Raw genomic sequence first — 72,089 nt, 5'->3', positions numbered from 1 at the left:
AGCCCCCCCCCCCCCAACTGTTTCTATGTTGGAGCAAAGCCTTCTAGCTTTTCAGTGGGAGTGGTAAGCACTAGTAGCCTTTCTACAATAAGAGGAGTGGTTTCTGGGCCAGAAATTGTAGTTTAGTGGCAGTTTGGGTAGTTTTGCCATCTCTTTTAACTTTCTGGTTTAAAAGCCTGCATTTGCGCTTGTTTCCTAGTCTAGTCCCAGGACTGTTTGTAAGCTTCTGAGTGGTGCCAAAGTCTGCTCTTCAGTTTTTCCCTTAGATCTGCTAGTACTCTACTCTCCTGCAGTTTTACTAGCTTATTAGTCTAGCCCTTTACCAGACTTCTTGTAGCAATTATTGTAGCACACAGAAGTGCTACCAGCACTAAACATTCTACAAGAAAACAGCTCCAGTACTTATTATTAATGCCCACCCCTCCAGGCATGTCTAAAGGTCAGTTCCCTGTACTTACGCCTATTAACCTGGTGAACTTGAGCATCCTGAGGCAATGTAGCAACTGCCTCATGTACACTGACAACCCTCTTCTCTTACCTCCCAACACTCAGACTTGCGAGAGAGATACACTTAAATATCCAAATTGGAAACCAAGCACTCTCCAGCCAAAACCAGAACAGCTGGTCAAGAGGAGAAGGTCAACACTTGCACCACACCACATGGAGCACATAGCCCTCCAAAACACACACCAACACTGCCTTCACATAAAAACACAAACCACACACCCACCTTCACTGAGGCTCTCAATAAAAATCTACCCAAACAGCAGAGACCTCCAAGGCAGAAACATCCTCGACCACCAAAACACAATACTAATCATGACACATATAACTCTCCTAAACAGTTTGCCACTCAACCAAAGCCCCTAAGGCAAAACAGCATACCCAACACACTAGTCATAGGTGACTTGATAGTGAGGCTAGGCTGAATAAGGAGAATGTAACAGTCAGCTGCCTGTCAGGCGCCAGGATCCGCCACATAATGCATGCACTCAGGTCCCTCAATAACAGGTGCAAACATGACTCTGTCATTGTACATGTGGGTGTGAATGACTTGAGAGGTACCTCTCCAGACTACATGAAACGAGACATGGAGGAGCTCTCAGATTATGTAGCCCAGGCGGGTATGACCCTAGCCATGAGCAGCATCCTACCATCACCCAGAATGATACCACAGTGCAAGCAGAAAATATTGATTTCAACAATTGGCTAAGTTTCTGGTGTCATTCTAATGGGATCCAGTATCTGTCTGCCTTGGATGACATGATTGACAGACCTTGATGCTTTGCCAGAGGTGGCCTGCATCTGTCACCCCTGAGCTTCCGGATACTGGCAAAGGCTCTTGCCATCCCTATAGTGCCTTTTTTAGGTGGTGTACTAAAGACCAAATAACCACTATAACAGCTACAGACAAATGCAATCTGAGGGTCATGCTGCTCAAAGCTAGAAGTCTAAATCTCAAAATGCACTCACTCAAAGCACTCCTTAATATGGAGAACATCGACATTTGTGCTGTAACAGAGACCTGATTCAAGGCAGCAGAAAGCACCCCTGCACTACCAGGCTATAACTCATTCCACACATTTCGGTCCCAGAACTTGGACCAAACCTCCAAAGGTAGTGGTGTTTCCATATTCATAAAGGATGCGCACACCTCCAGACTGGTAACCCAACATAATGCACCAGAGATACTTCAGGTGCAGCTAACATTGGGTAAGACAGCGAATCAGGTCATAGCCTGCTAAAGGTCCCCAACCATGTCCCAAGAATCACACTTTACATTCCTAAGCACCCTGGTGAATACTAGGGTCTAACCTAACACTCTCATACTGGGTGACTTCAACTACCCCTCCATTAACTGGGAAAACTACTCATGCACCAATGCACTTTCCCAGTGTTACCTGGAATTCATTAATTCCAATGCCATGGACCAGCTCATTCTTACCCCACTAGAGGTAGCAACATCCTTGACCTGGTCATTGCTAACATGGGCAACCATTGCTCTACACCAATAGTCAACTCCTCCCTGGTTAGATCTGAATACAAACTAATCACCTTGGAAATCCACATCCCTCCCATCTCCACCCCACCCCCCACAAAGGTAGCCACCATGAAAAACTTCTCCAAAGCTAAATTAGGGCTCCTAAAAACAGAGGTGGCTAACTTCATGGCACCCATGCAAATGGAGAATAGTTGCATGACTGCTGAATCATACACCAATGCACTGTATGAACATGTACACAAATGCATGGATCTTGCCATACCCAATAGAACCAAGATGCTCTCCTCCAAAAAAGGAAGCCAATCTGGTGGTCCCCTGCCATAAACAAACTCTACAACAGAATGAGGAAACTGATGCAGAATAAGGTGACGTGCCAAGACTGGAAAAACTCCCTTATCAGCCAAAACAAAAAGTTGAGATCCCTCATCAAATCCTCCAAAGCTAGCTATGAAAACAGAATTGCAGCAGATAGTAAAGACAACCACAAGGCCTTCTATAGTCATATAAAGAATCTCCATGGCAATATCCAGATTTACTTTGAGCTACTGCACAATGGTACCTCCTACACTGAGCCAAAAGATATTGCCAATATACCGGCTGACAGATTCAGTACCAACTTTACCCCTCGACTCCCCCCCCCCCCCAAAGGACCAATCACAATACCAGTAGATTGCCAGGCACCCAGTATTACTGCAGCACAGGTTAAAACAGCACTGTCCAAGGCCAAGAATACAGCTTCTATGGGACCTGACAATATCCCTGGCTGGGTTCTACATGAACTACAGAGTGAACTGGCACCTCACCTGTGTGCCCTGTTCAATCACAGCCTCACCTCAGGCTTTGTCCCTACCGAATGCTGGACTGCTACAGTCATCTCTCTCCACAAAGGAGGAGGGGCTACAGACCCTGGGAACCATCACCCCATTAGCCTGATGAGTCTGATATGCAAAGCTATGGAATGCATCATCATGGACCTAATAAACAAGGATATAGGGAATCTCCAAACTCTGGATCCCACACAGTTTGGTTTTGTGAAGGGTAGATCATGCCTGCTCAACTTGGTCAACTTCTTTCAGTCAGTCTCCAGAGCTGTGGATGAATGCAAGGTGGTTCACACAGCCTTACCTTGATCTGGCCAAGGCCTTTGATAACATTCCCCACTCAGGAATCATAGAAAAACTCACTAAGCTAGGCATCAACCCCTATATCACTAGGTGGGTTGCAAACTGGTTCACGGATAGAATCCACAGTGTGAAAGTAGCTGACTCCAAGTCAGACTGCCAACCAGTCATGAGTGGAGTCCCACAGGTTTTAGTCCTGAGTCCTCTCCTGTTTGGTATCTACTTCTCTGAAGTCCAGGCCAAAATGAAGGGACTCTGGCTTACAAAGTTCGCAGACAATTGCATGTTGGGAGCTATTATTAACCCTCCAAGTGATGGTGACATCCTACAGAAAGGCCTCACTAAGACCAACAACTGGTGTCAGAACCATGGCCTTAAGCTCAATGCCAAAAAATGTGTCATCATCTCCCTTTGGAAAACCCGGTTCCCATAAATTACCACATTGATGGTAGTCCATTGAACACAGAAGGTGTTATAAGAGATCTGGAAACACAGGTTGACAGCAACCTCTCTTTTGACCAGCACATTGCCACTGTGGTCAGAAAGTCCTTCTATGTAGCACATCTCATTGCTAAGGGTTTTGCATCCAGGAAGAAAGAGGTCATTGTCTCCCTCTACTCTCCCATCATTAGGCCAATCATTGAATACAACAGCCTCTTTGGCATGTACCTCACTAGACACCTGCAAGAACTGGAGAGACAGCAAAAGTACCTCACAAAGAGGATCTTAGGCCTTAAACACTTGTCCTATATGGACAGACTCAAAAAACTTCAACTATTCTCTTTCTCATATCGCCTACTTAGATGCAATCTCAGCTTGACTTACAAAGCCATGTCTGACCCAGCTCTGTTAGAAATGCTACATCTAAAGAAATCCCAATCCCTCCACACCATACATTCCCGTGACCTCAACCTCATTACCAAAATCAACAGAACATGCTGGAGGAACAGGTTCATAACCCAGAGACTGCCCATGCTATGGAATAGCCTTCCCATACATGTCAAACAGAGCACCTCACTGGCCCTCTTCAAGAGAAATCTTGATGAGTAGATGGGAAATAGAAAATTCACCCCAGGGATCACTCCAGTGGCTCTACTCGACAGAGGCACTAGGAACTAAGGTCGGGTGGCATGATGCCATGGTAATCCTATGGGCTAGGGTTGTAAAAGATCCAAGGCCATTAGCCTAGTACACAACTATGAACCTATGAACCTATAATTATATCTCTATGTAAGATAAGAATGCCTGAACATGTTTCCTACCCAAAATTCTAAATCACCTTATTTTCCCACCACACTTCTATTTGATTTCTTTCAACTTGTGTTAAGAACCTGATGTCTTCTAAAATAATCATATCACATTCCTGCTTACTACACCATTCCAACATTCCTATTCTTCTCTCTGTTTTTATTTTTACATTAACATTAAGGGCTAGCACTTTACAGGTAATTGTATGATAATTTAATATATATAATCAGCCTTTCTCTTCTTGTTTCTTTTTTAAATCTCTCTATAATCTTCCTTTCCCTATCTCATACTCTTTCACCAATAGATTTTTTGTTTGACTATATTCCATTTAACCTCATCACTATCACTCAACCCCGACTCTTCTTTCTCACGGTTGTCTATATTTGCATCTTCTTTCATATTAACATTTTGGATCACTTCCTCTCTATCCATAACATCTACCATTTATTTTGTGTTTCTACTGTTTCTAATACTTTTTCTATAACTTTATTATCTTTATCTTACTGTTTTACTCTCTCTATTATTTCCACTTCTACCTTGTTTCTTTTTCTTCACATTCTGCCTCCAAATCTCCCACTTTTATATACTTATAACATTTCAGTTCACAATTCCGTGCATTATGTCCTATTTTCCCACATGTAAAACATCCTGTGTTAACAGATTTGTTAATTAATTGATACATTTTTCCACACAAAAACATGTTTTTCTTTGTGCCCAGTATTTTACCATGCTTTTGTCACCTTTGACATTTATGATACTTGAAATGTGCACAATACTCTCATTGTCTAATTTCAAAATCACATTGCAGTCCCACGCCCCCACCCATACACCTCTGTTATCATATATTTTTGACAATCTTAATATATATTTACATCATTTTCATAAATGTCCTTTTAGAGTCTCTTTTTCTACTTCAGTTCTAAATTGAATATTAACTTTATTCTTAGTTTCCCTATAAAAGGGTTTACACAAATACAAAATCCACGGTGAACAGTCTTTCTTTTTTCATATTCCATATGCCACTAGGAATTTTTCAATATCTGACCAGTCTTGAAAATAATGTCAGAAAAAGTCTCTCTATTAATATGGATAAATGCTCTTACCTCATTAAGTTTAATTTCTAGTATTGTAATAACTTTGTGCCATACCGTATATCTGCCCATCTCAGTCTTTTTTCTCAATTCATACTTTAAAAAGTCTTTTCCTTCGTACACTCATGCCTTTTTCTTCTTTTTTGCTTTCCTTCTTTGCTTTCACCATCTCCAAATAACATTTTCTTTTGACCTGACTCGCTTCGATCTGCTGAACATCTCCCCTCTGAGTTTTTTCCATCAGCTCTCCCCACAACATGTCTTTGCCACTCTTTGGTTCGCTCATGTTGACTTAACCAATTAATAAATCATCCTAAACCCTCCTGACTGGAGGGTTGTAACAACACATTCTTGTGTTGCAACCTCTTCATCAAAGAAGTTTTGCTGAAATAAATCTTCAAAGTCTGTATGCACTCGATCTGACTTCTTAATCTGCTCTTGAAAAGATTCAGCTGCTTTTTCCAACTCTTTCACCATGCCATCATTATTAACTGGCATCTTCTCAGCTTCCACTACCCTGTTTAAAGTAACCACTGTTTCCACTGTTTGATTAACAGCACCATAAATGCTTTCACCCTACAAACACTCCTTTCCTCGTGCCATAATTGTGACTCTCTCTTTCTGCTTCTCTGAGCTGCCTTCTCACTCGGAATGGAAGCTGGAAGTGCCACAATGAAATGCATACCTATACGCGAAAAGAGCAGGGGAAGTTCCCCAATGCCCTGGCCAAATTTCCCATAGTAGCAGTTTTGGTCTCCCAGGTACAGGCTACTAACATAATGGGACTAACCCAGTCAATATGAACACACACACAAACACACGCACACACACGCACACACACACACACACATACACACACACACACACACACACACACACACACACACACACACACACACACACACACACGCACACACACACACACACACACACACACACACACACACACACACACACGCACTAACTCTGAGATCCTAGAAACTATTTGCATGTGTGTGTGTGTGTGTGTGTGTGTGTGTGTGTGTGTGTGTGTGTGTGTATGCTCACATTTATTTATTTGTTTGTTTGATTATTTATTTATTTTGATAACCTGGGTAAAACATTAATGCAAGAAGACCAATTTCAGGATCTGTCTGGGAGTATAAACTCCAAAGATGTTTAGTATCACATACATTACAAAAAGTAATTGTACAAATACCTAATTCAGAACAAGACTAGAAAAAGTTAAGGTGAAGAACACAGAGTGAAGCAAGCAAATAAATTATACAGCAAGTAAAAAGGTAGAAACAAAATGTAAATAAAGAAAATAAGGGAGAATGAAGAAATAAAAAAGATAATACACAGAAGTGAAAAGAGATGACATTATGGTTGGGATTCAATGAAGTCTGTATGGGTTCCACGCGGAGCCTACATGGAGTGTATTTGCATATGCGATACTGCGTATTGAGCAGCATCTCGCAGCCTCACTCCATGAATATTAATAATGTGCAGCACATGTAAGCAAGGTTTTGCAGCTCGCTTCAGATTGGCTGGCTGTGAAACTTGTATACTAACTGGATTGTTCCGCACAACCTTTTAGTGCCAGTAATGTGGTCAAACACTAAACTAATGGGGAGACAACGGGGAAGCATGCATTTTCTGAACAATATGAAATATGGAGCAGAAATGTATGTTGTTATATATTATCAAGCATGCATTTTCTGAAAGATATGAAGTATGGAACAGAAATGTATGCCATTATATACTGACTGCAATCTTCAGTGATTTCACAATAAACAATGCATTTTACAAGGAACAGCCCAAATATAAGATGCAAATATCTGGAAATTCTGCAAAATTGTAGACAGTCTCCCTTTTGTGTTTTAAATTTTTATTTATTTATTTTTTGGCCAGTGCTTGCATGATGCTCTACTTGATATAAACCTGTTTAGCTGTGCTCACCTGGTTTGCACAGCAGCTCACAAACTGGAGGACTGGACTATTCAGGTTATAGACAGGACCCAGATGGCCACACATATAAACTGGATGCATTTAATTAAAAATATTGTGTATGGCTCAAACACTGTAAGTGGCGTTATGCTACGATTAACAGTGAGAACCTTTCAATAACTACTAAGATAGCAGATATTAAACTAATTCTATGCCAGCAGGTGTTAAGTATAGGTTTGGAGTGCAGATGGTCCAGTGTTCTAGTACAGGGTGTGAATATTTTGTTTTACTGTTGAGAGATTACAGATTATAGCAATGAAGCGCAACATACACAACTGCTTTCTCAACCTTCTTATGGTAATAGCTGTAAGTGTAGGAAAACTGTATACATGGTACTTTCACTAGCATATTTACACAAGTGCCTGTATACCTAATAATCTAGAAATTGCATTGTTTGTCACTGTTGCGCATTGCTTAACATCGCACAAACATGGTGCTCGGCATTGCGCACCCTCACCTACTGTGTTTCTGGGACGGTAAGCGATGAGCAATGTTTTTAAATGTTGGAAAACCAAAATGTGTGCAGTTTCAGTAAGTATGAGTTGTGCAATAGGTGGGAAAATAGCAGCATATGAAATGCGTTTGGCAGGAAATGCTCATTATACATTGAGCTTGAACTATGGCAGACATGTCAGGAGTTGCTGTAGAAAGTATATACTTTTCAGAGCAGTGTTGGGGATGTCCAGGAGTCCAAAATATTTTGTTGGATGCCTAGTTATGGAGCATGGGCCCCATTTGCTGCAGCAGGACGATTCAGGTTCAGAACATAAATCTGAAGCTTGGTATAGTGTCACCAGGGCCTTAACTAGCAGGTATCCCCTGCAATGGTGAGCAATGCAGACATTATTTTGATGACCTCCGGAAAAAGAATAAGTATACCCTTGACCTTTGGATCTGGGAATTTTAGTCAGAGGACACCACACAGATGTGTAAGTATCTATTTTAGTGAGTATTTGTAAGATTTAAAAGCTGAATATAGTCAAGAATGGAATTCATAATAGTGTTCTGTTCTGTTTTTTCCGCAGCTGCTGAAGGGCAAGCCTTGAATGTTTGGTCCCATGCCACACATCAAGTAAGGATGCAGGAAGCATATGGTATGTATGCATCAGTACTGTACTGTCTAAACAGTATTTTAATAATAATAATAATTTGAATAGCAATTATAAAGAATTAAATGTTAAAGACCACTTAGTTGTATATAATACAGTTGTATCAAATTGAGCATACATATCTCAACTGTAAAAGAAACTCTACATGCCTTAGTCAGTAGCACAAAGCGATGGTGCCATATTCTCAAATAACAGTGAGCATGCATTTCTAAACTGTAAAAGGAAAGTATGCATGCAGTAGTCTGTGGGACAAAATAACAGTGCAGTAGTTTAGTAGTCATCGGTTGTGGGTTCAAAAACACACTTCTTAAATATACTATGCTGTTAGGTTTTCATCATTATTGGAATGCAACTTCATACCTCTATACCAGTGGCACAAATAGCCTTCTGTAAACTATAATCAGTATAACTGGAACATGCATATGTGCAATATATGCACACATCAAGGACTGGTGGCTACAGTAGTGTCCTTCTGTTATAAACTAGGTAGTTTTAAAAGTAAGGAAGAAACTTGTTAGGAGTTTATAGTGTTAAAATCAAAGGTAACAGAATACAGTCAAAAAATTGTATCAATGCCTTGTATGTCACATATGAAGTTGCTAATGTTCTCCTTTTTTCCCTCACCCCAACCCTTTTCTCGCTCTCTTTTTTATTTTTTTATGGTTTTCTCAACAGCACAGTGGGGTAGAACTGTCCCATGGGATCCACCTGCTCCCACTCCACCGGCTATTGCACTGATGCCCAGCACATCTGGTGCAGAACCTGGTAACACCCTATCTGCTGCCCATGCACTACCCAGCCTCTCAGGTAGTTCTGCCCTGGTGGATAGTCCTTTGGCTCCCTCCAGGAGCAGTGTCAGAGGTGGTGAGTTTATCACCCATGACTAACTACCAGGGATGGTGAGTGGGATTATATGTCACACTGTTGGTGTATGCCTATGCTGGATGGAGTGCTTGCTCTCCATCTTCATACAGAGCCCCTGTAGGAGGCGCAGATGTAGGGCACTGCAGTCAGTGGTACAGTGAGGTGACAGTGATGACAGTTCACTGGGTGAGGACTAGATTCTCACTGTCAACCACCTCAAAAAGGATTTCTTCCCATCTCCCCATGCATTGTGTTCACCCACCTCTTGTGTCCTTCACCATCTCTATCTTTTGTCTTGTTTGTCTTGTCTGCCTGCAATTGCTTCCTCATCTGCCCAACTTACTTGCCTCAGACATACCTACGTCCCTTCTCCAACATTGCCACCTCTACCACTGCTCCTGAAGGGAGACACAGGCCTATCCTCTGGGGCAGAACTACATGAGGACTGAGTAGTGCTGTGGCAGCAGAGGGGGTGCTACCAGATTATGCAGCAGACGTGCTGTGGGAAAAACAAAAAATAATAAAATAAACAAAAAAAATGTAAAAAAAGAGAGAAAAGGAGAAGATTAATAACTTCATAAATGACATACAAAGCATTGATACAATTATTTGACTCTATTCTATTACCTTTGCTTTTAACAGTATGAACTCCTAACAAATACCTTTGTTTACTGTTAAGATTACCCATCTCCTAACAGATGCACAACATACTATAGATTGTAGTAACCAATCATTGATGTGTGCATACACTGCACATATGCATAGTCCAAATGTATCGATTACAGTTTACAGAAAGCCAGTGATTAACTTGCAATATCAATGAACCTTAACAGTATTGTATATTTGGGAAGTGTGGATTTTGAAGGCACAACCTATGACTACTTTGTAATAATGAACTGCTGCTGTTTTCTCCTCCAGACTAATGCATGCATACTTCCCTATTACACTTAAGAAATTAATTCTCAATTTGATACAGCAGTATAATTAACCAATAAATGCATCATAACTATTAATGCTAAAATAACCCCATTGTTGGGATGCATACATGCCACATGTGTCTCACATCAGTGCCAATCTAGCAGCATGGGTTTGCACATTCATTTCCCTGTCTGTGATCGCTGTGGAAAAAACAGAACACAACAGAATATCATGAAGCATACCAATCCTGATTATATATGGCTTTTAACTCTGACAAGTAGTATCTGTAAGTGATACTTACACATCTGAGGGTGCCCCCAGTCCAACATTCCTTGTTCCAATGGTTTTGGGTATCCCTCTTCCTCATCCTGAGGTCTCTGTATTGATTTCCACATTGTTCACCAGTGTCAGGGATACCTGTAGCACTGGTCAGAGCCTGGACCAGACCATTCCATGCCTGTGCCTTGTAATCTGAGCCACAATAGTCCCTCTGCAACAGCATGGGCCCATATTCATTAACTAGAAGTCCAACAAACACTTTGGAGTCCTGGACACCACATCTTTCAGCACAGAATCTCAATAACTCTCCAGGCATGCCTGCCATCCCTATCGCAGATCAAGACCAATGTAGAATGATGTTTTCCTGCCAATTGCAGATATCTCGCTTACTGGGAGTATGCATTTTCTGGATTACCAACACTTGAAAGTATTATGCAGTGCTTTCCCTTGCTCAAACATGTTGTGTGACAGTGCGAGCTGCCAGGACATGTGTTTGTGCAATGACCAATAGTATTGATTGAATGCATCTGATATATGTTTCTGTCTGTCTGGGTCCTGTCTACTACTTTGGTGGCCCATTCATCTGGTTTGTGCCCCGCCATTCTACATGCAAATGAAATGTGCATAGCCAAAGCCATTTGTGCTATGCAGCACTTTGTGCAAACAGTGCCCCCAAAATCAAAAAAGAAAAAAGTATAAAATATGTAGAATTAGTTGAAATGGGGAAAATCGATCTATGACATACACAGTAGAAACTGTTAGTACATGAGATATGACTACATAGGTCGGGATCCCAACTCTCATTGCAATGCACCATCACAAAACAGGATGGGGGGAATTATCCATCTTTGCAGCAAATACATGACATCATTCCTCACACATCCAAGTGCAAATGAATTACACTGATATCAAGGCATGACCTGTTATTTGTAAATGAATTCTTTGTAATATATTTGGATGTAGTACACTTAGTTATCACACAACCTGCTATGACTATTCCTTGAAAATATACACCTGCATCCTACCTTTCTGCATTTCTTGGTGATTAATCAGTTATCTGACCTGTACTCAGAGATGTGCAGTGTGTAAGCCAGTCTATATAATTTATCTTAAAATGTGTAGGGATATTCACTGGGAACACTATGATATGCAGTTTCCATCAAATTAATGGAAGGATGGATCCCACAAACAAGCATAAAATACTGTTTTGGTGGTGGAGAGCAAAGGTAGGTTCCTGTCAAGGAACATGAAAGAGTATAATGTTCTTTCAAGGGAGTGGACCCAGGCTGAGCTACTGTTATGGTAAAAGACAAGGCTACATTGATCTTGTTGTTCTCCTTGTTTTGCATACTGCCAGTTTGATCTTGTGGGGGTGGTGAATCCAAAAACTGCTATGTGTCTCATTACTTTCGAACTTCTCTCTGTTATGATCTTCCATTTTAAATGTATGTTGCTAAACTGAGGGCATCCAGTGATCTTCATTACTTTGGGGAGATATCATAGGTTCATAGGTAGGTACTATGTTATTGGCCCTAGGGCCTATACAAGCCTAGCCAAAAAGGTACCCTGGCTTTCACCACCCAAGAAAATTTGTCAAATCAATGTGTGAATCTTTGAGGCCTGAGGCCTACTACTTACTAATTGACACATACAAGTCAAATAACTCTCTGCTGTCACATGCAACATTAATTTTGGTACAGATATCCCACCTTGTAGTTGCTTACTGTACCAAGTGATGAAATACAAGGACATGACACAATATACAAAATACAATACAGTACATGTTTAGGACTTACCTTGTAAATGCAGCAGTTGCCACAGTGTTAGTTCAGAACTGAATGTGATGCAAGCAGTACACAGCCAACGGATGGGGAGGCAAAGGCTGTGGCTCTAAGTTGAGGCTAACAGAGGTCACAGGGTTCCTTTATTGTGCCCCTGTCCATCCTGTAGCACTCTACAATGTCCATGTCATATATGTTGTGATACATTAAATGTGGCCTGAAAATTCTTCTCTGTCACAGCCTAGGCCTGTTGGTGGCAGCAGCAGCATTGCCTGCAGCCTGTAGCACATACAAATGAAGGTAAGCAGCAGCAGCTCCTAAGATTCTATCTGTGCATTCTGACTGTGTAGACTTTTTGTGTCTGTACTCCACTACCTTTGAAATCCACAGGAAAACCCAGCATGGAGTCTAAATGGTTGCTTTATAACTTCTTGAATAGCTTCACCAGATTGGTTGATTAGCATGCAATTCAGCTGCTTATACTGTAATTAGCATCTCTGAAAGACAGCCTAGACAGATACAGTCCATGAATAATCTACTCCATTATAAAATGGCAAATGTGTAACTAACCAAACTGATGGTGAGGATACTTGCTACATATTCAGCAAAGCAAAATATTTCCCAAGTTATCTTTACAGAGGAGTACTAAACTCCAGAAGGCATGCTGTCATTTTTTACCTACATAATGGATATGCTGGAATATATTAATGAATGATGTGAAGCAAAGCCTTTTAAACTGTTATCTGTATGCAATAGAAGTGTACTGATTGCATGGCCATGTTTGTCAAGCCATTTCAGAGGTACAAATGATTGACAATACACGAAAATAGTAAGCTGTGTGATACATATATACAAATGCTTCAGGGACAGGTCTTTTGAATCATGTTTAACATTTCAAATGTGTTTTATTATAATGGACTGCTCTTTTGAGGAGACCACAGTTGATTTACTGCTATGGCACATGCAAGGGTATGTTGCCTTTGGTACTCTCCTTGTTTTGCATCCTGTCTGTTACTATTTCACATCTGTCATATGTGTTGTGTTTTTCCAGTGGGTACTACTGACTGCTTACTTTAACTGTTTTATCTGGTAACAGTTACTTTGTAGTTATGTGTATTATCATTCTGTTGTATTTAAGGACTGAAAATGTGATTGAGGCACAAACCCCACATTAGTGATGCAGAGAATATAATCATAGAGGATGCTGTCTGTCAACATGGTGCTTTTCTTCTTGGAAGGGATTGTCCCAATATGCCAGAGAGGCTGAGACTATGGCAGCAGACTGTTGTAAACATCAATGCTCTGGGTGGCCACAGGCATACTTATGAGCAGGTGTATCACAGGGCAACTGGCATGCTCACATCTGCATGGAGGTGTGCAGCTGCTGTTCCCTGAAACCAGAGGGTAACCAGTGGTGGGACTGCTGCAGAACAGCCTCTCACCTCTAATGAGGAGATTCTGGTGAATATTCTGTCCACACCCAGAAGTGGGCAGGCTATGGGGTCATGGTCCTGGGCATTCCCATGAAGGGAGCACATCCAGCAGACATCAGAAATAAAAACTAAAAATACCCCCCCCCCAAAAAAGACAAAATAAGGGTTGAGGTGAGTTTGCTTGTTTAGGCTGAGCAGGGTGGTTTTCCAGTTATAGATTCTCACTTTTGTATTTGTAGAAAGCAGCTTACTTAGCTTACTGTATAACCTAGTAATGACAGATGTATGCTGTCCAGGACAAGATAACAGTGTCCCACAGGCTATTGTAAAAGGCTCACTGTAATGTTCGGCAACAACACACACACGTGCCACACACACACACACACACACACACACACACACACACACACACACACACACACACACACATGCTCACACAGACCCATGCACACACGCTCACACACACACACACACACACACACACACACACACACACACACAAGCGCGCGTGCGCGCACACACACACACACACACACACACACACACACACACACACACACACACACACACACACACACACACCAACCCCCCTCCTTTGACTGCAGTGGAATAGAACCCTTACCAATCTAAGCACACAGACTACAAAACACAGTACTTAACGCAAGTGCCATGACCTAAGTCTGACTTGGAGTGTGTCAGACAACACTTTATAGATGACATCAGCAGTGTCTGTTGAGGACAAGATAACAGTGTCCCTCAGGTTGCTGTAAAAGGCTCACTGTAAAGTCCAGCAACAGCCCAACTCTATCTCTCTCTCTCTCTCTCTCACACACACACACACACACACACACACACACACACACACACACACACACACACACTCTTTGACTGAAGTGAGAATATAACCCCTACCTATCTAAGTACACAGACTATAGAACACAGTACTCAACACACATGCCACAGCACAAGTCTTATTTTGATAGGACTGCAGGTGAGATTAGAGCAGATGATATTGGCAGGCCATATGGGAGACAAGAGGTTGGGAGGCCTGCATGAAATGGATGTGTAGTTTTGTGCAAGTTTCAAAAAATTGGCAAGCTATGCCATTGGAGAAGTAACTGTGGGATACACACTTCTGCTCTTTTGTTTAGACGCATACACCCAGTTGACTGCAGCGAGAATAAAACTCCTACCTATCAAGGTACGTACAGTACACAGTACTTAATACATGCAGCATGACACAAGTCTGATTTTGACAGGATTGCAGGTGAACTTATAGTAAATGACATTGACTGGCCATGTGGGAAACAAGAGATTGGGAGGCCTGCATGAAATGGATGTGTAGGCTTGTGCAAATCTCAAACAAATGGCAAATCATGCCATTGGAGAAGTAACTGTGAGAAACATACTTCTGCTCTTCTGTCTAGACATATACACACCCAGACAGTTGACTGCAGTTTGAATAGAATCCCTACCTACCTAAGGGCACAGACTACAGAAAACAGTAATTACACACACCACAACATAAGCCTGATTTTGATATGACTGCAGGTGAACTTATAGTAGATGACATCTGCAGGCCATGTGGAAGACAAGAAGTTGGGAGGCCTCATGAAATGGAGGTGTAGGCTTGTACAAGTCTCAAATAAATGGAAAGCCATGCCATTAAAGAAGTGACTGTGGGATACACTCTTCTGCTCTTCTGACTAGACACACACACATACACAGTTGGCTGCAGTGAGAATAGAACTCCTACTTATCTAAGGACACAGACTACAAACACAGTACTTAACACACGTCCAATGGGACAAGTTTGTTTTTGACAGGACTGAAGATGAAGTTATAGTAGATGACATCAGCAGGGCATGTGGGAGACAGGACTTGAGAGGTCTGCATAGGCACGTTGCTTCATTGTGTCATCTGAGGTTAGTAGCCTAGCACCAGTAGGCTGTTTGGAAGCCTAGCTGTGTAGCAACACAAGTACCCTTATTGAGCATACTTGGCTGCTTGAGTTTTGCAGAGCAAGGCTGTGAACACCACCATGTGGCCCTGTCCATGACTGAGCACACAACATTATATATATATAACACTTTGTATTGTGGTTGATATATGTGTGTGGAAAAATAATGAGAGTCCAGTGTTGTAGTGCTTTTTTGGGGTGTTTGGGGAGGGGGGCTTTGTACAAACAAGATAAGCTTAGTCAAACTGTTTTTTGGGATGCAGCACATCACATAAAAGTGGAATTAAAAGAAGGCAAAAAGGAAAGATAATAAAACTAAGGGACACATATGCAAAATATGTAAAAACAGAGTAAAAATTGATAGTACACATCACAAATTTCTACATATGTCAGTCTTTGAACCCTCACACCAATACAGCTTCAGAAAACAGGATGGCTGCCTTAGTCCTCTTTGCCATACAAACAGCTTTGCATCAATGAAATTAAGTCATTCTTCATACAACCAACTGCATCAGAATGTATACTGCTATCAAACCATCAGCTGTGATTTGAACATTTAATTATCTTTACTATATTTGGATATAGAGCAGTCTGTGACAACCTGTCATAATTATCTTTACAAACATACAGCTCTATCTTACCTTTCTGTGTTTCTTCGTCATTCATCAGTTATCTAATGCATGCAGTGTGTATGCCATTCCATATCATTGGCCTTAACATGTGAGAGGATATTAACTGGGAATAATATGATTTGCAGTTGTCAACAAATGAAGTCCAGGTTGGATGTCACAAGCATGCATATACTGTTCTTTTGGGGGTAGCATAACTGAGTTGCTGTTATGGCAGGAACAAGGGTGCACTCCTCTTTGGGGAAGAACAAAGCTCAGTTACTGTTATGACACAAACAAGTCTGAAACTGCAACGTGTACCATCATTTTCTAACTTCTTTCTTTAATGATTTACCAGTACAAAGGTATGGTGCTAAACTGAGTCCATGCAGGGAACATCCATATTGTTCAGAGGTATGACTGCATGAATCTTTCATGCCTGAGGCCTACTAATTACTAATGGACAAATATAAGTAAAATAAGTTTTTGGTGTCAAATATTAAGGTACTTATTGTACAAATCCACCACTATTTACTTGCTTACTGTACCAAGTTAGGGAATACAAGGATATGTCATAATATTATTAAAGAATACACTCTTGGTTCAGGACTTACCTTGCAAATGCAGCAGCTGACACACCTTTAGTGCAGGGCTGACTATGTCTGATCCAATCAGTACACAGCCAATACTTGGGGAGGTAAAAGTTATTTGAGTTGCCTGACATCAGTTTTGCTATATGTATGTGAGTAGGAGAAAGGTATTATGTCCCTAGGTAGCCAGTGAATGTGCTGTGCATTGTCTCGTAGACAAAGCAAAGGCATACTGAGCATGCCTACGTCTGCCTACAGGGACAGCAGCTGGGGATTTTCCTCTATGTCCTCCTCTGACTGTGGCTGTGGTGGCCTAGGCATTGGTGGGGGGATGTGTGTCCCTTCCCCTTGTTGATCCTGCTGCAGCTGTTTCTGCAGGGTCAGACTGTGGAGCATAGCACATACTGTGAACATTTGTATACATGTGCATGGATTATACTGCAGGGCTCCACCAGTTATATCTAGGCACCAGAACCATGACTTCAGAAGCTCATACACATGCTCTATGATTTTTCTAGTTTGACCATGTGCCTCATTATGGTGTTCTTCCATAGGTGTGTCTGCACTGCTGATGGGTGTCATTAGCCATGGCTCCAGGGCATGGCCAGCATCCCCTAATAAATGGCCCTGTGGGATTTCCCTCTTAGCAAACACCTGGTAGAGCTGTGATGTGTGCCTGATATCAGAGTCATGATAACTGCCAGTGTTGTCAGCACACACACTCAAGATAATTCCCTAGGCATTGCATATGACATGCCAGTTGATGGAGTGGTATCTCTTGCGGTTAATGTTGTTTCTACCCTGCTCTTCAGGTGGTGCCTTAATATGTACATGAGTGCAATCTATGACACCCAGTACTTCAGGGTAGTGTGCTACATGGTAAAACAGTTCCATATTGCTGGCCTTCTCTTCAGAACTAATTACGGAGGAAAAATATGTGATCACTGGCATGTGTGAGCATAGCATCCAGAAATTGGTGGAGGATCCTGGAGGCTGATGCCTGTGATATACCCGTCATGTTCCCAGTTGGTCTTTGAAAAGTAGCAGTAGTTAATATTCTAAGGGGTACACATACCTTAGTTTCCACTGGGATGGGTTCCACCCAGTTGGTTCTGGCTCTGAGTTGAGGGCGGCAGAGCTCACAGAGTTCTTTTAATGTGTCCCTGTTCATCCTGTACTGCTCTCCAGCTCATGTAGCACCTGGAAGGTTACCCTGAGCCTGAACACTCTTCTCCTTGGCCTAGGCCTGTTGTCAGTAGCACCAGCAGCATTGGTTTCAAGCTATTACACATGCAGATGTAGAATAGCTGCAGCAGCCCATAGGACTGAGTCAGCTAAAATGTCCTTGTCTCTACTCCAATGGTATTGAAAGGTTGAAGAAAAATAGAACAGAGGCTACATGGATGATTTATACATTGTTGAATAGCTTCACCATTTTGGATTGGTTGATTAACATGCAATTCACCTGCTCATGCTAATATTAGCATCTATTAAATACAACTGTTGCTTGCTCATTAGTGCGCTATACTCACTTTCTTACACCTCAGCTCACTTCTGTGCACCTTCACATAAATAAGGCAAGCATAGGCAAAACTGATATTTGTTTCCTCTGTTCTTTTGATATAAACTAAAACAAAGAGTAAATAGGTCACACAGATAACCAACTGGTTAAAAACACAAAAAGAAAAATCTAGCAAAGCTAGACTTCTGTGTGATACATTAAACCTCTTGCATCAGAGGCCTCAATGGATATATGCAAATCACCCTTTAAGGATATCAGGTGTTTCAGCTAAATGACAATTCTGAATGTCCATGACTTTTTCTTTTACTTTCATTTTTAAGTCTATTTATGGACAATTTCAGGCCATTAAAGCCAAACCCCTCTAGCTGTGGACATACATGTTTCTGCCTTCTTATGACATCATCAGCACAGCATAAGAGGAATGTTTGACCTTTGGAAACACAGGGTTGTCATACCCAGCTGATATCCATAAACATTAGGGTGTCTACAAAATATCCCCACTAACAAACTAAAACTAAGAGTAAAAAGGTCACACAGATAACCAACTGGTTAAAAAGCACAAAAAGAAAAATCTAGCAAAGCTAGACTTATATGTCCACAGCTGGAGGGATTTGTCTTTAACGGCCTGAAATTGTCCATAAATAGACTTAAAATGAAAGTAAAAGAAAAAGTCATGGTCATTCAGAATTGCCATTTAGCTGAAACACCTGATATCCTTAAATGGTGATTTGCATAAATCCCATGAGGCCACTGATGCAAGAGGTTTAAGGTATCACACAGTTAGAAGTCTAGCTTTGCTAGATTTTTCTTTTTGTGTTTTTAACCAGTTGGTTATCTGTGTGACCTCTTTACTCTGTTTTAGTTTGTTAGTTGGGGTATTTTGTAGACACTCTACATTTTATGGATATCAGCTGGGTTTGACCACCCTGTGTTTCCAAAGGTCAAACATTCCTCTTATGCTGTGCTGATGATGTCATAAGAAGGCAGAAACATGCATGTCCACAGCTAGATGGGTTTGGCTTTAATAGCCTGAAATTGTCCATGAATAGACGTAAAACTAAAAGAAAAAGTCATGGACATTCAGAATTGCCATTTAGCTGAAACACCTGATATCCTTAAAGGATGATTTGCATATATCCCATGAGGCCTCTGATGCAAGAGGTTTAAGGTATCACACAGTTAGAAGTCTAGCTTTGCTAGATTTTTCTTTTTGTGTTTTTTAATCTGTTCTTTTGATATCACACAAACATGGACCATAAAAAGGAAAGGAAAAGCTGCTCACCCTGTAGCCAAACCAGGTTCATCTATATTCCAGCCCTACTGCCATAGGAATAGTTACATAACAACCCAGAGAAACCTGCCACTCATTCCACTGTTTCTTGTGGCTGGGCTAAGTGCCATATTGCTCAAACAATGGCAAAGAAAAAAAATAATTAAACCGGATAGGGACCACACATTTTAACAACCAAATAATGAGGATGACACAAAACATGGGAATTCTGCACTGCTTATATACACTTTCACCCTTCACAGCATGACATGTTCACCTCTGTAAGTGTAGCCTGACACACACCCCTGATGTAAACATTCACTGTTGCCATGCAATCCACACGAACCCTGTGGAAGTGCCTACATGAGGTGAACATCCCTACACGGTTACTCTTTTTTGAGATTTAACAGTTCTAATGAGTTTTGAACTCATTTGCATCTTCATCATGCTGACAGCCCAGACTCTATACAGTTAGTAATTGTACAGGCTGGGAAACTGCACAGGATCCCAATGTTGTAAAACTGAAGTAGGGTATTATTTTGCCTATATATCTCCACAGAGGAATACATGTCTTAATAAAACTGGACAGTAATCCATCAGCTTCATAATGCATATGCTTACATTACAGTACAATAGTCTGTTTCATGACATTTAAACATTTTAGCAGCCTGCATTGCTTACAAGTATATTCTTCATTTGGGAGTGGTGGAGCGAACTGTATTTATGTCATGGCAATTAAAAAGGTATTTTAATATTTGTGACTGATTTTCTAGCATCCACAATGTGTAAGTATGTAATAATATGTGTAGTGTTACATGTTAAGGTCAGTTCTGTACAAATGTAAGAGCTTTTGCTTGCTCTTGTTTCCCTGTAGACCCCTCTCGGTGGCTGTATTCAGAAAGTGTTGGAATACATGGCCAACAAGAACATGGAGTCTACATGGTTGCTTTAGAGGTTGTTGAATCACTCCATTGTGTTGGTTTGCTTCATTAGCATAAAATTTACCTACTTATGCTGGAATTTACATGCCATGAAAGTTTCCATGTTTGCAAATAAGTGCATGCCGCTATGCGGAGTTTACTGAATCTAAAACTTTTCGTGGCCGTCATGGTCAAAATTATCATGTAGGCTTTATTGAATGCCCCTGAATGTGATTAAAGATAAAAATGAAAAGAAAATGTGACTTTGGGAAGGAAAGAAGGAGAGAAGCAAAGTTAAACAAAAGTGGGAACTAAAAGTGGAAAGAAACCAAAGAAAATGGATGGGAGAAAAATAAGAATGAGCTCAAAGTCCCTGTTACTGTTAGTGATTTTGAAGAAGATTAAAATTATGTCAGTGACAGTGATAAAAGGATGGATAAATGAGAAAAAACATCAGGTAATAACTGAGAAGCAACGACACTCAGTACGCTAAAGAGAGGGCCTTTATACCATTTCCTGAATTTCATAAGTGGTGCCAGAGGGGCCATATTAGCAACCTAGGCCCACCTTACCATGGCAAAACACTCCAAGTACGCTGCATATGTAACTATTACACACAATATACAGTCATATGAACATGTCAACCATACATGCATATCCATTGCAAAAGCTATACCTAACAACATATATATGTATGGGTCCCTATTATTTGATCAAGTTTTCAGAAACTTGAAATTCATATAGGCGAGACCATATGATTGAGTTTTTGGCAATTATTTATGTTCTGTTCATTGTTTGTGGTTACTGTCTTGAGCTGCAGTGTCAAGTGTCATCTCTGAAATCCAGACTGCCCATCTTTTGTTACCATTATTATTATGCCGTGATTACACACCTGAGTGCCAGGAAAAGTAAAATAAGTGCTCCTACAGATGAGACTTTAATTCATATTCCTTGACTGAGAAAAAACTTCTTGATACCCACTTTATTCTTTGTCTTCCACCTAATTTACTATTAGAGTACCAGAATAATAGACCAATAAAATGTTTCTCCTTAAAGAAATACTGTCATAACAGTTATTTCTTTCTATATTCTGGGTACATTCCATTTCATTCCACTGTTGCCTCCCACAAGAATCTCTCCTCCTGTTTTAGTGATGATAGTCCCACTTTCAAATGACTATGCAGGTTATATAAAGAGACATGCAAGGTTCATATGTTCATAGGTTCATAGGAAAGTATGAGGTTAGCTAACCTTGTGGGCCATTTCAAGCAAAGCCAATATCCCTCTTATTGCTTGAATTAATCTATCTCATTTGGTGATAGATTGGCCTTTACTATTCCATGTTCAATAATTATATATTATGTTGAAAGAGGAGTTTTGTTAATGTATCCTCTGACTCGGTGGACATAATGGGAATGTTAGTGTAACTGCGGATGTTATACCTTAGGGCTCAGTGTTTGTTTGTTTGTTTGTTTTGTTGGTATTTGTAAAATCATGGGGAGATGAAACAGATGATAAATGTTAAGCATGCACAGCACACAGGCTGCTATCACATTTAGAGTTTAAAGTGTAGTAGTGACTCATTTATATCAAATTACTATAGCCCATGTCAGACAGAGGAATGACTTAGTGGAACAGTGCAGCTACTCATACAATCTGCTTTTTTTTTGTTATTGAGTTACAGATATTTAAACCAATAACCTCATTATCTGTTATGGGTGCTCTGCTTTCAAATGAAATTCATAGGTTTGGGTGGAAGATAGAAATAATCATGAGCGTGCAAGTACATTAAATAAAGGTTTGTTTAGTCTGACTATTTAGGGTCCTATTTAAACCATTGTTACTTAAGAGCTCAATTGTGCCTAACATGGGAAAATGGCAGCAATCATCCATTTATGGAAGGTTTATTTTTTATTTTATTAATTTCATTATATTTTGATTTTGTTTTCTGGGTTTGTCTGACTGGGTTTAGTAAAAAAAACTTTTCTTGTGGAGGATGGGGAGTAAAGCTTGTATATATTACAAACATTTTTAAATAGACATTCAGTAATAAAAATGAACAGACATTAACTAATATAAATTAACAATTGCACATGCATTTGCTAATTAGATTTCATTCATAACAAATAAAGGCAACTATTACAATGTAAAAGATGCTTATGCATTAGTAGATATTGAACACACTGAGCATTTGAATAGGTGTATTAGGGTCTATGTCAAATATTCAAACTTCCAAAATGTCGAATACCATATGGTCGAGACCATATGGTCGATATTTGGAAGTTCGAATATCTAAGTAAAAAAAAAAAAAAGAAAAGAAAACCATACACTAACAGTGCGAGCAGGGGGGCAAGACCCCCTGTGCCTCCCGCACCCCCACTACTTAAATATACCAACTCCGAGACCGCACTTCAGTGTAGAAAAGGGAAATTCTCCCATTCTGCACCATACGGCACCATTAAAAGTCAACCTTCGAACACTTGAAATTTCAAGCATATGGTTTCGACCATATAATGTTCGACATTTTAAGCATTTGAATAATTGACATAGGCCCGTGTATTGGTGGGTTTGTAAAATAGATAATAGAGCATATGATTATTGCTTAGAAATTTAAAAAAAATGGAAGTAAGGAAAATAACTATGTAGGGAAGAAAATGTTAGTATTGTAGTTTAGAGGCAGTGTATAAAGCAGGTTCATAGATAATTATATATATGGGTATCATAGAGTTATATTAGAAGTATATAGTTTTGGGGTGAACAGTGTCAAAGAACTATGTATATGGCTTGGAGATCCTAGTAAAGCTATTCAGGTTTTGGTGAAAACTAGTTCTGGGGCACAGGATTCTAAGTAAGAGAAACGGTCTATTAATACGGCAAGCTGAAGATAACAGCAATATTTATCCCGGACACATTCAGGAGCAGATCCATTGATCTGATAAGTGAAGTTTTAGTTGTGTTTTAAATGAGTTGGCATTTTGAATGGATTTCAGTGGTAGTGGGAGCTGGTTCGATAGTTTGAATGTAGAAAGTCACCTACCAAGGGTAAGCTTTGATTTTTTTTAAAAGCTATTCATATTTTATGACTATTAACAATGATCTCCAGTCTTCTATACCTAGCAATCATCTAATGAATTATAGGCTTTGCAGAGATTCTTGGCAAAACAGCAGAAAATGCACCATTTAAGAATGTAATCATACTAACTAGATCATGCCTCCTGCGCTCAAACTGGTATGTTAAAGATTTAATTTCATTTATTTGTTTGAATTGTTTATTTGTTTATTTAGATATTACTTGTTTCACTGATAGGAAGAATAATGAGTAATGCAGCAAGACACATCAGCTGGTTGACTGTTACTCCGTTAATTCAGTTTCAACTGTAAAGAACATTAAGGCCATACAGTGGACTGCTGCATTGGCACTGCACTGAATTATTTCCTTTACAGTTACTGCACTGGAAACTGCTCATTGAGAATGCCTCTAGCTATTACAGTTATTGCACCAAGATCCAGTAAGTTAGTCTATCTGTTGCTCATTGTTTTTGCTAGTTAGGTAGAGATCACATGAGCCTACCCGGTAAAGCTATTTGATTTAAATTTGTCATTTTTTTTTCTGATTACCTTATTGATTTGTATCATTTTTACATATTTTTTGCACTTGTGAATACAGAAGTCACAGCTCATATTTTTGTATTCTTTAACTATATTCCATATTATAAGCGTTTCTATTCTAGTTAAGTCTACTCCCCTTTCTTACACCAATAGTAAGTTATTAAGCTACTCTGCTTTGTTATATCTCCTTCATCTGCATTGGCCAATTTGGAATCTCAGTCAGCATTTTCCCCTTCTGTAGCCAGCCTGTACTGTAGTAGCTACCTCATGCTTTCTGTAAACTATTTAATGCTACCTTACATTGATTCAATGTGAGAGAGGTACAAGTTTGTAGTTAGCTTAGAGACAGAATCCAAGCTCCTATGGCCCAGTGAGACTACATCTAACCATGGTAATGTTTTGGTAATAAGTAGCGCAATTATCAGGCATATGGACACCACCTTCATAAAAATACAGTGGCACTTAGCTGCCTTTTTGGGGCCAGGAACCATGCTGTAACAAGGGCTCTTTGATCTCACTATCCTGACAAATATGATTAACATCTGATAGTGGTCTATGCTGGCGTCAATGACTTTAGGTCCTCTGTCCATAGGGGCATGCAGAAGACTATGATTGTGCTTACTATGCATGTGTCCGAGGCAGGAAAGACTTTTACCTCAAGTGGTATTTTGCCATCACCCAGAATGATGCTGAGATTAGACAAGATAACTGGATTTAACTCTTAGCTATGTAGCTGGTACCCTTCTAAAAGATCTAGTCAGTATCAGCTTGGAATGAGGTCATTAATAAGCCTTTCTACTTTGCATGGGATGGTCTGCATCTGATGTACATTCTAACCAAGTAAATTCTAATTTGGGACACATTAATGTGGATCTATGCAATGTCAGTGCTATAAACAAAGAAATGCACTTCTGTAAATTTGTATTTGTTTTCCAGGGTAGAACACTGATCTCCATGGTACTGTCTCAGGCTCAGCCTAGGAGTGGTGTCTAGTTAAATGACTTGCTCAGAGACACACAGTTAGGCAACGGAGGCTGAAGGAATCAAACCTTGCACCACTGGACCACAGGAAACATCCCAATAACAGTTCCTTAATTCTCTAAGCCAACTTGAACACATTGATATATGCATAGTTAAGAGATATGGTTTCTCTTCTAAGCAATGAAAGCACGTCCTGTATTCCTGGATATAGTGTCAGTCATGCTTCCAGACCTACTAGTCACTGTTGGGGAATATCAGTATCTGTCAAAATATCCTCACCTCATGAAAAATTCCTCGGGACATCACATTTGAAACCTAGGTATCCGTGTCACCATAAACAAGACTAAATAATGCTTCATAGCTACTTATAGAACATCATCTATATCCCTTCTAAGCATGGTAGCTATCATACCACATTAGCTGAAATCCCAATTAAACCCAATCCCTTTCTTCCGGTTGTACTTCCACTATTCACCAATAAACTGGCTAAGCTACACTGTCGATAATCAGCATGTTGAGTGCTTCCTTGACATTATACATGTTAACTCTCATTTACAAATAGTTAACCATCCTATTAGGGGTCCCATTATCCTTGGTATTGTCATGTATCACCCTGACTTGTTAAATCAGATCATACATTAGTGATTTTTTTCCCTTTAAAACAGGTGACACTTCCCCTGTAAATACCTCTGTGTTTAGAGACTTCTAAAAAACAAACCTTCATTTCAGAGAAATTTGAAGAGAATACAATAAGTTGAGGAAAGGGGAAAGGAAATTAAATTAAGAAGTAGGACGACTTATGCGTGCAATGCCTCAAAGGGGGCAGAGATAGTGGAGAATAGGAGAAAGCAAGGACAACAACCCATGACATTTATGGGAAAAATTAAATCAAAAGTTTAGAAAGATGTGAATAGATATGAAATAAGAGACAGAGTAATTCTACCATTGGACATAAGGTCAGCAGGCATAAGATAATTTATTTTGCTGGAGGAAGCTACATTTTGTGATATTAATTTTGAGACAGAAGAAGGGATAGAAAGTTTTTCAAAGGCTGGGTAAAGTAATATGTTTCCCTAAAACAATTTTGTATATTTTACACAAAAAGAGACTTAATTAAGATTACTGGGCATTGCAGGATTGATGTTGCAAAAGAAATACTGGAAGGTTAATTAAGAACCATGTGCCAAAATATGTATTAGTCTATTAAACCATTGATAATAAAGGGGTATGGTGTGGGGGATGTGAAAGTGTTGCAATGTCAAAAATTGAAAATGGTAAAATTGTGCATAGTTCTAGTTTTATCAATACTGACCAAAGCTGAAAGTTGTAAAATGGAACCAAAGACATTTCTGTGGAGTAGGAGGTCACTTAATTGGGTAATGTGATATGTGAGAATTTCTACATTGTGGGGAAACAGTAAATGCAGCATAAATTGAGTGGCAATGCTACAAACACAAAAAAATGGAAATTTTGGATGGATTGCATGGAAAAACGAAGGACATAGAAGGAGAAGTAGTTGAGAAAGAAGAAGATAAAAATGAAAGTGAAAGCAAACATATTACTGAAAATGAACGAGAGGTTGACACCGGGGAAGAAAAAGTATTGAAGGGTAAAGAGGAAAGGGGAACGCAGTCAAAAGCTGGGGAGACAAAAAAATTACTATTTCTGTTTTGTTTTGTTTTTTTTAAATTAAAGAAAAGAATGAGGAGACTCAGAGATGTGGAGATTGTGAGAAAGAAGATATTATAAGATGGCAACGACTTAAGGGGAGGAATCTGACTAGAAAAAGGGAGAAGAAAAATAAATATTAAAGGGAAAATTTTAAAGAAAAAAATGGAATGGATAGTTTAGAATTAGCATCCCTTAATATCAGTAGTTTAGTAAATGATGTAAGAAGAATTGTGGTATATCAGCGGTGTAGTAGGGTAGAAACGGGAGTCTGCTTAGAGGATGTATGATTTGTTAGAAAAGAAAACTAAAATAGTTTGAAGTATTATGGGGAGGTGATCTGGAGTAGAAAGACATTCTGGTATAGCAGTTATTATGTGAGCAAGATTATTTAATATGTGCTTGGTAGTTAAAGCAGGGTGAGTTTTGGGAGTAGTCATTAAAATATGATGTTCTGCTAAGAATTATTGTAATACATGCTTATGTACATAGCAAGGAAAGGGAAATTGTATTTGAACAGATCGAATCGTATGTGATAGTATGTATATAATAATGGTAAGGGACTTTTACTGTAATATTAGGACACAAAGAGGGAACATTTCAAAGGCTATAAATAAACTGAAAGAAGTATTAAAGGTAAGGGGAAATGACAGTGAAAGAAAAGGAATTTAAAAACTAATGCAAGAACAGAAATAGATTATATATGTATTCTGATATGTTAGAAGAAATTAAGGGAGGAAAAGTAAGGGCAGAATTTACAAATCATGAGGGAATTTGGGCAATTGTAGGAGTGAACAAAGACATGATTATACATGGAAAAGGGCTAAAAAATTAAATGGGGTACATATTATAAAGTAAAACTCAGAGAAAACAAAGACATTTGTGGAAAGAAATGTAACAAAAGGTTTATGTACGAAAATTTGATGAAGTGGTAGGTTGAATATAAAAAAGCTTTAAAATGTATATATGGAAACAGAAAAATGTTTATGTAGGGGAAAATAAAATTAAATATAATATAATTAATAAATTAATAAGTTAATAAAATTAAATATAAAAAAGATGTTAGAATGTATTATCATATTGACTGACTAGGATAATGTGGAGTATGTTAAAAGAAAAAAGGAAGTGTATGAACAAAAAATAATTCTGGGCCTTTTAAGGACAACAATATTTAGTATAAGAAAACAAAATAGGTTTTCACCACTTTTTTTGAAGAAAAACTGTTAAGAGACAATGGATGTTGTTGGAAGAGGTAAGTACACATGTAGGTTAAAATGGTGAAAATATCAGTAAGAAACTGAATAAGAAGGGATAAGTTTTATAAATAAAAGGTATGTAGAAGGTTGGCTGGGTAAAAAAAAGGATTAGAACGCTGAGTGTTTAACTAAGAAACAAAATGAGGACTAAGAAAAAACTTACAGTAGAATAACTAGAATATGTTTTTAAGATGGTGAATAAAAATACAGAACCAGATGTTAAGTATTATAAATATTATAAGAAAGTGGAAAACACCATAAGGAAGTGTTAGTGAAAATATTGAATGAGTGACAAGAAGGGAGGTTTACTGATGAAAGCATTTGTGAGGATACAATTAAACTGATTTGGAAAAAAATGGAATAGAGAATATTTAAAGAACTGGAGATTAATTACATAGATTAATATGGATTAGAAAGTAATGTTGAGAATAATACAAGGTTCGAGAAAATATTGGTTAGTGTGTGGAACCAAGATGTATGTGGGTTCAAAGGTAAAAAGAAGTTATGTCTTACCATAACGTTCCATCTGTGTTGTAGATCTTTGTTCATTCATTACAGCTCGGACCTCAGTTCCATCCTCGGAACTGATACGGCCATTTCCCAGCTCGCGCAAGCAATAAACTCTCAGCTAAGACCTACCCACAATGCCCCTCTCCTAATTACTCCAGATCAAGTTTGCCCACCCTAGATAAAAGATGTAGTAATAAAAAAGATAGTAGGAGGCTCTGTCTGAGCAAATACCCTAACCAAGAGTTCCTAAAGTGCACCAGGAGTCCAGGTAGGGGGAAGGAGGGTGGGAAGTAATGAATGAACAAAGATCTACAACACAGATGGAATGTTATGGTAAGACATAACTTCTTTATCTGATGTTGTAAATCTTTGTTCCTTCATTACAGAGTCCCCAGCTACTTGAGTCCTGGGTGGCACTAAGAAAGGATATTCCTGAGCACCATAGAACAAAAAGATGCTCATCCCCTGGAGGTCAAATCCAATTTGTAATGAAATATAAAGGTATGAGGTCTTGCCCAAGTGGCTGATGTACATATATTATCCACAGAGGCTCTGGAATGAAAAGCTACAGAAGTATCCATAGATCTGGTAGAATGAGCCTTTATTCTGAAAGGTAAGGATAGTTTATTCTGTTAATAGATAAAGGTAATGACATTTCTAAGCCAAGAGGATAAAATCACTTTGGACAATGGTTTACCCAATCTGGGTCCTGCAAAGGTCACAAACAATTGATCTGTTTTCCTGAAAGATTTAGTCCTGTCCAAATAACAATGAAGCTGCCGATGCACATCAAGGGTGTGCAAAAGGTACTCCCCTCTATTAGAATGCTAAGGGAAGAAAACCAGCAGGTCAATAGATTGGTTAATGGAAAAGCCAGAAATGACCTTGGGCAAGAAAGAAGGGTCAGTATGAAGGGACACCCTATCCGTGTGGAAGATCAAGTAAGGACTCTTGACACTCAAGGCCTGCAGCTCAGATACTCTTCTCGCTGAGGTAAGTGCTACTAGAATTATGGTTTTCCATGACAAAAATTTCAAATCACATGAATCAAAGGGTTCAAAGGGAGAACCTGTGAGAGACTGAAGCACCAGAGTCAAGTCCCAGGGTTCTAAGGGAGGCTTGACTGGAGGTTTAACATGTAATACTCCCTTCAAAAAAGGTCTTGCATAGGCAGTGTGACATAATTGAATAATTATCAAGGCCATTATGAAAATTGGCGATAGCTGCTAAATGTACAGTGATCATTGAAGCTGAGGCTCCTGCATGTAAAAGAGTAGTCAGGCATTGTAGGGTCTTTTGAATATTCATAGAGAAAGGGTTTAAGTTCTGGTCTTTGGCCCAAATAGAGATCCTAGTCCATTTACTAGAATAAACTTTTCTAGTGGGAGGTTTGTGTGAGGCCAGAAGAATTTCAGGAACAGGAAATGGCATGGGATGTCAGGCAGCCTGGCAATCACTGGAAGTGGAGGAACCAAGCTGTGAGCTTGAGGCTGTGCAGGTTGGGATGAATCAGTCCCTGAGGATGAGATAACAGGTCCTGGGAATGATCCAGGATCCACGGGCTGTGAATTAGATGAGGTCATAGAAATGGGTACCAGACTTGAAGTGGCCAGTAGAGGGCAATGAGGATCACTTTGCTTCTCAACCTCTGAGCTTTCTGGAGAAATTTTGGGGTAAGGGGAAACAGGGGAAAGGCATACAGAAGATCTGGGGGCCAATCGTGCATTACAGCATCCCTCGGTGGTTCCCCCTGAGGGGGGATCAGGGCAAATTAGCTTCTGCATTTGTAGTTTAGAGGGGAAGCAAACAGGTTGCAGCAAGGCTTGCCCCAGCGCTGGAAGATCCAATCTGCTGTTACAGGGTTGAGGGACCACTCGTGAAGCATCAGGATGTTCCTGCTCAGATTGTCTGCAATAAGGTTGGAACTCCCAGGAATGTGCATTGCTATAAGAAAGTGGTTGGAAACTATCGCCCAGTGCCAAATCCTCATGACTTCTCGACACAGGGGGTAAGACCTGGTTCCACCTTTCTTGTTGATATACCAGAAGACTGACATGTTGTCTGACTGAATTGCAATGGTCCCCGAGGGAAGGGATGCATGGAGCACTTGCAATGTTAAGAGAACTGCCTTCAGTTCCAGGACATTTATGTGCAAGTTGGCCTCCATAGGGGACCAGGTGCTTTAGACAGTCTTTCCCTGGAAATACCCCCCCCCCCACCCTAACAGTGAAGTGTCCATAGTCACTGTGGCCATGGGCTGGGGAAGGCAGAAATGTCAACACCAAAGATTCATTTGTGGCTTTATCCACCATAGTATTTCTTCCTTGCAATGGTTTGTAAGGCGTATCATGTGGTTGAGTGGGTGAGTTAGCAACGACCATTGTGTGGAAAGGAGCCACTGCAGGATTCTCATGTGCAGTCTTGCCAGTGGTACTAACATAATGGCAGCTGCCATGGTGCCCAAGAGTTGCAGTAGAAGACATGCTGGTACATAGGTCTGAGGAAGAAGGTCTTGGATTTGGTGTCTTATTTTCAAAAGCCTGTGAGGGGGGAGAGAAGCTTGACAGAATGTTGTGTCGAAGAACACTCCAATAAATTCCAGTGTCTTCATTGGGAACATTTGAGATTTGTCTTTGTTGATTGTACTCCCCAAGTGGAGAGTGAGAGCCTGAGTGTAAGAGATGCTGTGGACTAGAAGATTCCTGGTCAGAGCAGTAAGGATCCAATCATCTAGATAGGGAAACACTTGGAATCCTTGTAGTCAAAGATGAGCTACCACAACTGCCATACGTTTGGTGAACACTCGGGGAACTGTCGAGAGACCGAATGGCAATGTCCTGAGCTGGTAGTGATTGGCTCCCAGCTGGAAGCGGAAAAACCTCTGGGAGTGGCGATCCATCTTTATGTAGTAGTACGCATCCTGGTCTATAGAACACATCCAGTTATCCCACCCTAGGAAGGGAAGAATGGACTGTATCGTGACCATCCAGAATTTTTGAGGTTTGATAAATTTGTTCAATAGGCTGAGATCCAGGATTGGTCTCTAGTCCCCTGTCATTTTTGGCACTAAAAAAGAACCTTGAGTAAAACCTGGATCCTGTCTGGTCCGGTGGGATTGGTTGGATGACTCTTTTCCTTAGCAGCTTTTTCATCTCTAAGGCTGCTAATTCCCTCTGATTTGGTGGTACATTGGGAATTCATTTGATGGGTCTGGAAGTTAAGTCAAAAGGTATTTGGTAGTCTCTGGATATTATTTTATGTACCCAAACATTTGTAGTAATAAGATGTCAGGCTGTTAGATGCAGAAAAAAATGACCCCCGACAGCTTCCAGAGGGAAGCAATCGGGCCGCTGCTCAGGAGCACTGGTAGGGTCTGCCAGAAAAAGAATCTCTAGCGCCCTGGTTACGCGGACTTCTACCCCGAAAGGAAAGTCTTCCATATGAGTTGCCCCCATCTGCCCTGGGGGGATTGTTCACCACGAGTGTCACGAAAAGGTCCTTAAGATTTCTTGAACCACATTTTTCCTCCCTTCTAGTTCCTGGAGTAGCACCTCTGGGGGTTGAAAAGGCGTATGCCCACAGCAGACAAGATCTTCCCGTCTTTCTTACTACGTGTAAGTGTATCTCGTACTTTGGGTCCAAAAAGTGCAGATTTGTTGACAGGTGCAATGATGAAGGAAGATTTAAAGGGGTCTGCAAAGTCACACAACCACATCCAAGCATTACGTCTCATGACAATGCCTGATGCGGCAGCTCGAGTTGCTCCCTCAGTGGAGTGAGATATCAAACGCATCAAGGGGTTTAAGATGGATTCAAGAGAAGCTAGCTGTGAGGTGACAGTATCATGCACCTCATCAGACAGTACCCCACCAAAGAGGAAGATTTTTCGGAAATTAGGTCTCTTTGGAGATGAGTAAAGTGTGCCAGATAGTTCAGCAACCAAATGGCGAATCTTGCTGAAGCATAGGTCCATTTCTCTAGTCTGTCCATGGTATGGGACTCTCTGTTTGGAGGATGGACGGTGGAGCTATCTTCTGCCAGTTCCCTCTTGATGGCCACTGCCACGACCATAGAATCAACTGTCAACTGCTAGGACCAAAGGGGATGGTCTTCAGGTGTAGATAAAATTTGTCTGGCTTCCGAGGGACAGGTTCTACATTGTCCGGGGCCTTCTAGGCATGCTGTGCAATGAGTTTAACAAGGTCATCAACAGGTGGGGTCACCCAGGAAGTAGATGGCCGAGCACGCAAGGCCTGCAGGAACACTGATTTCTCAGAAGAAGGGTTATAGGACTTCCAGTCTCCCCGCTGCTTGAGGATTTTGAGAATGTCTCTAAATGAGATGTCATCCATGGGAGATTGTGGGGACCCTTTCCCCTCATCACAATCAGTGTCTTTGGTGATAGATTCCTCTGGTGAATCAAGGTGCTTACTATTGCACTTTCTTCCAGGGTGACTCCCCATTGGGATCTTCTGAGGAGGACTCCGAAGAAGGGGTTCCCTTCAAAGAGGGTTCTTGTGACTCCCTTGCCCGGGGTCCCGAAATAGAGGGTTGGGAGAGGAGCATGATAGGGGAGGGTTCTGATACTGATGTCATTGGTGCTGACTGCGAGTCCACTACCTGTACAGCAGGCCCACCTGAGGAGGAATGGGAATCCAGAACCGGGAGGGAGAACCTCAGAACCGGGGTCACACCTCACCATGAGGAGCTCACCTCTAGGTGAGGAGCTCTGAGAGAACTGGAAGCCATCGGAGATGTGGACATAGATGGCACCAGTGAGAAAATAGGTGCCGGGCTAGGTACCAAGGTATAGACAGTCCAAGCACTGCTTCGAGAGAGCATCAGTTCCATAGGAGCAGATGCAGTAAGGGTGGATTGTGCTGACAGGGAAAACATTGCTGTCAGAACTGAGACAGTATGCACTGGAGGTATCTTGTCCTTGGCAGGTATTCGAGTTTTGGAGCCAATGGAGCTGAAGAAACTGTCGGCACCATAGCTGCGGATGGTGCCAAAGCAGGTACAGTCATTGTAGCCGATGTTGGATCCAAGGACAGCACTGAAGTCAGTGGTGCTGAGGTTGGAACTGAAATAGGGGTGAATATCATGGACAGCACTGAGGGAGAAGACACAAAGCCTGGTGCCAAAGAGGTCTGCGCTGAGGAAGCACGGAGCTGACTCAGTTCCATAATTGATGGAGATGCAGGAACCGGGTGACTCCGTTTGTTCTTATGTTTTTTGGTCTTTGGTGGGGCGAGAACTCTGACCCAGATAGAGCCTCCGAAAAAGGTATCTTGAGTAATCCATTTGTCCTTATGTTTTTTGGTCTTTGGAGGGGGTGAGACCTCCGATCCAGATAGAGCCTCCGAAAAAGGTGCCTTAAGTAATCTGTTTTTCCTTATGTTTTTTTGGTCTTTGCAGGGGGTGAGACCTCCGACCCAGATAGAGCCTCTGAAAAAGGTGTCTTGAGTAAACCTTTTAAGATAAGTTTATTATTACGTTCTGCTAGTGTACAATTTCTACAACTAGCACAAATGTCACAGTCAGCTCTAATAAGATCCGTGCCCAGACAGTAGACACAATGAACATGTGTATCTGAGTTAGGCATCTTACGACCACACTTGTCACACTGTTTAAATCCCAACTTAGCTTTGTCTGACATAGTAAGGAAACAAGGCTATCCTATAGAAAAAATAAGTGAGAAAATACCAATGATGTTATTTTAAAAAAAATGCCACTAGCAGAAAGGAAAGGACTGTCAAAGACAGGAGAGAGGGACAGTACCAATAAAGGTAAAAAATTTAATTACCAAGGAAAAGGGTATGAAATAGGCTTAGGTTTTAGGCAACAGTAAGAAAAGGCTAACTTGACTAAAAATTAAATAATTTTGAAGAGAAACTGTCTTAAAATTAACAAATTTCTACTTAGCTTTGAGAGAGATGGCTAGCACGTCTGACTAGGAATGTAGCAAACAATATCTGGAGTAACTAGGAGAGGGTCATTATGGGTAGGTCTTAGCTGAGAGTTTTTGGCTTGTGCAAGCTGGAAACGGCCATATCGGTTCCGGGGATGGAACCGAGATCCTAGCTGTAATGAAAGAACAAAGATTTACAACATCAGACTGATAGTTAAGGAAGTGATGCATAGTAATAAAGAAGGGGAAAATGTGAGAATTATAGGATATGACATGGATAAAGCATATGATAATAATGAAATGGGAATTATGGGATATACTGGAACAATATGGGACTGATGGGTAGATTAGGAATTTGATAGAGGCAGCATATGAGAATCATGTTGCAAGTGTTATAGTTAATGGCTGGACTACAGGAAGAGTAAATATTCAAAGAAGAATGAGGCAAGGATGTCCACTAAGTAGTCTGATGTCTGTTACGTCTGTTCTTTGTAAATTTCTGGTTTGCCAAAGTTTTGTGGTAAATCACTGAGGACTGAATTCACTAAATAATGAAAGGCATTTGAGTTTTAGGTTTCATATCCTTCAGAATATACATTGTAACACAAGACCTTTCATTCGCATGGCTTTCTAAGTCCATAAGAGCAATTTTTAAAAATCTGTCCCTATTTTTGGGGCTTCAACCCCCATTATTTTTGGCTTTGTCCAGATTTTTTGTGCAAAGAGGTTGAGAGCTATGGGTGGTAGAAAGGAGCTATGAGTGGTAGAAAATATAATAAAGAACAAGAAATGTGGGCATATAGATATAAAAGTGATGTGGAAACACCATAGTAAGGACATATGCAGAAAGCCTCTAGGCTAATGACTATTGGCTGAAATGTTGGCTGAAATGTTGTCCTCCCCATAGTGGCTTTTTTAGACATTTCCAAACTGTCAAAGCTTCCACATAGCAAACTCCATTCCCTCCAAGCTCTCCTTACCCTGGAGAACATGAATATCTGTGCAGTTACCAAGACATGGTTTAAAGCCGCATAAAGCACCCCAGCAGTGCAAAGCTACAATGCCTTCCACATTTTCAGGTCAGCTACTGCTCAGACAGGGACCAACAGTGGAGGTGTCCCAATCTATATCAGCAGCAATCTCACCTCAAGTCATATCAAACAGGACCATGTGCTTAAACTTTTCCATGTCAAGATTTCCATAAGCAAAGTCCCTTATTATATCCTTGCAAGATACTGGTCACCCTCTGTGACTCAAGAAACTGATAACTCATACTGGAACTTACTGGAGGCCCTCACCATTGAACCCAATACCACATTCCTGGGCAACTTCTACATTATGATAAACCTGGGTACTTACACAATCACAAACTTATAGACCCAGAGATTCCTGGACTTTGTAGACACAAACACCTTGGACCAGATGGTCTATATGTCCAATAGGGTGTAAACATAATTGATCTGGTACTCTCAAACATGGAAGAACACTGTACCTTCCCTAGTGCAGTGTCCTTTCTAGTAAGGTTAGACCAGAACGCTGTCTCCATCATAATAAAAAATAGTTTCTTGACCCCGGCTAACCTTGTAACATTTAGTAACTATTCTAAGGCAAACTTCCTACTACTAAGTGATAACATGTCAAAATTTTAAGCCCAACCATACCTGAAAGCACAACTGCCTATACGGAATTATTCACAGAAACTCTGCACAATCATGTCAGTAAATCTGTTGAGCCTGCGCCTACCAGAAATAAACCTAGAACAAACTAAAAAAACAAACCATTCTCGGTAGAATCCAAACAAAAGCAGGTTTTGCAACAAAAGAAAAAAAAGTCATAGCCAAGATAAGAAAGTACTAAGCTCAACATGATAAAAACATTCTCATCACTCTAAACAAACAACTAAAATGGCAAACTAAGTCTACTGAAGTCATATTTGAGGTAAATATACCCTATCCAACAAAAGACAACCACAAGGCTTTCAATATCTATTTCAGAAACCTCAAAGGCAGCATACAGATGCATACAGAACTGATTGTAAATGGAGCCACCTACAAAGATATAGTAATCTTCTGGATGACAAATTTATCTCCAATGTTACTCCTTTCTCTCTTTCTCAGCTGCCCACAGGAAATCTAATCAAATACCCCCACACCTATCAGTAGAGAGCAGGTCCTAGATGCACTCTCTAGGGCCAAAGTCACCGCAATGATGAGCCCCAATAATAAGTTAGGATGCCTCTTAAATAGCCTGAAATGTGACTTATCGGGACCACTGGAGTCAATATTTAACTTCAGCTTCTAGACACGTTTGGTGTCAAGCTAATGGAAAACTGCAGTGGTCATTCCTCTGCACACAGGCAGGTCATCAACAGACCCTGGGAACTACAGACCCATAAGTCTGACAAGTCTCATATGCAAAGCCATGGAAAGAATTATTATGGAAAATGATTAATAAGGGCTTAGAAACCTTCACATACTAAATCCAACCCAGTTTGCTTTTGACAAGGGAAGATCATGCCCACTGAACTTGGTGGACTTCTTTGAGTAGGTCACCAAGGTAATGGATGAGGGCAAAATTGTGCATACTGCCTACCTTGACCTGACTAAGGCATTTGATACAATACCCCACTTGGGCATTGTAAACAAATTCACAGATATAGGCATAAAACCCTATGTTACACTCTGGATAGCCAGATGGAGATCTGATAGAACTCAGGAAGTTAGGATAGGGAAACCCTTCTCCACAAAGAGCCAGTAACTAGCACAGACCCTTGGGGGTCAGTGATGTGTCCACTCCTTTTTGGCATTTACTTCTTAGCAGTCAAAGCTAATGTCAAGGGCCTCTGAATGAATCTGTTTGCATATGACTACAAACTAGAAGCTGTCATAGAATCCCAAGACACCTACATCCTACAGGAATTACTAACACAGACAAATGACTAGTGTCAAAGCCACAGATTAAAACTCAATGCCAAGAAATACATAATAGTACCCTTTGGGAAGTTAGCCACCCTAAGAAATTATATCATCGATAACACACTTCGAAAAGCAGAACTAGTAGTCAGGGATTTGGGTACCTATATAGATAGTAACCTGGGTTTTGTCCAACATGTGTCTAAAGTAGTAAGGAAATCATTCTATGTTGCTCAACTTATAAGCAAGGGCATGGCATTTAGGTCCAAGGACATCATTATTCCACCGTATTTGGCCCTCATTAAGCCCATTATTGAGTACAGTGCTCCCTTCAGTATTTATCTGACCAGATACATGAAACAACTGGAATGTCCACAGAGGTTCCTCACAAAAAGAATACAGAGAATAAACAGCATGTCCCATGCAGATTGCCTTAAAGCCCTATCTCTACACTCTGCTTCCTACAGACTGTTGAGAGGCAATCTATGCCTGGCATACAGGACATAATTGGATCCCACTCTGATGAACCTTTTGTACATCTGCAAATTGAATAGCATCTGAATGACTTGATCTAGATGTTTAAGTTTTGCTTGCAGCATAAATGGAACACATTTGAGGGAGGAGTATGTGTCTCAGAAATTCCCCTTCTGTGGGACAGGCTATCCATTCATGTGAAGTAATCCCTAACCCTATTCAAAAGAAACCTAGACCAGTGGGTGGGAAATCTGAAACACATCCCAAGGCTTGCACCTATGTCTCTAATGAACAAAGGCAACCTGTAAACTTAGCCATAGCTTACATATACCCTTTAAAGTAACCTCTAAGGCATATACCCTTGTGGGATACAGTTGGGATGCTTGGCTAGGTTTGCAAAGGGCCCAGTGATTATTAGCCTAGTATACACCTATGAACATCTATGATATAGTCTTTGTAGTCTAAAACATAAAATGGTTAATAGAAGGGCTAAAAGATAGAGTAATATTTGGGTTATGTAAAAAGTAAAAAGGTTATTGAGGAGGTGGTTAAAGTGGCAGAAGTGTACTTTAATATAATAAAAATATGACATAAATTCTGGCATTAAGGTTTGGAGAGGATGGCATGATGAAAAGCAATGGTAATATCTAGTAGTGAAAATTAAAGAAATAAATAAACTATAAAGGTTGTTTACAGACTGAGTTTTCAGAAAAGAGTGTATTTAATAAATACAGTTAGTTTAGAAAAGTTGAGTGATTTAGGTTCGGTGACTGCATTTCCAGAGGAAATGGAAATAAGATCGTTACAGACTGTGTTCAGTATTTGTAAAAGGGAGAAAGGAGCATGAACTTAAAGAACGCAGAAGTACTTCTGGCATCATGTCTACAGTGTTCAGTATTTGTAAAAGAGAGAAAGGAGCATGAACTTAAAGAACGCAGAAGTACTTCTGGCATCATGTCTACAGTGTTCAGTATTTGTAAAAGAGAGAAAGGAGCATGAACTTAAAGAACGCAGAATTACTTCTGGCATCATGTCTACAGTGTTCAGAATTTGTAAAAGAGAGAAAGGAGCATGAACTTAAAGAACACAGAAGTACTTCTGGCATCATGTCTACAGTGTTCAGTATTTGTAAAAGAGAGAAAGGAGCATGAACTTAAAGAACACAGAAGTACTTTTGGCATCATGTCTACAGTGTTCAGTATTTGTAAAAGAGAGAAAGGAGCATGAACTTAAAGAACGCAGAAGTACTTCTGGCATCATGTCTACAGTGTTCAGTATTTGTAAAAGAGAGAAAGGAGCATGAACTTAAAGAACGCAGAAGTACTTCTGCTCATGTCTACAGTGTTCAGTATTTGTAAAAGAGGGAAAGGAGCATGAACTTAAAGAACGCAGAAGTACTTCTGGCATCATGTCTACAGTGTTCAGTATTTGTAAAAGAGAGAAAGGAGCATGAACTTAAAGAACACAGAAGTACTTCTGGCATCATGTCTACAGTGTTCAGTATTTGTAAAAGAGAGAAAGGAGCATGAACTTAAAGAACGCAGAAGTACTTCTGGCATCATGTCTACAGTGTTCAGTATTTGTAAAAGAGAGAAAGGAGCATGAACTTAAAGAACACAGAAGTACTTCTGGCATCATGTCTACAGTGTTCAGTATTTGTAAAGAGAGAAAGGAGCATGAACTTAAAGAACGCAGAAGTACTTCCGGCATCATGTCTACAGTGTTCAGTATTTGTAAAAGAGAGAAAGGAGCATAAACTTAAAGAACGCAGAAGTACTTCCGGCATCATGTCTACAGTGTTCAGTATTTGTAAAAGAGAGAAAGGAGCATGAACTTAAAGAACGCAGAAGTACTTCTGGCATCATGTCTACAGTGTTCAGTATTTGTAAAAGGGAGAAAGAAACATGAACTTAAAGAATGCAGAAGTACTTCTGGCATCATGTCTACAGTGTTCAGTATTTGTAAAAGAGAGAAAGGAGCATGAACTTAAAGAACGCAGAAGTACTTCCGGCATCATGTCTACAGTGTTCAGTATTTGTAAAAGAGAGAAAGGAGCATGAACTTAAAGAACGCAAAGGTACTTCTGGCATCATGTCTACAGTGTTCAGTATTTGTAAAAGAGAGAAAGGAGCATGAACTTAAAGAACGCAGAAGTACTTCTGGCATCATGTCTACAGTGTTCAGTATTTGTAAAAGAGAGAAAAGAGCATGAACTTAAAGAACGCAGAAGTACTTCTGGCATCATGTCTACAGTGTTTAGTATTTGTAAAAGAGAGAAAGGAGCATGAACTTAAAGAATGCAGAAGTACTTCTGGCATCATGTCTACAGTGTTCAGTATTTGTAAAAGAGAGAAAGGAGCATGAACTCAAAGAACGCAGAAGTACTTCTGGCATCATGTCTACAGTGCATTTTGAAATGTTTGAAATATGAAAAGGAAAGAACTCTAGCCAGTATTCGAAATCAAATATCAAAAACTGTGGTAGGAAATTAAAAGGGGAAAAACAACAAAAAGGAAAGGAAAGGATATGCTAATGAATTGGAAAAAAGAACAGGAGAATGGAATATTGAGATGGGTGGGATAGAGACAAAGAGAAAGGTTTGTTATAAAGAGATTATGCCAAAATATTACCATGTTGATCCTTGGAGAGATCAGGAAATAGATGTGAAAGACACTATTAGAGAAAGAAGAAAAAGATTTATAGAATAAAGGAGGTGCAGGATGTTTTGTGGAAAGTAAAAGTAAAAATGGAACGTGTGTTTTTAGAATATCCAAAAGGAATAAGATTGTGGAATATTTTAAAAAATAATTTTATGAAAATATTAGGGGAAGTGAGAATAGAAAATATTATTTATGGTTATTATAGAAATATTAAATGTGATTGAAAATTTGGTTATGTATGACTATTATTTTTCAGATTTGGAAAGCAAGGGCTAAGGAAGTGTTGATTAATAAGATATGCAGCTGACATTGCTAAAAAATAAGATACTGGCTGTGGCAAAAAGAGTGGGGATTGAAAGGAGAGTTTGAATTAATTTATAATTTTTATGTTTGTCTGTGGGGAGTCTTAAGAGTGGATTCTAAGTATATCAGTCTCTGTTTATTTATTTCTTCTTCTTCTTTTGGCTGCTCCCATTTGGGGTCGCCACAGCAGATCACCTGTTTCCATTTCTTCCTGTCCTCTGCATCTTGCTCTGCCACACCAACCATCTGCATGTCCTCTCTCACCACATCCATAAACATTATCTTAGGCCTTCCTCTTTTCCTGTTACCTGGCAGCTTCATCCTTAACATCTTTTTTCCCAATATACTCTGCATTTCTCCTCAGCACATGTCCAAACCAACATAATCTTACCTCTCTGGCTTTGTCTCCAAACCTTCCAACCTGGGTTGACCCTCTAATATACTTATTCCTAATCCTGTCCACCCTCGTCATACCCAGTGCAAATCTTAACATCTTTAACTCTGTCATGTCCAGCTCTGACTCCTGCCTTTTTGTCAGTGCCACTGTCTCCAACCCATATAACATAGCTGGTCTCACTACCCTCTTGTAGACCTTCCCTTTCACTCTTACTGGTACTCGTCTGTCACAAATCACTCCTGACACTCTTCTCCACCCACTCCATCCTGCCTGTACTCTCTTTTTCACCTCTCTTCCACACTCACCATTACTCTGAACTGTTGATCCCAAGTATTTAAACTCATCCACCTTCCCCAACTCTACTCCTTGCATCGTCACCATTCCTCTATCCTTCCTCTCATTCACACACATATATTCTGTCTAAGTCCTGCTGACCTTCATTCCTCTTTGCTCTAGAGCATACCTCCATCTCTCCAGGATCTCCTCCACCTGTTCCCTACTCTCACTACAGATCACAGTGTCATCTGCAAGCATCATAGTCCACAGGGACTCCTGTCTGATTTATTTATTATTACTATTTTAAATTGAAATATGATTTTAATAAAGACCCACTACTCTTTTTGATAAGTGCAATGGGACATTGTACAGCCACCTACTTAAGTAGAAAGATCCTGGGTTTATCATCTCATCTGTAGGATGATGCACTCAGGACTGCAGCATCCCCTAATAGAGTGATAGTAGTCTGAAGACTAACCCAGTCGCTTGTAGTGGAAATAGAACCCACAGCTTTTGGACCGTCTAGCACCAAAGGCAGCTATGCTGCCTGCTGAGCTGCTGACACTGCTAATTTTTCATTGTAAGTGTTATGATGAGGCCAATGATTTTTGTTTTGTTGCTCCATGATTCCATGGCTTGATGTTTGGCAAATCAATGAAAACTTATATGCATGTGTGTGTGTGTCTATGTGTGTGTGTGTGTGTGTGTGTGTGTGTGTGTGTGTGTGTGTGTGTGTGTGTGCGTGTGTGAAGGGGGAGGTATGTATGCAGATAACTTTACATATGGTGAATTTTTGAAATCCAGTGCTGCTAATAACTAATCTGGTGTGAAGTCAGAAGAAGCAGGCCGTAAAACATATGAAACTGTTTGTATCAAGTGAGGTGTACAGGTTATTTTTTTTTTACCCTGGACAGGAGAGGGTGCATCATATTTTATGCTCATTTACCACATACATCACTTATATGCTCAGAGGATCCCAAACATGAATAAATAGAAAGATGATGTCTTGAAGGCATCAATGTAGTCCGAGATACCTGTACTCATTTTGACATGAACTTAGTTCCGTAATTACTCTTGCTACATGGTCGTTATATATCATTTTTTCAAGTTCACTTTATTTATTTACTTGCTTTAATGAAACTTGTCTTATTTTCTTACATACATTTTAAATCCTGTCAGTTTTATTTTATGTTGCTATTGAAGAATGCTGATATTTTGGATTGGATTTGAAATGTATTTATTTTGGTTCATATTTACTATATCAGCAGTGCAAGAGACCATTAGGGAACCTAACCCAAATTCTCAGTTGTCCCAAAGCGCCGTCTAGTTAAATGACTTCCTCAAGGTCATAGAAGGGACAAATGAAGACTGATAAAAATCAAACTACATGCCGCAGGAAGATGGTCGGTAACAGCTCACTGCCTTAATCCTCTGCACTAACTGCCAGACAAACCAAACATCAATTACTCAGTTAGACTAGAGGCTGTGGGAATCAAATCCTGTACTGGAAGATATAGCTTTCTAGAAGCTATTTGCATTGGACGTCTTCATCAGCTCTACACTTATTTTCACAGTTATTATATCATTTTACTAGGAAAGTCATTTTCACTAGTCCCAAAAAGAAAATGTTATTTTTTTCTTCACATAAAATATGAAAGACAAGTGTAACATATTAAGTTTAACCATAGCAAGTTCTAAACATACTACTCTGTATGTACAACATCCTTTATCAGACTCATCACTGATTACTAGAACTGAGCTTAGGCTCAGTTTGAAGCTAATTTGGAGCAGTGAACTGATATGAAACTTACTGCATATGAAAAAGGTTAGTTGAATAATCCTCCATGGGACATCCTTGACATTTTTATCAAAGATAATTTTACTTTATTTTCCAGATACTGTATCAGTTTCTATTCACTAATAGATTTTAACTAATCATTGTATCATCATATTTTGCAGGTAAAATTTTAGATTTACTACAGCCACATTGACAGGAGCTAAACGTGGAGGTGTCATGACCTGCATTAGCGACAACAATACCTCAAGATTGGTTAACTTGGGTGATACCTTGGAGTTCATCCACATGCAAATCATCTTAAATAGAATCTTGTACAGTATCTTAGCAAACTATAAGTCAGACCTACTGGAGCACTCCTTGCCCAACCAAATAATCTATTCATGGCAGACTTTAACTACCCCTCTATAGACTGGAAAACATACATTGTACCAACTTGCAGGCACAATGTTTTCTGGACTTTATTAACACAAATGCCCTTAATCAGTTAGTGTGAACTTCAACCAAAGGTTCAACAATACTGGATCTTGTTTTCACCAATATGGGAGAGTACTGCACCCTTCCTGTGTCATGTCCTCATTGGTGAGGTCAAAGCACAAAGCTGTCTCATTTAAAATAAAAATCAGCTTGGAAAACCAAAGAAAACCTGTTTCAGTCAGAAACTGTTCTAAAGCAAAGTACATCATATTAAGTGACAGTTTGTCAAAATTCAGTGCCCCACCCAACCTAGCGCTGACAACAACGTATGCAGAATTATTCACAGAAATGCTGCACAAACATATAAATGGCTGCATAGAGGCTGCTGTACCTATCAGAAGAAAGCCCCCCCCCCCCCCAAAAAAAAAAATACACTGATGGAATCCTAAACTTAAAAGGGTATACAACAAAAGGAAAAAAGGCATGGCCAAAGTCATTTGGAGCAACTCACATAATGACAGTAGATCACCAATAAATTAAACAGAAAACTATGAGGACTAATTAAATCTAACAAGACCAGTTATGAAGTCAGGACAACTTCTCAGGCTAAAGGCAGCCACAAGACCTTCTACAGCTATGTCCAAAACCTCAAAGGTAACATACAATAGTGTGTGGAACTGATAGCAAATCGTACCATCTTCACTGAGCAAAGTGATATACTGAATCTTCAGGCCAACAAATTCAGCTCAAACTTGACCCCCAATCCCCCCACCCCTTTTTAAATCCCTACCAGCATCCCCCCCAAATATCAGCAGGAAGCAGGTCATAGCAGTGCTCACTAAGGCTATAAATACAGCCTGAATGGGGTCCAACAGTGTCTCAGGTTGCCTCCTAAATAGCCTGAAACATGACTTATCCAAGCCACGTGAGTCACTTTACAACTACATCTTCAAAACAAGTACCAACAGTGAATGGAGGATGGCAATGGTTATCCCCCTTCACTTGTGTTGACCATCAACTGACCCCAGAAAGTGCAGACTCATCAGTCTGAATAGTCTAATATGCAAAGCCATGGGATGAATTATTAAGGAAATGATCAACAAAGACACGGCCATGGTGGTGCAACTGTTAGCACTGCCACCTCACAGCAAGAGGTTCTTCGGTTCAATCCTCGGCTGGGGTGCCTTCTGTGCAGAGTCTGAATGTCCTCCCTGTGGTCGCGTGGGTTTCGTCCAGGTGCTCCAGTTTCCTCCCACATCCCAAAGACATGCTGTAGGTGGATTGGACACTCTAAATTGGCCTTAGGTGTAAGTGTGTGCATGTGTGTGCCTTCTGTGGAAGGTTGGGCGTCGGGCTGGCAACTTGTCCCTGTAAAACTCCACTGCCAATCATGAGCAGACAGGTGATCCGCTGTGGCGACCCCTAACCTGGAAAAGCCGAAAGAAGAAGAAGATCAACAAAGACATTAACAACCCATCCCAGTTTGGATTTGTCAAAGGAAAGGTCATGCCTATTTAACCTGGTAGACCTCTTTGAGAAAGTAACCAAAGCAATAGATGAAGGGAAAATGGTGCATACCATCTACCTAGACCTGGTTGAGGCATTTGACACAATTCACCACTCAATTATTGTGGACAAAGTCAATTAACTAGATATAAACTCATACACAACTTGCTGGATTGCCAACTGGCTCACAGATAGGAACCAAAATTGTTGAGACCACCTCCACCAAGAGCCAGGTATCCAGTGGAGTACCACGGGACTCTATGCTGTGCCCACTCCTGTTTGGCATCTACTTCTCAGAGGTAATGGCTATTGTCAAGGTGTTCTGGCTCACCATGTTCGCAGACAAATGCAAATTGGCAGCTATCATAAATTCCCCCATGACACCAACATCCTGTAAGAGAGTCTAACACAAACAAATGACTGGTGCCAAAGCCACTGATTAAAACTCAATGCAAAAAAGTGCATTATAGTGCCTTTTGGGAAAATGTCTACCTAGACAAATTACTCCATAGATACAACATCCCTAACAGTCAACCCAGTAGTTAGAGATCAGGGAACATATGTAGACAGTAATTTGGCCTTTGGTCAACACATAGCCAAGGTGGTAAGAAAATCATTCTGCGTTGTCCAACTTTTAAGTAAGAGTATGGCATCCAGTGTTACTTGACTCATCCTTTATCAGACTCATCACTGAGTATGATGCCTCTTTCTACTTGTACCTGACTAGGCATATGCAACAGCTGGAACACCCACAGAGGTTCCTCACCAACAGAATCCAGGGTATTAACACACTGTCCTATACAGATGGCCATAGAGCCCTGTCTCTTTACTTGGTCTCTTACAGGTTGTTGAGAGGAGATCCAGCCCTGATGGAGCTTTAGCACATCTGCAAAACAAGCAGCACCAGAAACACTTGATCCAGGGATTTGAACTTTGCTTGCAACATAAATAGAACATGCTGGTGAGACAGCTGTGACTCAAAGGATTCTCATGCTCTGGAACAGGCACTCCATTCATGTGAAGCAGAGTGCATCCCTACCCATATTCAAATGGAACCTTGACCGTTGGATGGGAAATTGTAAATTCATCCTCAGGTTGGCCCTCATGTGTCTTATAGAAAAAAGCTGACAGCAAACATTCCTAACTAATATTGGATGAGTAATAAGTGCATTCCCTGGCTGACCCTCCATGTCTCTTATACACAGAGGCCAGTTCCCTAACTGATATATCCTCCACATAACTTTTTAGCAACCACTAACTAACATACCCCTCCTATGAATCTATGAACTTATGTACAGCTCCAGCTGTTCTTAAGATGCCTTTTAGCACTTTTTCAAAGGTGAAGTTTTGTGAGGCTTTGACATCTCTGGCACAGTAAGAACAGTACCTTCTCTAAACTTCCCTTCTTGCAAATTTCAACGGATGCTTGATGAAGAGTCTAGGGGAACTTGTAATGGCAGGGTTCAGCAGAGCAAGGAGCTTGGCTCTATGAACCTTGCAAACAGCCTTTTTCTCCTTCTCATCTTATTACTGGACCTCATATTAATTGAGGAAAAGATTATGACAGAGTTAACATAACTTTTGTCCATGGTTTGGCTTTGGTAATTATAGTTCCAATGGGCACATGTTTTCATGACATCAGAACATAATGTACATGACTGGGCTCATATGTTTTATGACTGTATAAAATTGAAAGAATACTGGAAGTCAGTTAATGAATTTTTGCAGGCTCTTTTTACAGATAATTTCATTATTTCTAAATCTCTTATATTATTCAACACACCTGTACCTCAAAGTGTTAAAAAGGTTAAGCTTCCCTTGTTATGGTCTATTCTAGCAGTGGCTAGGAAAATAATAACCAGAAATTGGATTTCAGATACACCTCCTTCGTTCAATGAATTTAAACATGTTATGAATATAGTGTGCCATATGGAAATAAACACAATTAGGTCAAGAACAACTAGAAAAACATCTTATTATATTGTATGGGATAATTTACAAAATTTGTTAAAAAATCCTAATTTCAATAGCATGGTATTTTAGTTTAATTAATTGATCTGATTGTAGTGGATGTCTTTGTAAATACTTTAGTTGTTTTGTTGAATGTTATAATCATATCTATTTTTAATTACTTGTATAAAATTGTTATGATATTTCTCTTGTATGTTAAAACAATAAACCTGTTTTGAAAAAAGAACATACTGTGCACTGCTGTGATCATGAGCAACGTGAGGGATACTAATGTCATGCACTCACTCTACTAAAGCACAACATTCTGCATCGGTATCAAAACAGCATGTTATGCTAGTTACAAAATATAGTTCAGAGTGCGCTCAAATTAATGACCTAAATAGAATGTCAATACATGAAACACTTTTTATCATTCATGCCTTTTGCAATAATTATTGCCATTTAGTGACGTATTTCATTCATATACATTTCAAAACAGAATGTTGTAACAATGGACAGTATGCCACTGTTACTGTTCATTTGAATGGCAAAGAAACAGCTTAAGGTAACCTATTTTAACTGTTCACCCTTTGGGCCAAACTATAACCGGCATTGCACATGCCTGAGCTTAGAAATCCATGGTTTAGAATTTTGGTGGTGTTTGAAAACTTTGAAGAATGCGCCCTGGATGTGTGCCTCGTATGATCTCTGTAGTCTAAAGCAGTCATACACTTAAAACATATGAAGCATATTAGTATGATAGTATGTGTACCGATGTGCTACCACTTTTATCGTTAAAAGAATATGTCATTAGTGAGATGCTGATTATAAATGTCACATTTAACTTACAGTTGTTAAACTATTTCATAATAGTTCATTTTCAGATTGTCTCTTCATTCATTTATTTCAGGCCCACAGGAGAAAAAGAACTCAATGCTGACCTATAGTAACCTTTTAAGTCAGTGAATAACAATGGCTATAATACATAAGCGTGTGATGCACGATTTCACACTCAGTATTGTTTGTTACTAAGACTACATGCTTATAAAAGAAACCACTAATTCACAGGTGTGCCTCACTGTTCAGAACTTCACAATGCAGTTGTTCCTAGGTGTTTACTGCTCAGGTTGTGCAATGAATCTGCTGCATTAAGCCGACCATAGAAAGTGTGTCTTTTTAGGCTTTAACCATGATTCTAAAGTTTGTGATAGAAAGGTACATTATCATGATGGTGTCACACAATACAGAGACTGCATTTTTTACATTCCACAGCCATATTCACAATAAACATAATATAACTTCTGTGCAGTAGGCCTTTATATTCTGACTTCTGTACAGTAGGCTGTTGTTTAGCCTGTGGTAACATGGCACACTCCTGACATGTTCTAGCTCAATGTTTTTTTTTGTTTTTTTTTGTAGATATGTCATATATTTTTAAGCTACTTTTCCTTTAAAAAAAGAAGTGAATTGGTTTGATAATAGGGTTAAGCAAGGTAAACCTCATAGTTCTTTACATATAATCTTGTAGTCTTTACCATGAGTGTCAACAGATTGCTTACCAGTAGTTAAAAGAACAGACAAAAGCACCTTTGTTTATAAAATTCATAGCAGACACTTCTGGTCTGGGGGGGGTTTGCTGTAAGTCCTGATTATTTATTTATTTATTTGTTTATTTATTTATTTATTTTTGTGGCATGCTGTGGCATTCTAAAGTGTTTATGTATCAAATAATCACAAATAATTATGCAGTTCTTCTGATAATAGTTGCTTGATTTAAAAAAAAAAAAAAAAAAAAATATATATATATATATATATATATATATATATATATATATATATATATCTTTTTTCCTTTTCCTGAATGTTTTAGCATTATCTTTCCAAAAGTATATAAGTGTCATTGTCTGACATTTTTTTCAGTATTCATTTAGTATTCCTTCATAATATTTATTTATTTAACATTTGTTTACTGGGAAAGTCCAACTGGAACACAGCTAATTTTCAGTGCAGGCCTGGGAAGAAATGCTCTAGATGCATGTCTTTGAAATCTGGGATGAAATCCTCATGAATGCAGGCCAAGAACTGAACCTGAGAACCTCTTGCTGGTAGATGACAATGCTAACCACTGCACTACTGCGTCACTAATGTAAAGTTTAACGATCAGGTCTCCCATCATAACTGGTTTATTATGTGTTTGAGATATGGAGAATGAAACTTGAGATGTCAATCTTGGCATCCATATTGAGAACGCATAATCCACTTATCAGTGATCTGATCATAAGTTTTTGTAGTGCATGGAGATTTATCTGCTCCATGAACTACTACTTTCACAAAACTTAAATTTAAAAAAAATAATGCAATGTCTGGTGCTGGTAAAGTAGTGGAGAAGTGGTTGATGTTCTTGCCTATTTCCTTTGTAAGGAAGCAATTTGAATCAAAATAGTGGTTGTAATGTAGCAGACAGCAGGCCAAAATAGGAGTTGAAATGAAACTGTTTCATGTCGTTCTGCTGCTGTTTACTGGCTGGTGCTGTCACCTTTCAGTGCCAGACTCAATGTTTACAGTGTGCAGGGAGGGTCTATAACAATTGTTAAGCACCCATCTAAGCAGTGGTAAAGTCATGTCTTGCTGTAGACTAGACTTTAGCAGGAGTGTAATCACAGCACTCTATGTATTACAATAAAGTTTCCACTCTTATTAGCAGCTTCAGCAAAAAGTTTATTATTTTTTCTCTAAATCATCTTTATTCCGATTATGCACATAATTTCTTAACATATAGTTCGACTCATCCATCATATAACATTCGATGGTGTTCGTCAGTGTAAACTTTCTACATTTGTAAGAGCAATATTTAAAGATTGTCCCTATATTTGGGCCTTTGTCCCACTTTTATTTATGAGCTTCCAAATTTTTTGTTATAAGAGGTTGAGAGGTATGACTTCTATTATTTTCACTACTACTTTTTTTTTAAATTATTACCTTTATTCAATGAAAACATTGCAAACAAAATTAACATATATATCCAAAAAAAAAAAAATAACTTTCAGACATTTGAAAAGCCTATAAGCCTAAAATATTCCATATACACAGGAATTAGACACAGAAATTTCACACTGCATTAACAAAATATTCTCTACTGAAAAGTCTACTGAAACAAGAAAATAGACTAGCCATAAAGAAAAAACAAACAAAAAAGATTTTGTATTCAGTCTGTCATGTTTAGAACCTTCATAATCAATAAAGACTGACACATTACATGACCACAAATAAAACTGCCTTAATTACGAGACATGCAACAACTGGAACACCAACATAAATACCTTACTAAAAGGATGCCAGGTCTAAACAACATGGCCTGCATGGAACAACTCTAAGCCCTGTCGTTAAACTCGGTATCCTACAGACTGGTTGCTAAGAGGTAACCTGTGTCTGATATACAAGGTGCTCTGTTGTTCATTGGTTTACTCACATCAACAAGTCAAATGACATCAGAAATACTCAGTCTATAAACTTCTTCTGCAGCATCAACAGAACAGTTTGGAAGGACAGGTATATTTTACAGAGGATACACTGCTGTGGAACAGACTCCCCATCAACATAAAACAAAGTTCATCCCTGTCCATTTTCAAGCATAACTTAGACTTATGGATGGGAAACAGAAAATTTACTCTTGGACTGCCCCATGTACTACTAATGGAGATATACAACTCCTAAATGCTTTATTCCATGCATGGATCCCCCTGAAATTACTTGTGATATGATCCCAGTTATTCTCATTAGGGGTAATCTAACACATTTTTAGGATGATGCCTCTACATAATGATGACAACCAGCTGCAATTTGCTTTGGTCCAACTTAAATCAGAATTAATTGAGAGAGGATATAAAGGGTATGACATTGATAAATGTATACTTGAGGCCTGGAGAACCAAGGCAAGATAGATGTAAACCTTATTACAATGAGAATATTGTTCCCTTACAGATGGAAGTTAGTAGTAATGATGTTGGACGTAGCACCAATAATGTGCTATGGATGCCGTTAACCTTTGCTAGTGACATAATGTTGTATGTGAGGTTATTAATAAGAACTGGGACATTCTGTCTACAGTTGAAGGGCTTAAAGGGGTTATAGGTGAAAAACAAAACTTTACCTTTCACAGTAATAGGTCCTTGAAAAGCCATTTGTGTTATAGAACTGTTGATTTTACTAAGGTTCCTAGGTCAGAGCGAATAGGTACTTATGCATGCAGAAAGTGCATGGCATGCAGACATATTCACACACCGGAGGACCTTTTACACATCCCAGTCTAGATTTTAAGATTGACCTTAATATCTATGCTGACTGTAGGACCTGTAATGTTATTTATTTTAGCTATTGTGTTAAATGTTTTTCTTTCTATGTATGTAAAATGAGTTGTTGCCTTAAGCACAGGATACTGGAACATTTTAGGGACATCAGGAATATGAAAGAAAACAGTGCACTAGCTATGCATAACATGAAGGAAGGCATGGACCACACATTTAAGTTTTTAGGACTTCAGATTGCAGCTGCTAAGAAGAGAGGGGGAGACTTTAAAAATACTACTGAAATAGTTGAACAAGAATGGATTTTGCGATTCCATGCTGAAAAGCCACCGGGCTTGAACAGCATGGTTTGACTTAAACCCTTTCTCAAGGCAAAGCCACTGAAGCATTGATTTTATTGTTTTTAAGAGCTGCTATACAGTGTTCCTTTAAGTAAGCTATGTTTTAAGTGTATGATGTCATAATTAGCTTGCCTGTTTTAGCATTTAAATGTGATGCTGTTTGTTTGATTGTAGTCTGAAGAAGCGGTGTATCCATGAAAGAGCTTACTCCATAAAATGCTTTTGTTTTTAGCCTTGTTACAACCAGTGTTATTTTTTTCTTAGTACATTTTGTTTTTTCACTGGTTGTTTTATCGGTTTGGGAGTTTTACTTAATAATACCTTGAGGGCCATGCAGAGAAGAGAAGATGAAAGGACTAAAAAGCCAGCATAAGAGCTCACATCTTTTTGATGTTGATATGCTCCTTCTGCTGATGAGGTGACTACACTCCCTGAACCTTCAGGGAACCAAACGTCGCTTTCCATCTCACATCTGAAGTGTCTGTGAACCTATCCTGAAAGGGAAATGGAGGCTGAAATGGGAGCCCTGGATTCAGAGATGACTGCTGAACCCACAATAGAAGTTCGACCTTGAGACACATGAGAAGAGGAACAGGAAAGTCTAGAGGATGTGCATGCTGAATCCACACCAACATCAGAAACCACTGGAACTTCGTCATATGGAGTTTGCCTAGAGGAAGTATTGGAATGTTGGAAGCCATGAACCCCAGAGCTCTCAGAAACTCCCTGGCTGAAACGGTGGCCAGGGGAAGAAGGGTTTGAAAGAAAGAAATGAGAGTTAATGCCTTTGGAGGAGGCAGGGATGCCAGCAATGGCATCGTTTGAAACCTGCAATCCAGAAAGACATGATCCTGAGAGAGTCAAGGAAGACTTGTTGTACTTTATTGTGAACCCCAGGCTCTGAAGAAGATAAATGGTAAAATGAATATTTTGCAAAAGGACCTCTGGAGAAAACGCCTGAATCAGCAGGTTGTCCAAATAAGGAAAGATTTGGATCCCTTGAAGCCTGCAAAAGGCAATCACAGGAATCAGGCATTTGGTGAACACCCTTGGGGCAGTAGAAAGGCCAAAGGGCAAAGCACAGAACTGAAAATGCCAGGAAGCAGCAGAGAAATGCAAAAATCTCCTGAAAAGAGGATGGATTGGAACATGGAGATAAGCATCCTTGAGATCCAGAGACACCAGAAAGGCCTGAAGGAGCAAGCGAGGAAAAAGGGACTGAAGGGACAACATCCAAAAGGAAGGCACCTTCAGAAAGGTGTCCAGATGGGAGAGGTCTAGAATAGGTCTCCAAGTACCTTTTTTTCTGGGCACTAGAAACATTCTTGAATAAAACCCTTTCTCCCTTTGGGACACAGGCACTTCTTGAATAGTACCCTGAGACAATAGGTCTCAAAGAACCTCTGGGAAAAGAGGAAGCTGTTCCCAAAGAGGCTGAGGAATGCCCATAAAAGGAGGATGGGAAATCCAGACCATGAATTACCCTTGATGAATGATTGATAAAACCCAAGAATCCTGGGTGAGCCGGAGCCAAAGAGGAAGAGAAAGAGAAAGGTGAAGAGACAGAGGAATGTGGCTGGGAATGGGTGAATAGTCAGACAGTACCTGGTTTATCAGGAAAGGAAGGCTTAAAAATCTGTGCAGTCTGAGAGGCCTTAGCAGGAAGAGTCCATTTACTACCCTTTTTACCTGTAGAAGGAGGGTGAGACTACCTATGAACAAAGGCTAGTTTAGAAAGGTAGTTCCACTGACATTTAGGCACAGGAGAAATAAAGACATGCTTAAGCTCCTGTAAAACTTTCCCCTTGTCCCAAAGAGACTTAAATAAACCAGCAGCCACTTCACCAAACAAAAGAATATTATCCAGAGGAGCATCCAGCAACTTAGCCTTAATATCATCCTGCAAAGGTTGAAGCCGAAGCCATGAATATCCCCTCAGAACCGAACCAGAAGTAGCAGCCCTTGCAGAGGCATCTGCAGCATCATAACTACATTTGATAGAATAATGACCTTCCTGAGAGGAAGTCCCAAGCAAGGAAAGAGCTGAAGATTTAACCTCAGAGTCTGGAAGATCAGAAAGAACCTGACAGGCTTGATAAAGAAGAGCCAAGACATACCTAAAAATATGGCGCTGATAATTAATAGCCCTAAAAGCCAGGGTAGAGGAAGTATAAATTTTCTTACCCAGCCTATCCATGGTCCTACTGTCCTTGTCAGAAGGCAGTAACATGGACGAAGGAAGCAATTGAGATTGTTTATCAGAGTATACAGACACCACAGACAGGTCAGCAGCAGTACATTTAAACAAAAAGGAACAACCCCTAGGCACCCTGTAAAACCTATCAGACTTCCTTGGAAAAGGGGGCAGAGAATCCAGCACATTAGAGGCAGTGGAAAAAACATCCAATAAAGTAGGCAAGCCAGGAGGAATGGCTGCAGGTTTAGGAGATTCCATCTGCAGTATCTCATAGTACTTCTTATGGCTATACGAAACCTGGGCACAATCCCACTTAAAAAAGTCCATCATCCTAGAGATCATGTCCCCAAAGGAAATTTCCTCAGAGGGATTACCAAGAGTATGAAAATCCTCCTCCTCAGACCCATAGTCTAAAGGAGAAGGAATCTGGGCAGAATAAGCAAGGGAGTCATCATCAGAATCCACCTGAGAAGAATGGAATTCTCTAGGCTTTTTAGGGGAAGAGGTGGACCAAGGAGGAGCAGGAACTGAAACCCCTTGAGGAGGCCACAACGACAATAAAGCATTAAATAACCCCTGAGTAAAGGCCTGCCACTCACTTTGTGGATCCCTAGGAGCAGAAGAGACATGGTTAGTTTTCTGTTTTTTCTTCAAAGGGACAGCTGTCCTGGAAACCTGAGAAGGCCCAGACTTGGGATGACATTCCACAACTGGAGTAGGAAATTCTTCCCAAAAGAGAAACTGCAGAATTCCATTAGACCCTTTAGAAACAGTCAACCATTGTTCCCTCTGAACCACCAAAATGGATGCCTGCAAAGCCTCATCGGACATGCTGCCTGCCAGATCATCACCGGCCTTTAACCCACACTTGGTAGAATAATCTGACAAAACAACCTGTTGAGCCTCCAAGTGCACAATAACATCAGGAGAAACACCTGGCAGAGGCTGAACAGCAGAAGATTCCATCCTTACCTTATGCACCTTCTTCTTCCCAGATGGCATTGAACAAGAAGTATGGTCGTGAGCAGCACCAAGGTAAAAAAGACAATTATCATGCTGGTCTTTATGGGGAATCAGTCTCCCACACTGTCATTTACCCTTTCTGGATGACATTAACCCTAAACAGCACTAAACAAACAGAAAAAGTAACCAAAAACACAACTGGGTACTTATCTGCAACTGTGAGGATTCCAACAAACAGGAGCAAGCACAAAAAACCCAATGAACAGAAAAACTGTAAAGAAAAACAGATGTAGGCAACAGATTGATGGTATGCCTGAACATCACCTTTATGCCCTACCTTATACAAGGAGCAAGCAGGTGACATTCAGCGCACCTTAAAGCAATGGTAAACTTTTGTAAACTGGCCTGATGGAGGGCTTCATGGCAGGGAATCCACATTAATTTGAAATACTGCAATGGTGAATGTAAGGACATCAATAACTATGTCATTACTTCCAGATCTTAAATAAATAGATTTGGCTGGCATAATTGATAGCTTATTTAAGTAGTAAAATATTCTGCTATATTAATTCATGTTTGTACAAATGATTTGACTTCTACCATCAAAAATATGAAAAGGTCATTATTATTAGATATTATTCAACAATTTGAAAGTATTCTCAGTGAAATTATTCTCTCTTCCAGACGGAATCATCACCTGTTTACTAAAGCTAGTTTGTTTAGCAACTGGCTGTGACAGTTATATATTGTATATAATTTACCATTGGTTAAAAACTCTGAATAATGTGTAAATTATTTTAGAACGCTTTTCCCAGATTTACTTGATTTAAGCAAATATGGGTTACTATTATAGGAGGTAAATTGTGAAGAATTTTGCACCTTTTTTAGGAAATTGGTTAGGAAAATCATTAGTAATGGAATATCTGATAGTGGTATGAAAATATATTTTTGAAATGCTTAAAGTAGGAAATAAATATGATAAATTAAATGCATAATACAATATGAGAATTGTGATTTAGCAGTAATAACTGAATGTTGTAATTCTACCCCATTTGTGCTCATTGGATATTCCAAATATAAATGTGTGAGGAATAATTTAACAGCTGGAAGTTTTATGATATTAATTATTCATTATTATTTTCTAAATAAACTTGAAACAACATTTAATAATAATGAAATTATTCTACTCATGATTTCTACTACCCTGATATCAAGTAGATTCCATTAACTCCCAGTAATATTTATTGTTATAGATCTGTAGAGATTCTTGCCTTTTGAGGTATAGCTGAAATGGGTGAGTATTATACCAGAAATGACAACATATTTGATTTAATAATAAAGTATGATAGTCTGAGTTTTGACGTCATGACAGGTATACCCTTAGGTATAAAACCAAAAAATAATCACCTAGGTAGCCAGTCAGTCTCCAATAGTTTTCTTAAAACAAGTTAAGCGCTTTCATCAAACAATGTTGACTTCCTCAGAACAAAAAACTGCAGAACAAAACTGATTTAAATAAGTTAATGAAACCACAATTAATTAAAAACCAGCCAATAAAAAACATAATCTGACAGGTCATGGATATTAATATGTTAAAAACATTCATGGAACAAACCATATAAAAAATGTTTTCATTGCTGCATAAATTAGAAATTCAAACAAAAGAAGTGCATATACTTGTCCTGCCTTTTCTTTTAATATTGGCAGGATGGTTAAATGATCATTTAACACTGGAGGCAAATTTGCAGCTAACCTCAGCTGCCATAACAATTCTTTCTTGCACAAAACATTTTGCCAATCCCCTCCTCTTAAATCAACCTGTACAATGTCCAGGATAGCAAACTTGAAACCAGACAAACCTTCACAGTGTAAACTGTATCTAAACAAAGCATTAGTTTCTCTTTTGTTTTTAATGTCATATAAATGCTCATCAATTCTTGTTTTAAGAAGTCTCTCAGTATTTCCAATGTAAAATGAATTACAAGAATTACGTTTGGCAAGGTATACTAATTTACTCAAAAAACAATTTCCTTTCCTAAAAAACAAGGTGTTGTTATTTGTATTTTCTAAGGTAATAGAGCTCCCCTGTAGGATGTATGAACAATAAGAGCATCTCCCACAAGGTGTAGTATCATTTGAATTCCTACTGTCTCCACAGTTGTTGGTTTTCCTTTCTAGAGTCAGTTTTAAATTTGGTCCTATTTTTCTAGAAAAAATGGGCTTTTCCCCCCAAAATCTGGTACACACCATTATTAGTCTTGAAAATACTCCAGTTTTTTTAAGAATATTTTTGACTCCATTGTATAGGGGACTGTATTGAACCATGCATGTTTGTTGAAAGTCAATATTGGTCCCACCATCCCCTATTGTATCCATTTGGAAAGTTTGGGTCAGTCCCTTACCCAAAAGGGGTATATATTTTTCCCCATTCATCCAGAACTTCTTTAAGAATAGTGTCAATAAACTCACCAGGATAACCTGTATCTAGAAACATTTCATTAAGATGTATAAATTCAGTTATAACATTCTCCTTTAAGGAGGTCATCCTGGCTATCCTGATGGCGTGACCCTTGATAATACCTTTCTTCTGAAATGCGGGGTGATGGCTGCTGTAATGTAAATAACTATTACAGCAGTTTTTTTGCAGTACTATATGATCGGTGCTATATGATCATTCCTATCTCCATTTTATAACTATTTTAATGTATGTTATCATGCTGCTTTTACACATGCCAGAAAGCAACATAATAATTGAATAACTAGGATAAATAAAAGTTAAGGTATTAGGGAGAGTACTTTATATTCCTTGTTCTCATAACCCACTTTTTCTGACATCCATGTTTTAAATTCATATAGTTGGGCTGGGTCAACTGTTAGTTCTTCAAGTTGGTTTTCCTAGCTCTAGTGTAAAGATAGCTTAAGTATGTAGTGGCCTAACTACACTGCAATTTGGCTAAGACAAAAGGATCTGTACAGAGTGGACCATACATATGTGTGATTACATGTGAGGCTTGGGGTATTTCTCTAGGGAGGTCATAAGGAAGCTCATGTGAGAAGAAGATTTACAATTTTCATTGGTAAATTCTAGAACTGTTTAGAAGATTTTTTTTTTATTTGCTGATTTTAGCTGCTGACTAAATGAAGGAGCCATGGGAGAGATTAAGTATGAGTTCATATGAGTTCAAGACTGAAGTTGTCATAGTGCAAACAGGCAAAGGTATGCCAGGATACTGAATAGGGGCTATAACATGACAACAGACAGGAAAACAATAATTTGTATCAAAAAGAGGAGAGGTTGTGGACAATAATTCATAAAGGGTTAAAGGAATGTACCTAGGAGGGAAATAGGGATGAGTTGATCTTTCTGTGAAGCCTGTGCCCTGGCCCAGCAATCAAAGAGCCTCAATCCTCACCACTAACACCAGAGAGGAGCATCTCATATAGGAAGAAAGGATAACAAATACACACAGTAAAGTGCGATTTCCCTTAAGAGCTTGCAGAGATCACAATCAGTCCGGGGCTGGTTGCTTCCTTGCTCTCTAGGTCCCCAATAAGACTCCCCACTGGCACAACTATAGGGGTCCAGATCTCAGCTTAGTGGCAAGCTAAAACCTCCAGTACCCTCTCTGGCCAACCAGTGCTTTGTGTCTTTGCCCAAGTAGCTGACACACACAGGCACACACAATTTGAGAAGAGTTTATACAACCACATAGACACTCCAGGGGAAGGCTGGCACTGGTTCTTCAGCAGTGCCCCTTTCTGCCAGACTATATGGAAGTTCCAGCTGCCACCACCCATTAATATTTATCAGCTACTCAAAGGCCCTTAAAAGGGTGTTCAATTATTACTGTGCAATATTATTATCCAATTGGTAGTACAGCCCAGGGCTAAAGCTATTGGAGAGGCTTTTTACAATTCTACCAAAGGCATCCAAGTACTCTAAAGAGCTTACATTATCTCTACAAAAACAGCCACAGTTGAAAGGGCTTAAAAATATTTAATAACAAATAGTCAGAACACAAGATAATGCTTTGTACTGCACAGTGCTAGTCAAGAGTTCAGAGATCATAGAGAAATGCTTAAATTAATTCAGTCATACAGATCTGACATCACAGAAAAACACTTAGTCTAAGCTTTCTAGTTTCTTGCTATTTCTAAGAGAAAACACAAGTCTAAGATAAACTTACATATAGAGCAAGACAGTGCTGGTGAGTTGGATGGTCAAGACAAAAATGCTTAATGCTCTCTGATTCTCTCTTTTTTAAAATCACATTCCTGGTTCACATTACATCATTCTTCACACTTTCCCGGGGTTCCCAGGCTAACAGGCTACATTCTTTAGTTAGCTTACACCTAGTCAGGAAACAAAGCCATAAAGGACATCTATGCATGCAAATTCTGGCCATTAACTTTGGCATTAAAACAGTAGCAAGAATTTTTCATCTAAACTAGCCGGAGTCATGTTTAGATCAAAGGGTCACAACATGCTTTACTTGGTCAGCAGAGTGCACAGTTGTTACATTATTTTCCAGTTCCACATGTAACACTATTTTACCATTTAAGACAACAAGCCTGTGGTTTACATTAATATTTACAGATGACAGAATTATCTCCAAAATTCTATCTGGCTAGGCTGGCAGCCTTCATCTATCTTCACCCAATCTTCACATATCCCCCCCCCACCCCCGGAGAACTCAAGCTAGTTTTTCAAGTGACTCTTGAGAAACGCTGCTTGAGGGAAGTTTGATCTGAGTATACCTTACCCCATTCCCTGTCTTGAGAGCCCATCTGCATTGGCATTGCAAATCCCACTGCAGTGCTGCACGGACATATCATATACTTGCAACCCCAGGTTCCATCTTAGCAACTTGGCATTTTGCTGGCTGGCTCTAATTAATCATGTTAGGGGGTTGTGATCTGTCAAAACAGAGAATTTCCTTCCATACAGATAAGGCTGAAGTTTCTGTAGTGCCCACACTATGGCTAGACATTCCTTTTATACAGATGCATAGCATTCCTCCCTGGGTTTAAGACTACGACTGAGATAAAACACTGAGTGCACTTATCCCTCTGAAGAAATCTGGCTAAGTACAGCCCCTACCCCATGGTTCTAAGCATCCACCCACACAACAAATTATTTGCTGTAATCAGGACTGGCTAACACAGAGGGTCCTCCCAAAGCTTCTTTAAACTTCTAGAATGCCTGCTCAAATGCTGGGGTCCACACTACCGTATCCGGCCTGTTCTCCCTTGTCAGGTCTGTGAGGGGAGCAGCTATGGTACTATAACTGGGGATGAACTTTCTATAGTATCCTGCTGTCAATAAAAATACCCTTACCTATTTTTTAGTAATAGGTGCAGGCCATGCCTGAATAGCTTCCACTTTGGCAGGTTCTGGCCTTATCTTACCACTCCCCACTCTATGTCCTAAGTAGGAGACCTCTCCCATACCTAAATGACATTTGCTCAGCTTAATGGTCAACCCTGCCCTCTGTAGTCTACCCAGCACCTTCCTGACATGCTGAAGGTGCTCTGGCCAGGAATGACTGTAGATGGCAATATCATCTAGGTAAGCAAGGGCAAACTCTCCTGCTTCTACTAGGATATGATCTACCAGCCTTTGGAAAGTCACTGGGGCATTCTCCATCCCAAAGGGCATCTTTGTGAACTCATACAAGCCAAAAGGAATCACAAAGGCTGACTTCTGTCTAGCACTGGGAATCAAGGGCACATGACAGTAACTCTTGGTAAAATCAATAGGTGTAAGATACTTAGCCCCACCCAGCTACTCTAGGGCCTCATCTGTCCTAGGCATGGGGTAAGCATCTGACTCTGTGTGACTATTTAATTTCCTGCAGTCCACACAAAACCTGGTGCTGCCATCCTTCTTTGGCTCCAGAACCACTGGGGAGGCCCAGGGACTGTTGAACTCTTGAATCACCCTTAGTTCCAAAATCTACTGTACCTCCTCCCTTAGAGTCTGTTTGGCTCTCTCAGGCACTCAATAAGGGGCCTGCCTAATAGGCCTTTGGGTTCCTGTATCAACCAGGTGCTGCCCCATGTGGGTGCACCCTGGCTTCCTAGTGAACATGTCCCCAAATTCCTGCAATACTGCTCAGATTTCTTGAACCTGGGTAGGAGATAGCTGCTGGGAAATTGCTACCCCTTCCACAGAGGTGTCAGCCTGGGCTTCACTGAGGAGATAAGTCCCCAGATCTCCTTCAAACTCCTCCTGCAATCCACTGCAAATGCTCAGCACAAGGTCCTACCTATCATGGTAAGGTTCCATCATGTTAACATGGTATAATTTGTGCCCCTGCCTTCTGCTTAGCAGTTCCACCATGTAGTTAACATCACTTACCATTCTTACCCCCTTGTAGGGTCCCTCCCAAGCTGCTTGCAGCTTGTTGTGTCTAACAGGAATGAGAACCATTACCTGCTGCCACACAGCATACTCTCTAGCTCGAGCATTCCTGTCATACCACCCCTTTTTTCTGTTGTTGGGCTTCTGCCAGGTTCTCCTGGACCAAGCCCATGAGTTCCCTGAGCCTTGTCCTGAGGTTTAGAATGTATGCCACAACAGACTCTTTATGAGACTCGCACGCACCTTCCCACTCATCTCAAATTAAATCTAGAGGTCCCCTCACCCTGTGCACATACAGCAAATCAAAGGGTGAAAAACCTGTGGATTCCTGGGAAACTTCTCTGTAAGCAAAGAACAGATGGGGAACGGGGAACCAAATAAAGCACTTGAAAGTAAAAAAATAGCGTAAAAAAGCCTTTTAATTGCCGCTTTCGTCCGAAGACTTCATCAGAATACAAACCATTAAAAATGCTAACATTAAATACTCTACTACAGAAGTAATAAAACAATTAATTAATCAACCAATCGATATTATAATTAAACCATTTGAAATCAAGTACCCAAAATCACACTATTAATTGAATAATGAAGACAAACTCACTAAGTCCTTATCAATACTTAATTTTGAACCTTTTAGAAAACATTTAATATTAATGGCCTCATTTAAGCCGGGGGGTCTATCTGCTTTTAGCCTAACATGCCATAATGTTTCCCTTTGTTCAACAAAGTTCTTGAAGTCCCCCCCTCTGAGGTCAGATTTAACAACCTCCACAACTGAAAATAAAAACTTTTTAAAATTTGTACAAGTAAGAGAATGTTTGAATAAAGCGCTATTAGTGTCGTGTATCTTGATATTATATATATGCTCACGTATACGGGTATTAAGACACCGGGTGGTCATGCCAACGTAAAAAGCAGAGCAGGTACTGCACAAGGCGATATAAACATTATGGCAAGTTAGGCTAAAAGCAGATAGACCCCCCGGCTTAAATGAGGCCATTAATATTAAATGTTTTCTAAAAGGTTCAAAATTAAGTATTGATAAGGACTTAGTGAGTTTGTCTTCATTATTCAATTAATAGTGTGATTTTGGGTACTTGATTTCAAATGGTTTAATTATAATATCGATTGGTTGATTAATTAATTGTTTTATTACTTCTGTAGTAGAGTATTTAATGTTAGCATTTTTAATGGTTTGTATTCTGATGAAGTCTTCGGACGAAAGCGGCAATTAAAAGGCTTTTTTACGCTATTTTTTTACCTTCAAGTGCTTTATTTGGTTTCCCGTTCCTGTTTTTGTTTTATTGTTTGGACTTTTTGTGGCATTTTCTGTGAAACAACAGATGGGGCAAATATTTGTCCCACTCTCTCTTAAACTGATCTGCAAATGCCTGTAGAATGGACTTGATTGTAGAGTTTAACCTCTCAACAAGGCCATTAGTCTGGGGATGGTAGGGGTGGTTTTCATGCACCTCACAGGACTTCCACAGACAAGCCAACAGGTTTGGCATAAAATTGGCCCCTCTGTCAGTCAGTATTTCTTTTGGGAAACCTACCTTGCTGAAAATCTCTAGCAAAGCATTTGCCACCTTCTCTGCCTCAATGGAGGACAAAGCCACTGCTTCAGGGTATGGTATAGCATAGTCCACTACCACTAGGATATACTTTTTCCCTTTGGAACTTGGGGTACTTAGATGACCCACAATATCCATAGCTACCCTCTGCAATAGCTCCTCAATCACAGGCAAAGGCATTTATTAATTTTTTTATTTATTTTATTTTTATTTTACATTTGTTGACTGAGCTAGTCTAGCTGGATACATGTCTATTTTCAGTAGAGGCCCAGGGAGATAAGCTCCAAGCAGGTAAAAAGAAAAAATACAAAACTTAAGCAATACTATACATAAATTTCAATGTTTGGACTTTTAAAAATTCAAATTAAGTCTAGAGGTATAGACTCAAAACATGGTTTAAGATACAGCAATTTTAGATAAGGCATCAAAGGAGCTCTCACCTTATTTCTTGCATTGCCTATCTTTTGGCACTGCTCACAGGTCCTGCAGCACACTGTTACATCTCTGGAAATTTCAGGCCAGTAGAAGTTCTGAATAATATGCCTCTTCGTACGTTTTATGCCCATATGACCTGCAAAATGAATATCCTGAGCTATGGCTAGAAGCGCCAGATGGTAGGCTCTATGCACTACCAACTGCTGTAGTCTCTCACCTTCTAGCCCTCCCTCAGGGGTCCACTCTCTGTATAGTAACCCTTTGTCCCAGTATACAGATCCCCCTTTCCTTGAAAATCAGGTGTCTCCCTAGCTACCTGCCTCAGATTTTGCAATGTAGGGTCTGAGTGCTGAGCCTGTCTCAACTCTTTCCTTGTAACCCTTCCCAGCTCCCCTTCCACAGGAAGCCTGCCATCCTCTGACAATGGTGCCTCACTGTCAGCCTGGGTACTATTTCTCACCTCTACCTTTGCAGTTACTCTGTCCAAGGGACCATCAGTACCCCAAAGCAACTGTGGCTCACCTTCAGTCACACAGCTACAGGGTAGCTCCCTCCCTGAAGTAACCACCTCACCAGTCCTGGCTGCAAGTATGCAGTCTGTCTGGGTCTCACCCAGACTACCAGACTTACCTACTTGTCTCCAAGCCTGACTGTGTGTAACTGCACAAGCACAGGGTACTGCACTAACAAAATCATTCCCTATCAGGACATCTACAGGTATATCCTCAAACACAACTACTTGCTGTCTTCCCTTTATACTCTCCCAGCAAGGTGAACCCTAGCCAAAGGTATTTTGAATGGGATGCCTCCTAAAGCCCTGACTGGAGTAGACTGCCCCGGCAAGTAGTGCTCCTCTGTAACCTTTGCAGGCTTTACTATGGTTATATCAGAGTTTGTGGCTCTCTTGGCAATGGCCTCTTTGCCATTCACTACAATAGGATGATTTTTAATGGCAGTATAATCAAAACATGCAATGTCAGACATTTTTAACAAAACATTTACAGCTTTACCATGGAGTAAGGGGGTCAGGAACTCATACCCAGAGCCTTTGGTCAACACCATACTGTTTGCATACCCCCTCAAACATATGAATGAAACTATCAAAATTATCCCCCTCTTTAAAGTGCGGAAGACATTTACTGACCTTTTGTGCTTCTGGGATCCAGTTACTCCCTTCCCCATTACCTCCATGACTCTGGTGAAGAGTCAGCATTTCCCTCTTATGCCTCATCTGCAACTCCTTTTCCTCAGCTTCTATCTTCAAACGCCTGGCCTCCAACTCAAGTCTCTTTAGCTCCAGATAGATTTTTAAGTCTTCTGCAGAAAGGTTGAGCTGTCCATTCCAGAGGGTATTATATCTCCACTGCCAGTCTGATTGTCCTCCTGGTTGCTGTTTTCTGACGCAGCTGTAATCAAGGCTGCAATCAGGTCTGCCTTAGTCAGGTTTCCATGCACCAGTCCCATAGCATGGCACATCTCCGCTAGCTTGCTCCTTGTCAGCTTTCCATACTCCTCTGCTGACATGCTGCCTGCTCACCCTGATTAATCTAATAAAAGAAATAAAAGAATTGTGATCTGAACTCTAAGCATTCACTGTGTGGCTGATTTAGAGTACAAAACAACTTCAGTGCTCACTGTATACAAGCTACAGGGATTCACGCTACCCAGCCCACTACAAGCCAATTAGTATTTTCCAACCAATTAATATGTGTTGTGGATACCCCACCACTGCCAAACAATTAATATGTGATGCACGTGTCCTGGCCCACCAATCAAGGAGCCTCAGTCCTCACCACTAACACCAGAGAGGGGCATCTCATATAAGAAGAAAGGATAACAAATACACACAGTAAAGTGCAATTTCCCTTAAGAGCACTCAGAGATCACAGTCAATCCAGGGCTGGTTGCTCCCTTGTTCTCCAGGTACCCAATAAGACTCCCCACTGGCACAACTATAGGGTCCAGATCTTAGCTTAGTGGGCAAGCTAATACCTCCAGCACCCTCTCGGTCCAACCAGTGCTTTATGCCCCTGCCCAAGTAGCTGACACAAACACATGCACAAACAATTTGAAAAGAGTTTATACAGCCACACAGTCACTCCTGGGGAAGACTGGCACATGTTCTCCAGCTGTGCCCCTTTCTCCCAGACTATACGGTAGTATCAGCTGCCACCACCCACTAATATTTATCAGCTACTAAAAGGCCCTTAAAAGGGTGTCCATTTATTACTGTGCAATATTATTATCCAATTGGTTGTACAGACCAGGGCTAAGGCTATTGGAGGAGCTTTGTACAATTTTACCAAAGGCATGCAAGTACTCTAAAGAGCTTAAATTATCTCTACAAAAACAGCCACAGATGAAAGGGCTTAAAATATTTAATAACAAATAGTCAAAACACAAGACAATACTTTGTACTACACAGTGCTAGTCAAGAGTTCAGAGATCACAGAGAAATACTTAATTTAATTCAGTAGTGCAGTTCTGACATCACAGAAAAAACACTTATTCTAATCTTTCCAGTTTCTAGCTATTTCTAAGAGAAAACACAAGTCTAAGATAAACTTACATATAGAGCAAGACAGTGCTGGTGAGTTGGATGGTCAAGACAAAAATGCTTAATGTTCTCTGAGTCTCTCTGTTTTTAAAATCACATTCTGGTTCACATTACATCATTCTTCACACTTTCCTGGGGTTCCTAGGCTAACATGCTACATTCTTTAGTAAGCTTACACCTAGTCAGGAAGCACAGTCATAAAGGACATTTATGCATGCAAATTCTGGCCATTAACTCTGGCCTTAAAACAATAGCAAGAATTCCTTCATCTAGACTAGCCGGACGCATGTTTAGATCAAAGGGTCACAACATGCTTTACTTGGTCAGCAGAGTGCACTGTTGTTACATTATTTTCCAGTTCCACAGGTAACACTATTTTACCATTTAAGACAACAAGCCTGTGGTTTACATTAATAATTACAAATGTCAGAATTATCTCCAAAATTCTATCAGGCTAGGCTGGCAGCCTTCATCTGTCTTCACCCAATTTTTTCAGCTTCCAATAGATGTGTTCAGAACTAATGGTCAAGGACACTACATATACAGCTGCTATAGATATAGCAAACTTGCTGGCTGACAGATTCAGTGAAATTTTCACCCCTCTGTACCCCCATCAGTAAATCAGTACATTCCCAGTATCTATCCCTTCCCCTTATATCGAGGGATCAGGTCATCACTGCTATCTCAACGGCAAAAAATATAGCCTCCATGGGACCCGATAACATCCCAGGCTGCATCCTACATGAACTCAGGCAGGAGCTTGCAGCACTATTAGGAGTCCTATTCAACCAAACCCTGAGAAATGGCTTTGTCCCAGCTGAGTGGAGAACAGCCACTGTCATCCCTTTAAACAAATGTGGAGCATCCACCGAACCAGGAAATTATAGTCCCATCAACCTAACTAGCCTGATCTGCAAGGAAATTGAACAGAGTATGATGGACCTCATTAACAAGGATGTTGGCAACCTCCAAACACTCAGTCCCACACAATTTGGCTTTATCAAGGGGAGCTCATGCCTTTTAAATCTGGTTGACTTTTTTGAGACAGTCACCAAAGCCATAGACGATGGGAAGACAGTGCACACCACCGACCTTGACCTGGCCAAAGCCTTCAACACTATTCCCCACTCAGGGATAATAGATAAACTCTCTCAACTAGGCATCAATCCATATGTTATCAGATGGGTAGCTAACTGCATCACTGATAGAACCCACCTGGTCAAAATAGGGGAATCCATCTCAAGCAGTAGACCCGTATCAAGTGGCGTACCCCAGGATTTAGTTTTAGGACCTCTTTTATTTGGGATATACTTTTCTGAGGTGCAGGCCAAAACCAGTGTGCTATGGCTGACCAGATTTGTAGATGACTGCAAGCTGGGCGCTGTCATCAATGCCCCTAGTGACATGGACATCTTCCAAGAGGGTCTCACCCAAACAAATGACTGGTGCTAGAAACATGGCCTCAAGCTGAATACAAGAAAAATGCATCATCATCCCCTTTGGGGAAAGTGATGGTCCCACAAATTGTCACCTTAATAACAATATACTAAGCATGCAGTCAGTCGTGAGGGAGTTGGGTACCCAGATTGATAGCAACCTGACTTTTGACCACCATGTTGCTTCCATTGTATAGAAAGCTTTTAACATGGCCCAACTCATAACTAAGGGTATCTCATCCAGGGACAAGGAGGTCACAACATCCCTATATTCTTCCCTTATAAGGCCCATTATTGAGTACAATGTCCCATTTGGCATGTTCCTTCCCAGGAGTATTCAGGGCCTCAAAAATCTTTCATACACAGATAGGCTAAAAGCCCTATCCCTCAACTCTGTTTCATACAGACTCCTCAGAGGTGATCTCTGTCTGGCATACAAGGCGATATCTGACCATGCCTTGATGGGATTGCTGCATATCCACAAGTTTAGCTCCACTCAAGTAACCTGCAAACACGGTCTCAACCTGGTCTTTGGCATCAATAGGACTTGGAGGGACAGATTTGTGTCCCAGAGGTGCCCCCATCTGTGGAATAGACTCCCTCTCCACATCAAGCAGAGTACCTCTTTACCCCCTTTTTAAGCACAACCTGGAAACTGGATGGGAAATAGAAAAACATCCCTAGGATTCCAATCGTCTCCTTGCTGAACAGGCACTTGGGTGCTGATTTGTCTATACATGGGCTAAACTCTTTGCTAGGCTTATAAGGGCATCAGGGCCAATAGCCTAATAACTTCCTATGATTCTATGAATTGAACAAGGTGATTTAGGACTACCTGATTTAAAGGGATATGTTAGAACTATGCAGCTAAGGTTCATATGCATAACAGAAGCAGAAGTTTATAATTCAAAGTGGAAAGAGATGATGATGATTGTGATGCCCCTGCACTGGCCCAGTAATCAAGGAGCCTCAATCCTCACCACTGGCAACAGTGAGGGATGTACACAATGGGAGGATGACAAGTTCACACACAGTAAAGTACAACTTCCTTTAAGACCACACAGAGATCACAGTCAGTCTGATGGGTAGTTTCTCCCTCTTTTTCCAGATCCCCAATAAGACTCCCCACTGGTGCAGCTATAGGGTTAAGATCTCAGCTGAGGGATCAAGCCAAAACCTCCAGGACCCCCTCTGTCCAACCAGTGCTTCATGTCCCTGCCCAAGTAGCTGACACACACACACACACACACACACACACTTTGATATTTGATTTATATACGAACACACATACACTCCTGGGGAAGGCTGGCACAGGTTTACTAGCTATTCCCCCTTCTGCCCAGATTATAAGGTAGTTATCATTGCCACCAACCCCTCTTTATCAGCTACTTAAGGCCCTTACAAAGGGTGATGAATCCTACTGTCTAATGTTGCTATTATCCAAATGATAAGTGTGACCAAGAGCCAGGCTATTTAGGAGTGGCCTGTAAAGTGTCACCAAATACATATGCAAGTACGCTAAGAACTTAAATATTTCTCACAAATATCAACCACAGAGGTAGGTTTAAATATATTTAATAATAAATAATAAAAGAACAAGACAATACTCAGTCAACACAGTAAGTGCAGAGTTCAGAATCACAGGAAATATTTTAAAAGAACATTGCAGGACAGTCTCAACTAAATACAGAAAACATCTAAACTAATCTTTACTATATTGCTGTCTATATCTAAAAGATACTAATGCCCTAAATAACTTACTTACAGAGCAAGGCAAATGCAGATGATGGTGATGATGGATGTTTCCAGGTCAAAGATAAAATACAAAATGCACACAGTCTCTCTCTCTCTGAGAAAGTTCTTAAATTACTATCAAACATTACTGCTCGGTCAGCTTGGATGACATCACTCTTTGTCACCTATCTTTGGTTCCCAGGCTAACAGAAACTAATATAATCTTAACATCTCTGTGTGAGAAGTACACATCTCTCAGAAGTTTGCTGAAAACTGGAAGTTGTAAACCAATTAAACACTTTAACATTTTAAACTTTGTAATTACTTCTCTCCAAGACAAAGCAAAAAGCTTCTAGCTCTAGACAGTCTGTCTTCTTGCTGCTTTGAAACTAACCTTTATAGCACATCATAAGGCACTTAATTTCAATTTATTTTCTTGAAGCTTTGTAAGTTAATCTTTTATGTCCCAGCAGGGTATGCTGTGGTTACATTCTTGAAGTTTTGTATGTATCATAGCAATATTCACTATAATTATTTAAACAATTCCAGCTAGGTGGGCTGGCAGCATCACAACCCACCCCCCCGAAAACTCAAGCTAGTTTTTCAACTGACCCTTGAGAAATGTTGCTTCAGAGGGTTAAGCCTATCTGGGAATACCTTACCCCATTCCCTGTCTTAAGAGCCATCTGTGCTGGCATTGCTAACCCCACTTTGGTGCTGCACTGTCATATCATATGCTTGTAACTCTAGGCTCCACCTTAGTAACTTGGCATTTTCCTGGTTGGCTCAATGTAGCTATGTTATGGGATTGCGGTCTGTAACTACAGCGAATTTCCTTCCATACAGATAAGGCTGAAGTTTCTGCAGTGCCCACACTATGGCTAGGCATTCTTTTCTACAGATGCATAGCATTCCTCCCTGGGCTGGAGCCTATGACTGAGGTATACCACTGAGTGCTCTTCCTCCTCTGAGGAAACCTGGCTAAGTACACCCCCCACCCCATGGTTTGAAGCATCCACCTGAACAACAAATTATTTTCTGTACTCTGGAGTGGCTAACACGGGGAGTCCTCTCAATGTTCCTTTAAGCTTCTAGAATGCCTGCTCACATACTGGGGTCCATGCCACCTTATATGGCCTCATTTTCCTTTTCAAGTTTGTGAGAGGAGCAGCTATGGTACTATAACTGAGGACAAACTTTCTGTAGTACCCCACTGTCTCTAAGAATGCCCTCACCTGCTTTTTGGTAAGCAGGGCAGGCCATGCCTGAATGGCTTCCACTTTTGCAGACTCTGGCCTTATCTTACTCCTCCCCACTGTATGTCCCAGGTAGGAGACCTCTGCCATACCCACCCGATATTTGCTGGGTTTTATTGTCATTCCTGCCCTCTGTAGTCTGCCTAGCACCTCCCTAACATGCTAAAGGTGCTCTTGACAGAAATGGCTGTAGATGGCAATATCATCAGGGTAAGCAAGGGCAAAATCTCCTGCTCTTGCTAGGATATGATCTACCAGCCTCTGCAAAGTTCCTGGGGCATTTTCCATTTCAAAGGGCATCTTCATGAACTCATACAAGCCAAAAGGAGTCACAAAGGCTGACCTCTCTCTAGCACTGGGAGTCAGGCGCACCTGCCAAGAACCCTTGGTAAGATCAATTGTAGTAAGATACTTAGCTCTACCCAGCTGCTCTAGAGCTTCATCTGTCCTAGGCATGGGGTAAGCATCTGACTCTATGCGACTATTTAATTTCTTGTAGTCCACACAGAATCTGGTGCTGCCATCCTTCTTTGGTATCAGCACCACTGGGGAGGCCCAGGGACTGCTAGTCACCTGAATTACCCTTGGGTCCAACATTTCCTGTATTTCCTCCCTCAGAGTCTGTTTGACTCTCTTAGGCACCCTATAAGGGGCCTGCTTAATAGGCCTTTGGGGTCATGTATCCACATGGTCCTGCACCAGGTGGGTGCACCCTGGTTTTCCACTAAAAATGTCACCAAACTCCTGTAACACTGCCCGGATTTCTTGAAGCTGGGTAGGGGATAACTGCTGGGACATTGCTACCCCTTCCACTGAGGTGTCAGTCCGAGCCTCACTGGGGAGATCAGTCACCAGATCACCCTCACACTCCTTCTGCAATCCACTGCAAATACACAGCACAAGGGCCTCCCTGTTATGGGAAGGCTTTATCATGTCAACATGGTACAATTTGTGCCCTTGCCGCCTGCCTAGCAGTTCTACCATGTAGTTAACATCACTGACCTTCCTTACTACATTGTAGGGTCCCTCCCAGGCTGCCTGCAGCCTGTTGTGTCTGACAGGAATGAGAACAATTACCTCCTGCCCTACAACATACTCTCTAACTCGAGCATTCCTGTCATACCAGACCTTTTTCTGCTGTTGGGCTTCTGCCAGGTTCTCCTGGGCCAAGCCCATTAGTTCTCTGAGCTTTGTCCTGAGGTTTAGGACATATGCCATAACAGACTCCTTGTGGGAATTACACTCACCCTCCCACTCATCTCGAATCAAATCTAGAGGTCCCCTCACCCTATGCCCATACAACAATTCAAAGGGTGAAAAACCTGTGGATTCCTGGGGCACCTCTCTGCAAGTAAACAACAAATGGGGCAAATATTTGTCCCACTCCCTCTTAAACTGGTCTGTAAATGCACATAGCATCATCCTGAGTGTAGAGTTTACCCTCTCAACAAGATCATTAGCATGGGGATGGTAGGGGGTGGTCTTTAGGTGCTTCACCCCACAGTACTTCCACAGACAAGCCAGCAGATCTGGCATGAAATTGGCACCTCTGTCAGTCAGTATTTCTTTTGGAAAACCTATCCTGCTGAAAATCTCTA

This window comes from Protopterus annectens, chromosome 2.part1 (genome assembly GCF_019279795.1).
Source record: "Protopterus annectens isolate FY-2018-M chromosome 2.part1, PAN1.0, whole genome shotgun sequence".
NCBI lineage: Eukaryota > Metazoa > Chordata > Ceratodontiformes > Protopteridae > Protopterus > Protopterus annectens.
Note: the sequence above shows the minus strand (reverse complement) of the source record.